General features: G+C 61.9%; 1 protein-coding gene across 10 annotated transcripts; it reads right to left on the reverse strand.

Annotated features, from left to right (window-relative positions):
• Positions 1-997: 997 nt before the first annotated feature.
• ADGRB2 (adhesion G protein-coupled receptor B2) lies at positions 998-34263 on the reverse strand. Of its 10 annotated transcripts, none has more exons than XM_062193221.1 (29): positions 34174-34263; positions 26434-27265; positions 17056-17139; positions 15308-15472; positions 14523-14687; positions 14272-14439; positions 14099-14200; positions 13888-13994; positions 12952-13146; positions 12752-12820; positions 12570-12678; positions 11975-12302; positions 11585-11690; positions 11398-11441; positions 11032-11158; positions 10612-10715; positions 10417-10519; positions 9678-9828; positions 9460-9529; positions 9026-9092; positions 8817-8902; positions 8423-8521; positions 6275-6446; positions 5906-6001; positions 5518-5557; positions 4513-5135; positions 2333-2368; positions 1973-2068; positions 998-1488 (listed from the first exon to the last, which is right to left on the reverse strand). In XM_062193221.1, the coding sequence occupies exons 2-29, from the start codon at positions 27248-27250 to the stop codon at positions 1303-1305; spliced, it is 4515 nt and encodes a 1504-aa protein (XP_062049205.1). In that variant the 5' UTR covers positions 27251-27265; positions 34174-34263; the 3' UTR covers positions 998-1302. The 10 variants fall into 10 exon arrangements, with proteins under 10 accessions (XP_062049205.1, XP_062049203.1, XP_062049204.1 ...); XM_062193219.1 differs by having other exon boundaries at positions 1973-2071; XM_062193220.1 differs by lacking the exon at positions 15308-15472 and adding an exon at positions 16651-16815 and having other exon boundaries at positions 1973-2071.
• Positions 34264-59797: the final 25534 nt, after the last annotated feature.

Below are 59797 nucleotides of genomic sequence, written 5' to 3' on the forward strand. Positions count from 1 at the left end.
CCCCTTGCCAGGCTCCAGAAGACCGGACTCGGACAGACCAAGGCCTGCCGCCCCCCCGCAACCCCTCCATCAGCTGCAACTCCTCCTTCTCAGCAGCCGGTACCCTCTTTTTTTCCTCCCAGGCTCCCACGGCACCTCACCCACCCCGAGCTCTCCAAGGGCCCGGGCCTGGGTCTCTGAGCCCATGGAGGGGACCCCCTAGAGCTTCCCATGTGCCCGTGCAGAAGAGCCATATGGGCCCTGCCAGAGGTTTTCACATGCTGCCCCATGTCCTTCCTCCTGTGTGTCCAGGAGCCAAGCAAGGGCCCACTTACGCAGGCCTGTACAGAAAACAACCCAGCGTGGAGTCTGACCTCCCCCCATGCCAGCCTGGCTCCTCTGTGGCCTTGAGCAAGTCACTTCCCATCTCCAGCCTTGTTTCTCTATGCATAAAATGGACAACTAAAGACCAGGGGTCTCGTCAGAGAAGCTCCTAGCAGGAAGACAGCAGGAGACCAGGCACCAAGGACAACCATGGTTCTGCAGAGCTTATGGGGGCCAGGCGCTCGCTGCACAATTGACACAGATGGGTCTTTTCCGTCCTCCTAAGAACCCTACGAGGCAGGCACTATTCCCAGACCCATTTTACAGATGGAGAACTGAGGTCTCGAAGCTCTGCCCCAGCTCCTGCCCAGGCAGTCTGGCCTCTGAGGCCCAGTGAACCACAGCCATGACCATGCCAGCCACTGGGCAAGGCCAGGCCGCTAGGGGCTGCCACCTCACATTTCTAATCTGCTCTTCCCAGCCCAGGCTGGAGAGCCGGCGGTCAAAATGAGGTCCGAGCCCAGGCTGCACCTCTCCATCCAGTCGGGGTTGACCTGACACCCTGTCCCCCTTTTCATCCCCCCTGCTCCCCACAACACACAATGTGTTGGGACCAAGAGAGGTGAACCAAGTCAGGGATCCAGGACCGGGCTATCACAGTGGAAGCAAACAGCTCAGCGGCCAAGTCCACAGAGTGAAGTTTATTCCCCACAAAGTTCCCCTCCCCCCTCCCCAGCCCGGGACAGGGACAGACAGGCCAGGGAGAAGACAGGCTCCAGTGGCAGAGGGGGCTTTGAGAAACAAGGAGGGGTCCTGGCCTCCCTCCCCTCTGCCCGGCCCTGCCACATCTGGCCCCTCCAGCCCGGCTGAGTCCTCTGCACCTCCCTGCCCAGCCCCCGGGAGTGGGGAGGGGGTGCTGGCTCCTGGGCAGTTCCAAAGTGGAGTGTGAAAATAGAGAGATATATATATTTCTACGCAGTGGGCAGTCCAGCGCGGCACTCACACCTCTGTCTGGAAGTCGCCGTCTGGTGGTTCTGTGGGCTCCCAGGCTGCTGCCCGGTGCAGAGCCAGCCGCTCTCGGGGCTTGGGGGGCAGCGAGCCCAGTGTCATGGATTTGAAAGTGCTCCAGCTCTGATGTCGCCGCTGTTGGGCCAGACCGGGGCGCTCCCCGGGGCTGGGCTTCTCCTGTGGAGGGAATGGCGTGGGCCGTGGAAATGGGCCAGCTCCCTCTACCCACTGCACACAAGGGCAAACTGAGCCCGAACGCCCCAAGCTACACAGCAGCCAAACACAGAGTTCAAGTACAGGTCTACAGGGTTCCATAGCTGGAGCCCCAGGCTCTTGCTCAGTGGCCCCTGGTCCGTGTCCCTGTGCCCATCCTCCCTCCTGGCCCTGGTGGGCCCAGCCATGCCCACCACCTGCAGTACCTTCCCCAGCCCCTGTGTAGCCCACAATGGTTGCACAAGCTGTGTGACAGGCCCGTGGTGAATGTGGCTCAGGGTGGCTGGCGGGCAGGGAGGGACTATGGCCCTCAAAGCCCTTCTCCCCGGCCCTAAGAAACAAAGCCGGCATTCTCTGTGTGGCCTGTCTGCCCTGGGGTCCCCAGGGGCCATGGCAGCAGTTTGGACCCTGGGCTCCAGGACAGAGCAGTCCCAGGAAGAGCCCTCACCTTGGCCGCGGACTGGCTGCGGTAGCGATCAAAAGTGTGGAACTTCTGGTTGAGCTCGTGGTAGAGTTCTGAGTGCCGTTTCCGGGTGTGCATCACCTTCTAGGAGCCACAGGGTGTCAGAAGGGCATGCCCCCGGAGCAGCCATCTGCCATCTGCCCCCCGACCCGGGCACTCAGCAAGGCTGCCTGCTGCCGGCCCTCCTGGGGCTATGGGCTTGGGCAGAGGGAACTGCATGGAAGCCACAGGCTCGGGGGCCTGGGGAGAGGCTCGGCAATGGGGCCTGGGCGCCTTTGGGAGAGGACCCTCCAGGGACGGACCTGGCCAGCACACCCCCCGCCCCCACGCCCCCAGCACGCTCACCTCAAAGTCCAGGTCTGAATACCGTAGCTTCTTTCGCTGGGGAGGAGCACCGAGCAGGCAGCGAAAGAGAACAAAGCTTCTTAACCAAAGGCAGGGGTCTTCCAGACAGGAAACCATTCCCCAGGGTCCCGCCTGCTGCACCAGCCCCAAACCCAGGCCCAGGACTTGGGAATCCTTAGTGGGCAGCCCTTGGGGTCGGGAGAACAAGGGCCCAAAACACACACACACATAGTGGAACCTGCAGGCAGATGCCCAGGGGAGCACACACGCTGACATACGCGTGACACAGCTCACACGCAGGATGGACGTCCGGCATGGCTGGGACAGATTCTTGCACAGGCCACAGAATCACCACTCGGGCCCTGTGTCCCTTCCCTCTGTCCCACCTGGCCCCGTTCCCGGTCTCTGGGACCCTCCACTTGTCCTGCAAGCTCAGGGACTCACGCCTGCCGAACCACGGCCCTGCCGAACCACGGCCCTGCCGAACCACGGCCCTGCCGAACCACGGCCCTGCCTCCCGCCCCTCCCCGCCTTCAGCGCCTGAGACCACATGTGAGGCCCCACAGCAAGGCCGTGCCCTGTGCCGCTCCTCAGGGTTTTAGAATGTTGGCAGCTGGAGGGAGGACTCGTGAGACCAAGGCCAATTCTCCCAAGTCACAGATGAGCACACCGAGGCCCAGGGAAAGGGGACCTGTCTCAGGGCCCTCGGGGGAGACTCTAGAACCTGGGTCTGGAGCTCCTACACCCCAGGCTTGGCGAGCATGCTCACCACCCTAGACCACACCCCCACCGTCCTGGTTCTCCTCCCACCTCTCCCCTACTCTCCGTCTACCGCCCGGCCAATCAGGATTCTCTACCAGGAGGCTCCTCCTGCCCTTCACCTGCATGTCCCCTCTCCCCCACCACTCCTGGAGGCCACAGGAGGCCTTTCTCTGGGCCCTGGCATCCTGTGGCCACCGCCCACGCCGCCTGTGCCCAACTGCCAGAAACTGCACTTCCGCGCCTCGGCCTCCGCTGCCCCGCTGCGGCTGCCCACCCGGTTCTGGACGTCATCTCTGACCCCTCGGGACACCGCCATATGTATCACCACCTCCCACACGAGGAGCCCACCATCGGCCCCTGCTCGGCGGCCCAGGCACGGGCAGGTGTCCACAGAACAAGACCTGCCGTGCCACTGAGCGCACCCCGCTCCGGCGCTAGTGTCGGGATTTTCTGTCTTTGATACGCCTTCCTGTTCCGCCATCTGCGGCAGGAGCAGGCACCAAATGTTCACAAAACATTTTGGGAGAAAAACCTAAACTTGCAAACCCCTCGCTGCTAACTTAATTTTCTTCGTGCGGAGGAGGGGCAGCAGGTTTCTGAGGCCGACCGTGAGCCACCAATCACATCTGAGCTGAGACTCCGGCCCCTTTTTCCTTATGCACTGCGCTGCCAGCCCTCCAACTGGAATTCTAGAACATTCTGGGGTTCTACTGTGGGCCACTACCATTGGCTTATCCCCAGTGATCCTCTGCAGGAACAGGCCTGGGGACAGGGGAGGGGAGCTGGGGCACCCACAAAACCCACAGAGGCTGGGATATGAAAGGAGCTTCGAGCTCAGGAAGGGGTGAGGGCGGAGGGGACAGCTGCTTCCAGGGCTGACAACGGCAGCAACTCCTAATTACCCAGCACTTTCCACCCCTCCCACACAGAAATGAATGCTTTCCATCACTCGGCTAGTCCTTGAGACAACTCCACGAAGACACGGTGACGCCTGCTTTCCATAGGAGAAACTGAGGCTGAGAGAGAGGGACTCAGGGCCTCACTGCCCATCAACAGTCCAGACCAGAGATCAGACTTGCATGACGTGCAGGCCCAGGCTCGGGCCCCATGCTGACAAGACAGCAGCGGAACCCCTGCCCCAGCCCGGGCTCCGTGCTGGCCTCACCCTAACCGTCACATCCTGAAGGAGGCGCCAAAGCCAGCGCAAGGGACTTGACTGGTGACGCACCCACTCCGTGCTTAAAGCCCAAGGCCACCTGAGGAATTCGGAATGGCAGGGATTCCATGGAGCTGCCGTGAGTGCCAAAGGAGGGGATGCACAGCGTCTACACCTCCAGGGGCCCTGGACAAGGTCGCTGTCCCCAGTGCCAGGCTCACAGAGGGGCCCTGGGCTCTCCCTGGGGCCCTCCCCCCCTCACCTCCAGGGAGCCCAGCTTCATGGTGGAGCCGGGCACGGTGCGGGGCATGGTCCGGCTGCGCTCCCCTGGCTCGGGCACTTGGCGGGCGCTGGGCGTCGGTGGTGGCTGGAAGCTCATCCCATAGGGGTTCTGGAGAGACCCATAGGCAGGGCCCAGCCCCAGGCCTGAGTGGTCCACAGACAGGAAGCTGGGGTAGCCTTCAGTGTGGGCCATCGCCTTGGCAGCCCGCCGGGGGGTCCCCTCAGGCCGGGCTCTGGGGGCTTCCTCGCCGCCTCCGCCGCCGCCGCCACCCCCCGGCTGCAGGCTCAGAGTCCGCCGCGGCAGCACCATGTAGTCCCCCTCGGCTCCCGGCTCGGCGGGCCGCAGCCATGTGAGGTCCAGCTGCCTCAGGCCGCCCTCCCCGCACATGTACACAGGGTTGGTCTCCTGCGGCGGGGGTGGCTCCCCCAGCCCCGGCGAGGCCGCCATGGGCACCAGGATGTTCCCTGGCAGCGGTGAGAAGCTGAGGCCACCCTCGGGCCCCACGAGGCAGGACTTGGGCTCCTCATCCTCGTCCAGGGACAAGCGGGACAGCGTGCCGGTGATGGTGGACGGGTTGCAAGTGTTGACCTCCTTGAACAAAACTGGGTGGGGGTGGGGGGGTGGGGGTGAGGCTTGTGGAGGAGGAGCCCCGACCAAGCCCGGACCAAGCCCAAGTAGGGACAGGGGTGGGAACTGAGTGCCGGGGGGCTGGCACTTGCTCACACACCAGAAGCATTAAGATGACAACTGGCCCCGAAGCCCTCCCTGCCATGAGAGGGTTACTGAGGCTCAGAGACGGAAGCAGCGTCTCCATGTCACACAGCAGGTGGCACTCAGAGCTTTGCCTCTGCTGACCCCCCCATCTGACCCCAAAGCTGGGTGCCAGCAGCCAGACCCCAACAGGGCTTCCCAGGACAGCGCTTCCCTCCCCACCCACTGTCCATCCCTGGGGCCGTATCTCAGCTCTCTGGCCGGCACACTCACCTGTTTGACAAGCCAGATCCACGTCCTTTTCAAAGTCTGACTATAGGCAGAGAGAGAGAAAGGGCAGGAGGGCAGAGGAGGGATCCATGTTCGGGAGCAGCAGGGGCCCGGGACCCTCCCGCCCAGCTGTGCTCATAAGTGGTGCTGCCCGCGGCATCTGCCTGTCTGAGCCCAGACACAGTCTACCCCAGCCCCACCTGGAAGAGAGGGCTATTAAATGGGGGAAGACTTGCCCAGGGCCACCCAGAGGCCAGCAGCTGAGCCTGAATCCAGCTGGGTCTCTGTCCCCTCTCCCCGACATGATGGAGAAGGCAAGTGACCTCAGGCGGGAGCACAGCGATGCGGGGCCCAGAACCCACGCAGGCCCTGCCCACGCCTCCACACTCACCAGGATCTGCAGCTGTCCATTCTTACAGGAGTCAGGGGAATCTTCACTCTCGTCGGCCCGGCACACGCCCATCTGGCACTTCACCACATCCTGGACCTGGGGGCAGAGGTCTCTGTGGGCCTGAGGCTGCCGATCACCCACCCCAGACCCAGGCACGTGCGCAAGGAAACACACGCAGACTCAGGGAAGGTGAAGACACGTGGGCTGGAGCAGGAGGGAGAAGGAGCCCCAGAAACCAAGAGGCCGAGGACCAGGCTGGGCTGCAGCTGCCGCTGCTCCAGGCTCGCAGTGTCCCTGCCACGGGCCTCAAGCGCCCGGGGCTGGGCCTGGATGTCCCCCAGCCCCCATGGTGCGACAGGCCCAGCCCACCTCTCGGCGCAGGAAGCAGTGCACGGCGGTGATGACAAAGCCCTGCGCGGAGTTGAAGACAGCGAAGAGGGCCTGGAAGAGGACGGAGCGGCGGTCTGTCATGGCCAGGACGGCGGACATCCAGGTGAGCGCCAGCAGGGGCAGCACCACGCAGGAGCTCCAGAGTGAGGCCCTGGGGGGACACAGACAGAAGACTCATCAGGGTGATGCTCCAGGGGACAGAGGGGCCTGAGCCTCAGCCTCCACTCAGCTGGGGGCCCTGGAGCTGCCTGACAACGCTGCCCATGTCCCCAGGCAGAGAGGGGCCGAGGAGCCGGAGGCGGAGAAACGGAACAGACAGAGCAGAGCACTGCTGGGCCAGAGCCGGGCCCAGGGAGGGGGAGGAAGGATGCAGGGGCTGAGCCAGAGCCGGAGGCAACATCGGGGCCAGAGGAGGTGGGAGAGGAGGCAGGCACAGGCAGAGGCTGCAGCTTCAGCCCCAGACTCGCACGCATTCACCTTGGGGAGCTCTTAAGAAATGCACAGGTCCGGGCCACGTCCCCAGGGTCGGATGGGGTAGGCCAAGGGGAAGAGGAACAAAGAGGCAACAGCCATGGAGAGAAAGAGCCTGAGACAGACAGGAAGATCACACAGGCAGAGCAATGCAGGGCATGCCACAGGCCCTAGGGGAGAAGACAGGGCCAGGGCCCACAAAGCAGGTGCTTCCCCAAGTCCCTGAGGGAGGCGCCACGCTCCCAGTGGCTGCTCAGAGCCCTGAGCAGAAGGACCGCAGCTGGGGCTGGGGTAAAAGCTGAGGCCAGGGGCAAACCTTCACACCCCCGGCCCCTTCGCCATGGGAGGGCAGAGGAAAAAGGGAGACGGGGTCCTGGCTCCCAGACTGGCCTCACCCTGCCCCACTTGTGATAGTCCAGGTGGGACAAGGCTGCCTTGCCCCTACTGGGCAGGATGCCACACCCAGCCCACTGTGCCTCACAAACAGGCCCGGTGGGAGAGCCAGGCAGGGCTCCAGACAGGGCAGAGTGGCAGCATTCTGCAGAGACAACAGGGGGAGCTGAGGCAGGGGGCCAAGACCTGTCCTACAAGAGCGGTTCAGGGCCATTCAGCCTGGCAGGGGCTGAGCTCCGTGGTCTGTGCAGCCCCTGGAGGTGGAGCTGAAACCAAGCGAGAGGGTCTAATCACAGTAATAAGAGCCGCCATTGATTAACTACCAATTCTCTGCCAAGCCCTCCACTGAACACTTTACATACATTATTTCAGATTGTGATCAAAACAACTCCAATACACAGGCACAGGGATTATTATCCCAATTTACAGATGAGCAGACTGGAGTGTGCCCAGCTGGGCAGAGAGTGGAGAGTTGGGACACAGACCCAGGCTGGCTGACTGCGATGCCCGAGCTGTTAACTGCTGGTTCAATAGACAGGGTCGGGACAGCCGCGGCCCAGCCTGGAGGGAGCTCGCCGCCACACACAGCTTCATGGCGATGGTGCCAGCCACCTCCAGAGGCAGTGAGCTCCCCGCTGCTCGATGTGTGCAAGATAAGGCTGGGCCCTCGCTGGTCAGGGGGTCTCGGTGGCTTTCCGGGCCTCAGTGGGAGACCTGGCCTGAGGCCCAGTTGGCGGGGGTCTTGTTCGACTCTCACATAGCAAGGATTTTCGGATGCTCAGCTGCTGGGGGAAGGAGCGATCAGCGAACCAATTCTCTGTGATTCTCAGTCCCCCATTGACTGTGAGAGTCAACACCCCTGAAATTCCAAGTCTTCGATTCCATGACAGATGATAAGGCTATGATTCACTCATTCCAACAGCCCGATTGGCTGGCACTAAATCCCATCACTCTCATTCTAAGGTTCCAGCTCAGAAGTTCTAGGGGCCTAGGAGTGTCTGAGCCTCAGTGGGTCTGGGCGGCTGTGCCTGGACAACATTAGCAGGCAGTGGGGTCGAGGCAGAGGTGGGCGCAGGAACCCAGCACGTTCGGGAGTCACAGACATTCACCCCCCATCACCCTTCGCCACCTCCTCGCCAAGCCCTCGGGACCGTGTGGCAGCTGGTGGGGCCACTGGGCTGCTCTCCCTCCCTCCCCAACCATGGACACTGCCTCCCCCTTTACCCCCAGCACCCGCCCCGCCCCCCGGGGGGCACGACTAACATGGCGTTCCTGGCCGAGGCTGAGCTGAGCAGGGGGCTGGGGACCGCTCCGCACGCTGAGCAGGGGAGGAGCAGGCTGGCCCAGGGGCACCGCTCCGACCTCGGGGGCGGCACAGACACGGGAGAAGGGGGAAACACATGGGAAGCCAGGGGACAGGGGCCGAACGAGCCCCAAGTGGGGGGGAGGGGGGAGGGCAGGTGAGAGAGAGAGAGCTGGGTTAGGGTGGGCGAGGGGCAGCCGCTGCACACTCGGGTGCCCGCCTTGCTGCAGCCTTGAGGCACCAAGGTCGGGAAGCCCCGGGCGGCCTCGTCGAGCCCTGAGCCTCCGAGCGCCCGAGGCCGCCCTCCCTGTGCCGTCTCCCCGGAAGGCCGCATCACACAGACCCTCCCCTTACCCGGCCCTCTGCTTCTTGGATTTGTCCGAGATGCCGTCACGCGCCATGAGCTTGTTGAAAACGATGATTCCGATGAGCATGTTCACCTGGGGGCCCAGGGGTGGGGGTGGAAGAGAGGATCACCACGTGCCCTCCCAGCAGTGGAAACCCCCTGGAGTGCAGGGAGCAGGTAGGGAGACAGGACGGCAAGATGCTGAGCGGACACATACCAGGACAATGACGGCGGCAGGGCCCACAAAGGCGTAGAGCAGGCCGCCCTCCAGGGAGAGCCAGCAGCTGGGGCAGGGGAGAAGAGGGGCCATCAGACACCCCGACACACACACCCTTAAACACCATCCCTGAGTCCCCCCAGGCTGCCACACCCACATACAGGGTGGGGGTGAGCTGCTGGCCCCCGCCCAGCCAGTGTCCCCTCCAGCACAGGTCAAAACATCAGGAGGAGACAAGGCTGACCTCCCAGCTACATGGATCTTAGAGATTATCCAATCCCAGCGCCTCCGTTCACAGGGACATTGAGCCTCGCAGGCAAGGAGGAGATTTGCCCAAAGACCCACAAGTGGCACGGATCAGGATGTCAGCCCAAGGGGCCTGAGGCCCCATCAAGAGCTGCTAACGCCACCCCCGCCACAGGAGGCCCACGTACTAGCTGGATGTACCGTATCCTTTGGTGCGGGTAAAGCCGACGGACACAGCCACCACCAGGGCAGGCAGACCTGGGGGAGCCGGGAAGCCAGAGTGAGACGGCTGCTGAGCCTCAGGGCCCCCCAGCCCAGCTGACCCTTAAGCCCAGAGAGCTGGGCCTCTTCTGTTGCCCCTGCCCCCCGCCAGGCCCAGAGCAGAGGCCAGCACTGGCCCTCTCACCCCAGCCCAGGCAGAGGAAGCGCTTGCGAACCAGGCGGGTGCGCATGCGCCCGATGACAGCCAGGTAGGACTGCCAGGCCTCAGTGAGCACCCAGCAAAACGAGGAGAGAAAGAAGAAGTGCAGGAAGGCAGCCGTCATAGTGCAGACGCCCTGCAGGGAAAGGAACAGGAGGGAGTGGCCCTGAGCAGCCGCCAGGGCGGGAGGCGCCAGGCGTCCCACGCACGCTGTCGGGCACTGCTCCGCCCCCAACAGAGCCCTGCCAGGCACCCCCGCCTTCCTGCACCCACACACAGCACGACACGGGCCTGGTGACATGCACACAGCACTCGGCAAGAGGCCGCCCACACACAGACGAGGCTGCCGGGGAGGGACAGACAGGAGCACCTGCCACGTCACAGCCGGGTGGGCCCCATGCCTGGCACATGTGGTGCTGGCACTGCAGAGAAGGCCAGGGGGCACAGGGATCAGTCGGCACAGGTCATCCTCAGGCAGGTGGCAAAGGAGGCCTCTTGGTCACGTAGAGACCCCATGTCACCAGCCCCCAACACACGCCCCTCCTCCCCCCGGTACTCAGCTAAATACACATTCACTGATGTACACAAATACTCATCGTTGAGTACACACACACACATCTTTTTCACCACCCTCACTTACACACGTGCGCACACACACGTACCCCATCATTGCAGACACCGTCCCCCTCCCCTGCCGCCAGCACCCCCAGGTGCCTGCACCTGCCTTGCTCAGCACCCTGGACTGGCCCACGAGGATCAGGATGTTGGATGCCAGGATGGACAGGCAGAAGTTCAGCAAGATGATGGAGCGTTCAGATTTTATGAACCTGACAAGACACAGTAGGTACGGACACTGGCGGCCTGCCCAACCTGGTATGGCTGCACCCCACTGCCCCAGCCTGCCCAGTGTCCGACCTACCTCCAGAAGGCAGCATAGATGGCCAGCAGAGTGAGCAGGGCCATACAGGACACGGCACAGCCAATCACCAGGGGCACGGAGGGGGAGCCTGCCAGCTCCAGGGTCTGGGAAAGATGGTGGGGTACTGGGAGAGGGCAGTGGCCGGGTGCCCGACTCCCTGTGCAGTGCAGACTGGCACACCCACATGCACTCACCACTGTACTCAGGTGTGCACAGAGCAGGCCCGGTCACACGCAGGCACCTGCACACTTTCACCCATGCAATCACCCACTGCCACACGTCCCCGGGCAGGCATCATGGCCACGAGCACTGTCCCAGGGACATGGGCTCGCATGCGTACAGACACACATTCAGAATCTCCCAGGACTACCTGCATTGTCACAGGGGGCCCCTGACAGCCCAGGTACCTCTCGCACTCACCAGGTCCTTGGGCGGCTGGGCCAGCACGGCAAAGGTGGACAGGTGCTGGCACTGGCAGCGGGTGTGGGCTGCCTGGGTTTCCAGAGTCTGGCAGCTCTCGGTGTCCCAGTCCCCGGAGCTGGCATCTCTTGGGTGGGGAAGAGGCGGAGTGAGCCCTGGGCCCAGCTCCGCAGCTGCGTCCCCAGTGCTGGTCACTGCCCAGATGGCTGAAACCCAGGGCACGGCTTCATCCACAAGGTGACAGGAGGGAGCCACGGGATGTGTTCGCAACCCCTCAGACCAAGGATGGCACCAAGGGACCCTCTGGGCCCTCCAGGCAGGAGCCCTTTCTGACAGGAGGGCCTGGGGCTGCACCCTTCAACTCACGCTCTGGAGTAGTCCCAGCTGGCGCAGTGAGGATCTGTGGTGCCCTGGGGAGCAGAAGACAGGAGCGCGGTCTGGCGGGAAGCGCGCCACCCCCGCACAGGTCAGAGGCTCGGCCCACCCGATGGGGCCCGCCGCCTCCCCACCACACAGGCTCCTGGCTGCCCACAATGAGCTGGCCCTAACTCACGTTGATGATGTAGGAGAGCTCCACTGTGATGAGGGGCTCCGCTGGAGGCTGGGTGGGGGGCCGCACAGTCACTGTCATCACTCGGGACGTGACAGCCAGTGGGGGCCTGGGGGACAGGGCCCGAGGTCAGCTCCAGCTAGCAGGCACCCAGACCCAGTCAAAACCCTTGAAGCCACTTCGGATGGAAAGGCAGCAGCTATCGGGGGCAGCGTACAGCTCAGGAGGGCCCAAGACTCCGGGTGGAGTCTAGAACTCTGTCCACCGGCCCCGAGAGACCAGCCCGGCCTCTGGGAGCTGCACGGATGCCTCTGAGAAGCACCTGTGCCCAGAGCCAGGCGAGGGGTCCTTGGACACGCAGACAGGTGGATCTCTGCACTCAGGGGCACTCACCTGGGAGGCGGCAGGATGAGGCCGATGGTGCGGTACAGCACAGCACCGATCACAAAGTAGGAGGACTCATCGGGGTCAGCCGGGAGGAGGCGCTGGTGGGAGTGGCCTGGCCCGGGGGGCACCGTGCCTGGGCCCCTCCCCCTGCCAGGGCTGCCTGCTGCCCCTGAGGCGGCGGGCTTCCCCGGGGAGGAGAGGCTGAGCACCTCCTTGGGCAGGAAGAGGCGGTCCTCAGAGTGCCGCACCCAGTCCTTCATGCCCCGGCGGCCCCGCATGGGAAAGGTGATGTCACTGGACACGGCAGAGATGGGCTCGCGCTGAATGCTGATGACTGCGGTGGGTGGCAGGAGGGTGAGCAGAGCCGGGAAGACACACACCAGGGGAGGTGGCCGCAGGCCCCAAGGCCGGGGAACACACACACACACAGGGCAATGAACACAGGAAGGGATAGGGGAAGAAACAGAGAGAAAACTGGAATTACAGGATGAAATGATAGAGAGGGGCTCAGGAAAAAAAATAACAGTGCCGAGGAATGGTCCCCTCACAAATCACCCCCTCCCCCGAGGTCTGGGCCCCTCCCCTGCCGGCCTCCTTGTACCCAGATTGTCCGTGACAATCAGAGAGCTCTGGAAGGCCTTGAGAGCATCGCCCACCAGATGGATGAAGTCTTCCACGACGCGGAGCAGGTGCACGGAGCCCGGGGACACCTGGGGACAGAGAGTGCGTGAGGGTCCCGGGTGAGCCTAGGTCGTGGGAGAAGCCTGGCAGCCAGCGCCTCACCTGCTGGGCGTCGTCCCACTTGTCCTTGTTTTCTGCATCCACCATGAAGCTCACCACCTGGAAGAAGCGCTGGGAACAGAGCAGTGACTGTCGGGGGGTCCCCGTACAGCCACACCGGCTGCCCCCCAGTGATGGCCACGGGGGGCCCAGCCTCCCCTTCAGTTTGCAGCCCTCCTTCCCCCAGCAGCACAGGGCAGTACCTGCACGTCGTCAGCTGAGGGCACATAGGTGGCCCTCTTGAAGGTGTCAGTGACGTTCCTCAGGATATCCACAGAGAAGAGCAGGTCCCCGCTGTAGTAGGTGCGCCGGGCCAGCAGCTCCTGCAGACTGCGCACCACCTGCGACATGCCCTCGCCCGCCAGCATGCGCTGCCCCTTGGCCAGGTGCTCCCGGAGCTGCAGGTGACGTGGGGGCCAGTGTCACAGGAGTGTCGGGAGCCAGGACCGGACCTTGACCCATCCAGCTCCTGTCCACCCACTGCTGGCATCCAGGGTCAGAGAAAGCTGCTCACAGGGGAGACAGAGCCCAGGAAAGAGACTCAGAGAGTGAGACAATCCCAAAGATGCTTTTTAAAAAAAAATAGAAATAGCAACACCTAGAGAAAGAAGGCACTCGGATGTGCACATAGAAGACGACGAGCACGGTATGGGGACAGGTGCCTTCCTGTCCCAGGGGTCGTGCACATCTGGAGGGTAACGTGCACGCTCTCTCACGCACACTCACTCCCTAACATGAGCTCCAGATGCAAACCCACAACAAACATCCGATTACGCTGAGACAAACAGGTCAGCCATATTCGCTGACATCACTCTTACCCCAGGGCAGGCCCTGGGGACACAAAAATGATTTCATCTGTGTCCCAGTACTCTGAGCACCGGCTGACCTCCCTGAAGCACGAGCAGTGGCAGGGGTGGGGCGGGGGGGTGGTTAAGATAAGACACTCGAGAGTCAGGCCTCGAGGTCCGGCTAGGAACTTGCCAGAAAAGGAGCGGCACAGCCAGGTGGACGTATGCACAGCACACGCCAAGGCCCATGGGAATGAACGAGACTCAAGGTCCCTCCACCCGACCCTCCCTCCCCCATCCCCAGAGTCTGGGAAAGATTCTGCGCGGCCCAGCCCAGCAGGGCACACTCACGGATAGATACAGGTAGCGATACTCGTGGGAGATGCAGCGGGCAAAGCTGGGCAGTCCCCAGTAGGCCACCCCCTGGGCACTGAGCAGACAGCGGCGGCTGGCAGACCCTGCAGGGGGACAGGACACAGGGACAGGCATGGGGGCTGGGCTCTCCTCGGAGAAGCTGGGGGCCCGGGTGGGGGCACACAGGGGGAGCCGCCCTGCCCTTTACCAGAGGCATTGGGCGGGCACTTGTTGTAGATGATCTCGCCAGCGGCCGCCTTCTTCCACGTCATCAGCATCACGTACTCGTCCCTGCACATCTCGTGGAAGGCTGTGGGCGCAGGGCAGGGCTCAGCAGGGCCCACACAGAGGCCCCCGGCCCCGGGGTCCCACGGGCACTACCTGGACACCTCTTCTCACTGCAGGGCTTCACTTCTTCGCCAGTGCCCTCGCAGGGGTAACCCTGCGCGCCCGTGGCCTGGCACATGCGGAAGCGGCGCTGCCACCCTGTGTCACATGTCTTGGAGCACAGGCTCCACGCGTTCCACGGCCCCCACTTGCCGTCAGCGGCTGCGGGAGAGGTGGGGCGTGAGCAGCCCCAGGTGTCCCCAGGGGCAGGGCTGCCACTTGCCACCCTTGCGCCGAGAACTCACCCGGGCACTCAAGGTTGCTGCACTCCCGGGTGTCAGTGAGGGCACCCGTGCAGGTGGCCCAGGCTGGGCCCGCTACGCTGCACTTCCGGCTGCGCTGCTGGGTCCCGTTGGCACAGGATGTGGAACACGGGCCCCAGGGACCCCACTCTAGCCACTGGCCTTCCACTGCATGGGGAGACACAAGCAGGGGTGGCTGTTGAGCAGCGCGACGTGAGGACTGGTGGGGGCAGAGCACCACTGGGAGGCCACAGGGCCTGCTTGGCACTGGGACCTGAGCCAAGCCAGACCCACTGGAATGGGGTGCGGGAAGGGAGGCTTCAGGGAGCAGGTGCTGCCCAGCCTTGTCCTGTCTGCCCGTCACCAGCGCCAGAGCCCAGGTCCCCTCTGCACTCCGCGCCGAGGCACGAGCTTCCTCTGGCTATGGATGTGGGCTGCAGGGGCCTCCTGAGCACCGCCTGCACGGAGGCCCAGCTCTGTGTCCTCTCCCAGTCCCACCGGCCATGGGCACCAAAGTGCCATTAACAGCAAAGCCAGACCAGGGCTTGGAAGAAGGGGCACTGGCAAGCAGCCCTCTTCTGATTGGGGTCACCACATGCCAACCCCCAGGGAGGGGTGGGGGAAGGGTCAAATCCCACACTGCAGGTTCATCTCTCCAGACTCCCCAAGCTTGGTCCAAGTCCGTGGGTCCCCCAAGTCAGGGCACTGGACCTGACTACCTCCCCTGGGCCTCCCAACCCCCACCCGGCTGGGCAGTGCCCGCCTGGAAGCCCACGGGCACTACTGACCCGGGCAGGCGGCCATACTGCAGAGCTTAGTCTGCAGCTCGGGACCCTCGCAGGCCTTGCCGCCGTGCTGGGGGGGCACGCACGTCCGCATCCGGCTCCGGGACCCCCGCCCGCAGCTGCGGGAGCACAGGCTCCAGGACCCCCACTCCTCCCACACGCCGTGCACTGCAAGGAAGCACGTGGCCGGTGGCTGGGCCGCACCTTGGCCCCGCCCACTGCCAGCACCTGCCCGTCCGCCCACCAATCGGGAGCTCCGCAGCTCTGTGGCGGCTCCTTATTGGCTCTGCTCTGGGAGCTGTTGCCTGGGAGGTCTCTCCTGGGGGGCCCCCAGGCACCGCCCTTTGAGGAGCTGTGGAAGGCACAGGCTTTCAGTCCCAATTCACACAGGGGCAGCCCCTGTGGACACCAGGACAGGGAGACCAGGAGCCACCCAGGAGGGGAAGCAGAGGTCCTCCCCTCCTGGGGGTGAAGGAAAACCCAAGGAAGGACCCAAGAGCCATCCCAGGCCACCCCTCCCCACACTCCCCCTCCCCCAATCCCTGAATCCAACATGGCAGGCCTGGGGCAAGCAGTGCCCCTCCCAGCCCCAAGCGCATGGACACACAAAGAGACACCTCTACATGGACACTGACACAACCAAGGAGCTCACACCCTGGAGCCCAGCATAGCCCCCAGCCGCCCCCTGCCAGCTCCTGCCACACCCCCAGGTACCAAGAGCCCTCCCCAGGTAGGCCCTGCTCTAACCCCGCAGACGGGAGCTGCCTTGTCCTCAGGGGAGGAGGAAGAGCACCCGCTGCAGCTGCCTGCCCCTCCCCCAGTCACCACCTGTCCCATGCAGACACATGCATTCCCTCAACAACTACAGGCATAACAGAGAGGCTGGAGGGTCTGGGGGAGGCCCCCAGGGGAGGGAGGGGAGCCCAGGCCAGGGAGGGGATGGTCAGGGAAGATTTCGCTTGAAAAATATAAAGGAATCAGCACTGGTCTTGGATCGCGGAGAACAAGCTGAATTTTAATAGCCAAGGCTGGGGAGGGAGAGGACAAGAATAAGCAACCGCGGGCAGGTGGAGCAGTGCGAGAGGGCTGGGGCGGCCAGAGCGCTGGGCATGTGGACAGCGATGAGGGTAAAAGGATGATGAGGGCATCAGCGGAGTGAGGTGCCCAGCGGTGCGGGCCCTGTGTCTTGTTCATCTGTGTCCCCTGTACCCTGCGCAGGGCTGGCATGGTGGCAGGGGTAGGGGCAGTCAAGCTTATTGACTGAAAGCACTCTGGGAGCTTCATGTGCCCGAGTCCCAGGCGGGACCTAACCCTGCAGGCAGGCGGGGTGGGGAGAACGGGCGTACCTGGGCAGGTGGCGGAATTGTTGCAGGGCCGGGTCTCCCGCAGGGGCCCGCTGCACAGGGTCCCATAGGGGGAGGACACGCAGGAGCGGGTCCGCACCTGCAGACCCTGCCCACACGTCAGGGAACACACGCTCCACGGGGACCACTCCTCAGCTGCCGGGTCGCCTAGGAGAGAGGGACAGCGTCGGCGGCAGGGGGCACCTCCCAGGTACTCAGTCTCACGGGGGTGGGGTGGCACCAGGGGGCCCCTCCTACCCTGACCCCAGGTGGCAAGGCCTCACGTGACACAGAGACACGGCTGAGCTCCAGGACACAGACAGAGACGGGCACACGCTAAGCACACATGCCAGCAGACGCCACACAGTCGGGCCCCGCCACGCAGGAAGGGAGGCGGGCCCGAGTTACCTGTCTGCGCCATGTATAGCCCAGGCTCATCTGCAGACCTTGGCCACTGGGTTTTCACCTTCGGTTCCTCTTCCGGCTCCTCACCTGGAACACGGAGGTGGTGGCAGGGGCTCAGCAGAGGCCAGTTCGGTCCTGCCGCAGTGGTACAGAGTGGGCAGCCTTGCTTGCCCTCAGCTCGAGGGCCTGGAACCGACTGTGGGCGATGCTGAGAGCGCATCACGTCCTGCCCCTGCCCTACCACCCCCATTTCACAGATTAGGAAACTGAGGCTCAGAAGGCCGCACGGCACCCACCCACAGCCTTGCAACCATCTCGTCTGCCTCTTGCCTCAGCTAAAGAGGGGGCAGATCGAAGGGGCGTGGCCGCTCGCAGAAACAAGCCCTGGGAAGGCCTGCCCATTCCTAAATCCCCTCGCTGAGAGACGGGGGCCGAGAGCAGAAAGGAAGTGGCTTGTCCATGGGCACATGCCAGCGAGCCTGAAGCCCGGCTTCTTCCTCTCCCAGGGCCATCTCAAGGGACAGATGAAACAGCCAAGCTGGGCCACTGTGACCCCACACCCCATCCCAAGGCTACCCTGGGACTCGACTCCCGCTGGGCCATTCGTGCTCCCCAAGCACAGCCCCAAAGGGCCTGGGGCAGGTGCCTACTTCCGGGACAGCAGCAGGGGCCCCGGGGGCTCTCAGCCGCCCAGATCGCTGTGTCTGGCCTGAGCCTTGGCGAGATCGTCTGTCCCCCTGCAGGCCCCTTCCCATGGGCACAGACCTCAGTGCAGAGCGGGGAGCCCCAGCCCCCAGAGAGGCTCCTGAGCAGCAATCAGGACCAGAACAGCCTCTGGGGGTGGAGCTCAGCCCATGCTGTCCCCAGATGAGAAGCGGCGCCTCTCCCCGACACTGGCCCTCTCTGAGCGCCAGGTCATCAGGGAACAGGCACCGGGTGTTTGAAAGGACCTCAGAAGGCAGACCCACTCCCTCCCTCCCGTCCCTGGCCACCCAATCCAGTCCAGGCTCTGCAGCCGAGAAAGTCCTGGCCAGGCTTGGAGAGTGGCCATCCGGAGCAAGCCGGCGCTCTGGAGCTCAGAACTGCCACCCAGCCTAACTCAACCCCAGCGTCAACTTGGGGGCCTTCCCCCTCCGCCTCAGCTACCGTACCTAGCTGTGTGAGGCAAGCAGGCAGCACCCCCTCCCGTCCCGGGCCACCTTCGGCCCCGCGCCTCCTCCTTTGAACAGCATCTGCAGTCCCTTCCCTCCCAGCTTCACCCTGGACCTGAGGTGACAGTGCCACGCCTGGCAACCCCCTAAACCTCTCATCTGCTCAGTGTCCCTAGCCGGGGGCCTGGTGACAAGTGCCCTTCTCCACCCCCAGGCAGCTGAAGAACCCACAGCTGGGCCAGCTGGCACCGGGACAGACCCAAACCCCACCTCAGCTGGGCACGCAGGGTGTGTCCGTGGCCTTCCGGGCTCCGTCCACGCAGAAGCTATGCTGCGGGGGCCCAGTGCTTGCCTCCCTCTGCCACTCCCACCCTCTCCACAGCCCCAGTTGCCCATGAAGCCAGTCCCTGGCCTGGTCCCGCACCCCTCCTCCACCCTCAGCCCTGATCAGCCCCAGGCCCCTCCATCCGGGGGGAGTCACCCCGGCCCTCTGCTCCCGCCACCTTCCAGGAGCAGCCCACGGCGGGTGCTCTGAGTTCTCACCTGCCACTCACTTCTGGGCTCCCCAGCTCCTCCCCCTTAAGCGCCGCAGTCTGGCTGCTGCCCACATCTCTGCTGAAAGTGGTCCTGACAGTCATCAGCGCCCTCCTTGGCGCTACATCCCGTGGCCGCTTGGCAGGTGCATCCCGCCTGACCCCACGGCTGCATCTGGCCCTGCTGATGCTTCCTGCCTTGAAACATCCCGGCTGCGCTGCCCGCCTCCGGCTCTCTGGCCTCTCTGCCTCGCTCTCCCTAACTGGCGGGTGTTCCTGTGGCTTCCCACAGCAGGCACCCACACCTTGCCCTGTTCTCACTTCACATGCACCCCCCAGGCTTAAGGGACGCCCCGAGTCAGGATGCCCAGCCCCTGCCTCTCCTGTGCTGTAAGCCCATAGACCTTGCTGCCCCCTGAAATCCCTCTCTCAATCCTCAAATTCAATACCCAATAGGATCATCATCTCCAAACATCTGCCTGCTTCTCTGCTACCTTCTTAGCCTGGAAAACTCCTATTCAACCTTCAAGACCCACCTCGATGACCTCTTATCTGGGAGGTCCCCTGTAGGTCCATGGCACACTCCCCAGGAAGAATGGGAGGCCCCCTCTTCTGCACATCTTTCATCACAGACGGTCCTGTCTTCTATCTGAAGCCCCCCTCTCCCCACCCTGAGCCCTCTGCAGGAAGGCTATCCATGTCGCATCGTCCCAACCCTGGCAAACGCACAGAATCCGGCCCAGACAAACATCAGCAAAGGTTCTCCCAAGAACACACTGCTCCAGGAATCCCCCAGCATGGGGGCGGGGGGCGGGGGTCTCTGGGCAGGGTCGTCAGCTAGGTCTGGCAGCGGCAGCCTCACAGATGTAACGTGGCAGCCCTGGCCCGAAGGCACGGCTAAGGCAGGCGGAGAGGCGGGGCTCCCGGGTGCCCACCTAGCTGGCCTCAAGCCTGACATCCGGTCACTAACGAAGGCTTTGCAGCCTACTGCAACTCCAGCGGCGTCTTCTCTTCCGGCGCCTGTGTCCACCACCGTGTCTGGGGAGCCCTCCACACACAGCCTGGCATCCAGGAGGCCCGCCAGGCAGGGCCGTGTGAGACGCCAGCCCTGCAGGCTTCCTGGGGTCCTGTGTCCTCTCCTACCACTCACCGACCACTTGCTACCGCATAACCAGCCGGGGTTGGCAGTTTCAGAATCTAGCCTGTTTGAACAATCAGAACCTGGCCTAGGCCTGGCTTTTGGGTCCGCATCCCAGCCTCCGGGGCCAAGCCAGAGAGGTCAAGGCACAAGCCCAAGGCCGCACAGCAGGGCCCTGCGCTGACTGCTCCCCCTGCACCACCCCTACACAGACAGGCCGGCCATTTGTTCCCCCGGGGGGACATGCATGCAGCACACAGGGGCAGCCCCAGCCAGGCAGGGCCCAGGACGGGTGTGAGCATCGGCCCATCGCTGGCCCAGGGCTCGGAGGCTTGGTCTCGTGACCGTCAGCTTCCCCATCAGGCAGCCCGCTGGACCACAGCTGCCCTGTGCACACGCCCCCGCGGCACCAGCTGGCGACCTGAGGAGTGTTCTGGCTTGAACACGCTAGCACCTTCACTGTGCACATCATCACCCCATCATGGGGACCCGGTGCTTCCCTAACGGAGGCAGGTGCAGTGGGATTCGAACCCAGGCCTGCCTGCCGTCGGAGGCCATGTTCTTTCCTCTGAACTTTGGAGGTGCCTTCCCTGACCCCCTCGGGCCCCGAGTCTCCCCCACTCCACCAAGGGCCCCCGTCCTCGCCTGTGGGTCCTCAGCACAGCTGCTCCCTGCTCCGCAGGCTCCAGGGCGGCACTCTGGACCTCCAGCTGCCTAGCCTTCGGTGGGTCCCCACTGCTGAGCCCCTGCTCGCGTGGCCGGCCCTGCGTTCCTCTCCCCGCCAGGCGGCCTGGCATGCTGGGCCGAAGGAAAAGGCCAGATTCTGGAGCCTGGCTGAGGCAGACCTGGTACCTGGTTCTGCCTCCATGTTGCTGTGTGCCCCTGAGCAAGTCACCTCACCTCTCTGAGCTCCAGATTCTTTACCTGGAAGCAGCGATGACACTTCCTACCACACAGGCTCTCTGTGAGAATGAAACGAAACAGGAGGCGCTGTGGCTCAGTGGGGCGGGCCTCCGCCTGCAGTGCCAACACCTCACACGCACGCTGCTCCACTTCCAATCCAGCTCCCTGCCTGTGCGCCTGGGGAAGCAGAAGGTGGCCCAAGTGCTTGGGTCCTTGCCACCCATGTGGGAGACCCGGATGGAGCTCCTGGCTGGTGGCTTCGGATCAGCCCAGCCCTGGCTGTTGCAGCCATCTGGGGAGTGAGCCAGCGGATGGAAGACCTCTGTGTGTGTGTGTTTGTGTGTGTGTGTGTTTGTGTTTCTCCCTCTTTCTTTATAACTCTGCCTTTCAAATAGAATAATTTTTTTTTTCAAATGAAGCAAGAGTTGTGGGCAACACAGAGCACAAAAAGCTCTCAGTGAAAAGATGCCAACCATTCTGGTTTCCCCTTGAATATGCAAATCCTTTCCTCCCTCTGTGCATCTGCTGATTCTGTTCCCTCCCCTTGGAATATCCTTCCCTCCATCTCAATCTGCCAAAATCTTCTTTCTGACAATTTGCCACCTCCTCCAGGAAGCCTTCCTAGGCTGACCACCCAGGGGTTTGGCTATGCCAGCCCCCTTGTCTGTGACCCAGTCCTCAGGCTGCCATCACCTGTGAGTATCCTAGGTTCATCCCTCCTTGGGGCCCTGAGGAAGGGTCTCATCTCCCACACCCCTTGGGCACACAGGGCCCTGACTGTGGGCATTCAGCAAGCATGGACCAGACATTCCTGGGGGTTCCCTCGCCCCAACCGCACAGGGGCTGCTTTGTCTCCGCCCTGGTGCTGGCAGACGGGTGGGCACAGGTTCTCTGCCTCCTTAGGACTGCAGACACCCCTGTGCTGTGCTCCAGAGCTGCCCCCCAAGCTCCTCGTCCTAAATGCAGCATCCACAGCCAGCACAGCCAGCACCCACGCGGGGAGACGGCGCTGTGGGGCCCAGAGCAGTCCTCCCTTCCCAGGGCCCTCTGCCTCCTGCCCCCAGCCAGGGCACACTCCCACTGACCCCCCTTGAAGCACAGCTCTGTCACATCCCCCCCACAGATCCCTACCCCCAGCACCACTTCCTGCACCCCACCGTGCACCCCACAGCGGGAAAGGGCTGTGGTTTCTGAAAATCCCAGGCTCTGTCCATCCTGGCAGCCCAGGGCCACTGGGGAGGCCAGCACCCAGCTGCCGACACACCTGCCCGGCCTCCCTCGAGAGCTAGCTGGGTGCCTGCCCCCTCCCCCCATGTGGCCAGATCTGACTCAGCCTGCCTCCCCCACGACGCTCAGTTTCTTAGGACCCTAGAGGCCCGGGCCAGCAGGAGACGGCCCCAGTGGCCTGCAGGCAAGCCCCAGTCCTGTGTCCCTCGGCCGGGGCTACCGGCCAGCTCCTCCCGTCTCGGTCCAGCTCCTACCTGGCAGGTTCCACGCCTCCAATGCCCTTGCACCGCTGTCTCCTCTAGCTCATGGGCGCTTCCTCAGGCAGGAGTGGCCTCAGGGTGGCTCACAGAGGTTCCCTCCCCGGTCTACCCGAAGCACGGTGACCACGTGCTAATTTGTCTGGGCTGGCCCACCCTAATGAATAACACCTACCTCCTCCCCTTCATAACCTGAGAAGCGTCCCAGATTGGATAAGTTACATGGTCACCTTATTTCCAGTCTTTCTAACCGCGAGAGGGACGAGGTCCCCGCACGTGCTAATTCCCCTAACACACACGGAGGCGCTAAGAGCGCTAAGAGCGGCCCACTGCACTTAAATAACGCCGTGTTGTTTTCCCTGCGTGCGTTGTTTCTTTACGTATCCACTACTTCAGATAAGTGATAGCCTTTCCATCCACGGCACAAAATCTCTTTTCAATATATACAACATTAGAAGTGATTCAATTTAAAGAGAAATTTCACAGGCCAGTGAATTCCTATTCACTCCTCAAAACCCGACTCGGAATCAGTTCCTGCAGAGGGCCTCCCCCGCCCGCTGCGGGATTGTGCCCTGCTCTCCCCCTCCTTGCCACGGGACACATGCGCAGAGGTTCCTGGTGCACGAATCCCGGTGCCCGGCGACTCTTTCCTACCGACCGCCCGTGGGCCGGGTGCTGTGCTGGGCGCCTACCCTGGCCTTCTGCTTAACCCGCCACTGCTCTGCTCTTACAGGCGGTGGGAGTGGGGTGAGGCAAGTTGTCGATGGTCACACAGCGGTGGGGTCCGGGTGACTCCAGGCAATGGCCTTGACCACTGGGCACTGGTGACCACTCTGTCCCGCTGAAGGGCACAGAGAGCGTACGCCTCCCACCTCATGCACTCAGCACCTTCCCAAAAATGGTGAACTAGGCCTTCCTCCACAGGCGGCCTCTCGCTGTGAGCCCCACCTGGCAGGCAGGGGACAGGAAGGCTACACAAAGGCAAAGGGCCATGGAGGCGTGGAACAGCCCAGGGACGGTGAGGAGCTAGCCGAGAGCGAAAGCAGAGAACACCCAGGTGCAAGGACCAGGGTGGAGGCGCTTGAACGCCAGGCTGAGTTCGGGCAGCGCTGGGGAGTCCCAAGGCCCCAGGCGGGGCAGCGCCTTGTCCAAGTCCCGCAGCAGCAGTGGCAGAGAGGGGAACGACCCAGCTGTCTCCCAGGAACCGACCCCAGGCTCACCTGATGGCTACACCACAAGAACGGAGCCTGGATGACGGGGAAGGTGAGCGGGCAGCATCCGGCCACGTGTGGGACGGTGCACCTGTGGGGAGGTAGGGAGTGCAGCAGGGGACGGGAGCACTGACGAGGGGCCCCTTTCTCCCGAGTATCTCTTGGCATAGCCACGGCCAGTGCCTCGGCCCTCAGGACTGCGGGGTCACTGAGCGGGATCCACGGCGGGCTGGCAGGCAGCCTCGGGAGCTGGCATTGCCTCCGCCGGCCTCCGTGCCCGCCCTCCGCCGAGCGCCTTCCTGCCTGCCTCCCCTTCCTTCTTCCTCTGCCCCCACTTAACAGATTGCGGCAGCAAGATGGCACAAATTTATGGCTCAACTCACCAAAAATAACAAGAGATCTATCAAAGGCAGTTTGCGTGAAATTAACAGGCGCCTGTACCCTCTTGTCAGGAGCACTCGGCTCTGAGGCAGGCCCAGGTGCCCCGCTCAGCCACTGTCCACCAGCCCCCTGGCTTCTTCGCTCTTCTGGTACCGCCCCAAGGCCGCCCTGCTGGGCCTCGCTGTTGGTCCTCCTTGGAGGTGCCCTGGAGCGGGTGACGGCCGCTGCCCTGCCCCAGCGTCTGGCTGAGGGGCCACACGGGGGTCTCACACTGCCCACTCACCACCATCCTCACGCTCTCACTCGACCTGGAAGTTCAGAGGGCAGCCCACTCCGCTGCAGCCCCGTGGGGGAGGAGAAAGGGGAGGCATGGAGGGCATGCCCAGGGTTTGGGGAAGGTGTCAGCGCACAGAGTACTCCAGGCCCCGAAAACACCACGGACCCTCAGACCCGCCTGCACGTGGTCTTGCGCATGCCGCCTCTCGCACCAGCAGAGCTGGGCGGGAGGGGGGAGGTGGCAGAGCGGAAGAGCCTCTGTCGCCTGCCAGGGTAGAGGAAGGGGCTGTGCCAGCACAGCTCTGGGCACCAGTGAGCACCACGTGAGCCCATGTACGACGGCGGATGCCATATCGCCCCGTGCCAGCCCCCCGGGGGCCCTCCCTGCAGAACCAATGCACAGCCACGTGCCAAGGAGCACAAGGAGAAGAGCAGAGGTCAGACTGGGGCCAGCTGGGAGCTCCGGCTCAGAGGTGACACCAGGCCTAGTGCCTGGGAAAGACCTGGCACCCAATCCCCCACCTCGGGTCCCAGAGGCCCTGTAGAGGTTCTGATGATGGTGCCCTTCCTGTCGCCAGCCCCCTGTGACCCTCAAAGACACCCCAGCAGCTATCAACCAAATCTTGCTTCCGGCTTCCCCCAAGCCCAGCTGGCCGCTGCTGGCTCCATGCTCCACGTGGCAGCCTGCCCAGATGGTGCCCGCCCGGGAGGGCAAAGCCTTGCTCCATCCACTGCAGACCACTGGGCCGACAGACCTCAGGGAAAGCCAGACAAAAGAATCTGCCCTCAGCTGAGCAGGATGGGGGAGGCCCCCGCCGAGTGACAGGCAGCGGCGGCCAGGCAGGAAGAACCATAAACCTCCTGATATACGCCCGGCACTCTCCGCCGATGTTCGACAAAGAAGCGAAATTCAATTTCTTCCTGCAGGCACTAAATCCCAGGCCAGCCTCCAGGGCCCGTAACCTGCCCACGGCCTGGCTGTCACTCCGACAGCTTCATCGACCTGGTGGAGGCCAAGCTGGCCTGGGAGAGAGGCCACAGCAAGGCCACTGGGCACTTGCTCTGCATGGGTACCATGCCAGGTGTCTCACAGGGGAGACCAAGGAGGTCCCCCTCCAGAGCCCTGGGAGAGGCTACTGTCCATGGTACCTGTCACCTCCAGTTAGCTCAGAGACAGCTCCCCATGTTACCGAGAAACTGACCCTTCCCAATAGATACATAGATAAATAGATAGATAAATAAATAGATGGATGGATCCACTTGAGTAGCAAAGACAGCGCCAAAGCCCAGGGCTGTGGCCTCCAGAGCAGGGCTGGGGACAGACCACACCCTCGGACACTCCTGGCCACCCTGCTACCTGCCCCTGCCAGCTTGGAACGCACCCAGTGAGATCCTGCTGAAGGTAGGCTAGTTCCCGGTGTCCCACAAGGGAAAATGGAGGCCCAGAGAGAGGGGAAGGGCCTCCTCGCTGTCCAGACCCGAGCCGGGCACCGGGCACCAGACCCCTGACGTCTGCGGCCCTGCTGCCTGCCGGTGGCCCAGTGCGTTCAGCAGGCACGCGGGACCCAGCCCAGGGCTTGGGGCCTTCAAGCCGCAGGAAGCAGGGTCGGCGGACAGCAGCCGTGGCCGAGGGGGCTGGGGTGGGAGTGAGAGCGGGCAGGACTCGAGGGCTCGTGGAGCTTTTGCCCAGTCAGCAGGAAGCTCCAGCAGCTGGCGGACTCGGCCCCAGAAGACACAGGCCCAGAGCGGGGAGATGGGAGACGCTGGGAGCTGAGCCAGCCCAGGCCTCCAAGGCAGCCTGGGAGCTCAGGCACACTCTTCCTCGCCTCCCTCTGACCCTGGCGCCGCTGCCAGAATCCCTGACCCGTGTGGGCAGGAACGCATCCCTGCTCACTGCCTCCTCCAGCCTCCAGGCAAACTTGTCAGCTCGCAGTGCCAGGCCCTGCCACGGTCACTCCCCGCTTCGGGCCCTCCCCGCCCGCTCCTTTGGCTCTCTCACTTCCGCCTGTCCAACAAACCTTTGCTCCCACGGCTGCCTAGTTAGGGGGTCCCCTCCCTGGGTTCGCACATCATTCTGCATGGCCTCACCTGTGTCCCCTACCCACCCTCCAAGACTGCAAAGCCTCCGAGAGTGAGGTCTCACCCCAGTGTAGCTCAGTGACCCCAACATCTGGGTAAGGCTGAGCGGAGAGGTGACATCGCCAAAGGACTGCAGGGACGGCCTGGATCTGCCAGGATGGCTGCTAGCAAACACACCTCCCCACTCCCAGCCCCGGGGCCCACCCGAGCCCCTCTCAGACTCACCGTATCTCATCTCGGTGGTGAACAGGTCATTGCTGCTCCCCGAGTGCAAATCGGCTTCAGCAGGCGGGGCTGGGCCCCCAGGCACCAGGGCATTGGACAGGGTGTGGGCAGCAGGAGGACCCGGAGACGTGGTGGCGGTGGCGGTGGTGGTGGTGGTGGTGGAGCCGGCCCCTGCCTCCCCAGGGCAGCTGCAGCCTGGCTGGGCAAAGCCGCAGGCCCTGCCGGCCGCGCGGCCACACTCCTCGCTCCAGCGGCAAAGCACGCCGCAGGTGAACTGGCTGGAGTTGTTGTTGTTGATGAGCAACACCTCCACGAAGCGGAAGGCCAGGGCGGCAGGTGCCAGCAGGCGCGGGGCCTCGGAGGGCTCGGCCGACAGGCACAGCTGCACGAAGTTCTTGTCGAAGTGCAGGAAGGTAAAGGGGCCCGAGCCGCCACACAGTTCCAACCCTGCGGCCGCCACCTCCTCGGCCGCCGCCACTGCCTCCGGCCCCTCCTGGGCCCCCACCTGCTCGGAGCTGGGCCGCAGGCAGGTGAAGTTGACCAAGTAGTGGTCCAGCGGCAGCAGGCGGGGGGCGAAGTGGGTGCACACCTGCTCCTGGCGGTTGAAGCGCAGGTAGAGGGAGTACTTGGTGGGGTCAGGGTTCTCCAGGGTCCAGGAGCAGCCCGAGGCGATGGTGGGAAAGAGGTCCTGCAGCGAGAAGGCCCCGTAGAGCACACCCGAGGCCAGGGCGGAGCAGGCACTGGGGGCAGGGTCGAAGGCGGCGGCCAGGCGCAGGGACAGAATCACAGACAGTAAGAGGGGACAGGCTGGGGTCATCCTATGTCCCTTGCCCTGTGGAGAGAGACAGGGGTCACAGCCAGCCTGGGCAGTGGGAACCTCCTGCTGCCAGCTGCAGGGAGCGGGCCTCAGGGCTAAGAGCACGCTCTTTTCTGTCCACCTGTGCGATCGCAGACAAGGGACTCGACCGCTCCGGGCCTCAGTCTGTTGCTCCATAAAAATGGAGCGCGACAGTACCTCACTGGCAGGTGGCCTAGGAGGGTGGCGTGAGTTTAGGCGAGGGAGCGGGCTCAGGAGGGTACCCGGCACCTGCGAGGCCCACAGGAACCTTCAGTGTCACCACAGCCCCACACTCAGATCCAGCCTCATTTGCCACAAGCGCTGCTCCCGCCCCAGGGTGTCGTGATCAGCCGCGGGGCGGGGCACGCGGAATCCACCGGTGACTGTCAAAGCCGTGATGTTCGATGACAGCGATCGGCGTTTTTATACATCAGAGCGATTCAAGGTTATTCCCAGAACAATGTCGTGCTCGCTCCCTTCACTGGGTGGGCGAGAAAGGGGTGGAGTCACAGCCCGTGTGCCAGAGACAGAGCACACCCTGAGCCTGCCCACAGCAGAGCACTGCCAGTGTCAATGTCATATTTATCATGGCTGCTCCCGGCTGGAACAAGAGGGAGAGAGGCGCTGGACTTGAGCCCCAGTGCAACGAGCTGCCAACTTCCCCCCCTGCAAAACAGGCACAATAATTCCCCTCTTCCCCTCCATGGCATTACACTCAGAGGCCTGGCTCAGGGCCTGCCACTCCAGGGGAAGCCACCAGCCTGCTGTGACCTCAACCCTTTCCCCAGGGCTCTCCTCACCAGGGCGTCTTCTGGCTCCTAAGGGTGACTTCTGCCTTCCCTCCAGGTGTAGGAGGGCACCCAGGGCCAAGTGCAGTGGGCTGGGAGGGCACCCAGGGCCAAGTGCAGTGGGCTGGGAGGGCACCCAGGGCCAAGTGCAGTGGGCAGGGAGGGCACCCAGAGCCGAGCACAGGGGGCGGGGAGGGCACCCAGAGCCGAGCACAGGGGGCGGGGAGGGCACCCAGAGCTGAGCACAGGGGGCGGGGAGGGCACCCAGAGCCGAGCACAGGGGGCGGAGAGGGCAAAGCTGCAGGTGCTCTCCCACCATCAGGTCAGGGCGGAGCCACTGCCCACAGCACCCCACCTCCACTCCACCCATCCAGAAAACAGAGCCTGGCCCATGGCCCCGAGCTTGAAGGGACCCACACAGCCTCGTTGTCCCTCGGCGGCATAGCTCGCAGCACTCCTAGCTGCTCAGGATGGGAGAAAAGACTGGCTCAAGATCACAGGAGAGGGGCCCAGCCCGAGTGCCTCCTCGCCCACCAGGTCAGGGCTTCTCTCTCCTCCATCCAGAGCCTCCTGCTCCCTCCCTGTGCTAATCACTCAGATGCAGGCCCAGATGGGCAAGCTACTAGTTCTGGGAGCTGAATCACAAACACAGGAGAATTCACAGGTGTGGCTAGATTCTCCCAAGACACAGCTGCTCCCGGGGGACAGATTTCCCCTTGGCTGTTCAGGAGTCTAAACAGTGAGAGGAGGGAGAGGAATGGGAACCCCAGCATCCCAACTCCTGTGCGGCACCCACAGAGCTCCCCAGCCCCCAAGCCCACATTCCCACACGCTGCACCGGGGAGCCAGGCCCAAGCCCCAGGTGCAGGTGAGCCCCTGGGCCTCCCCAGCCACCCATGCGGTGGGCAGATGATGAGACAGGTAAAGCTCCAGGCAGGCCCAGTCACCATTCAGTCGCCCCATCCTCCTCCAAAGACCTGCAATTACTCAGCAGGGGCCAGAGCAGGCTGTGTTGTGCGCCCCCTGAGCCCCGTCCTCAGAGGTGAAAAAGGGACAGGATCCCTGGCCCTCCTCACCCCATATCATGCCTGGCCCAAACTGTTCAGCCTGCCCAGCCTGCCGCAGCACCAGCGAAGCCAGCGGCTGATGATGACTGACATCCAATCCCCCCGCTGCCCCCAATTATTTTTAAGCAGGCTGAAAAATTCAGGCCATGGCTGCGGCGCTGCGGAGGGGAGAGGGGCTCATTATAACTGGCCTCCCCTCCCCCCCTTAGAGCAGGGAACTGACCCTATACACACACCCCAACCTACATAGGCCTGTGCCCCAAAGACACACACACAAAAGCAGGCATGTGCAGAAAGATATTCACACGTGTCCCACATATGCACATATACGTGCACAAAAATGGGTGCAAAGCCAGCGCCGTGGCTCAACAGGCTAATCTTCCACCTTGTGGCGCCAGCACATCGGGTTCTAGTCCCGGTCGGGGTGCCGGATTCTGTCCGGGTTGCCCCTCTTCCAGGCCAGCTCTCTGCTGTGGCCAGGGAGTGCAGTGGAGGAGCCCCAAGTGCTTGGGCCCTGCACCCCATGGGAGACCAGGAGAAGCACCTGGTTCCTGCCTTCGGATCAGCTCGGTGCGCCGGCAGCAGCGCACCGGCCGTGGTGGCCATTGGAGGGTGAACCAATGGCAAAGGAAGACCTTTCTCTCTGTCTCTCTCTCACTATCCACTCTGCCTGTCAAAAATAAAAAAATTGAAAAAAAAAATGGGTGCAAACCACTGGTGCGTGACCTCACATGCACTCAGGTGCGTGTAGTCACATGTGCCCAGGTGTAGTGTCAGACGGCTGCACACACACAGCCACACACACATTCCTGAGTGTGAACACACAGGTGTGTCGGGCCCTCTGAGGCTCAGCACATGACGCTACTACCTGGGTCTCTGCTGCTCCCTCCTCCACACAGCCCCCTCCCCAAGCCACCAATACCCATGGTTCAGAGCCTCAGACCGGCTCCTCCAGAACTGAGCCAAGCCCAGCGTCCTTCCAGGCACCCTGGGGTCTCCCCTGAGGAGGGATGACCCTCACTGTCCTGCCAGAACCCAGGACCTTTTAGGAGACCCTTTGACATCACTTCCCAACCCTCAAGATAAAGACCCGAACGGAGTCTGAAAGGGCCCTGGATTCATGAAAGAACGTCCTGGGAGTGTGTGGCCAGGGCCCGTCCTCCTGGGGAAACATCCGGAGCCCTGTTTCTGAGCCACGGCCCGAAGGGCACTGAGAAGGGTCCTGCCTCCTGGGTAGCGCAAGTGGTTATCAACCATGATGAGCCTTTCCGAGCCTCAGTCTCCCTCTCTGAGAAATGGGAGACCACGACCCCGCCCTCGGCACTGCTCTCACCTCATTCAGCCTGGGCACAAGCAGCCCTCTCTGCCACCTCACAAGCCTCCCCTCTGGCCTGCTGGGGTCCTCGGGAAAGTGGCTCTGGGTTGGACCTGGAACAGGACCTTTGCCACTTCCAGCCAAGTGAAGCCCACAGCCTCTCCGCGCACGAGAGCTAGGGAAGCGAGAGCTGGAAGTCAGCTTGGAGGAAGAATCCCGGGTCACAGGGGGCTGATGGAGAGGAGCCCCAGGCCTCCTCCCCCAGGGCCTGTCTGTGCTGCTATGGCTGAGGAGCTGGCCCGCTCAGGGCCCCTTTCAACACGTGCCCACGCCTCCCCACCCCGGCAACCCAAGGACCCCACTCGGCTCAAGCAGGCTCAGGACCCCTTTCTCTGACCCCACAGGAATGGTCAGCCTCCAGTATCCCATCTGTGCCAGATAAAAGAACCCAAGGCTTTCCCGGCCAGGATCCGGCCAGGATTGGGCGAGGGGCAGGAGGTGGGGAATGGCGCCTGGGGCACCTCAGGGCCACGGCCGGGTCTCCAGAATCCCCGGGGATTGGGTCCCGTCGGCCAGGCCAGCGGCGAGCAGGGACGCCGGCGGCGGCGGGGAGCCGGGAGCCCCGGCCGCGGGCGGGGGAGGGGCGGCGGGTGGGGGAGGGGGCGCGGCGACGCGCACATCCGTCGCGTTTATCCACCTGGCAGCTCCAATTCGCCGGCCCGTCACTCACCCTGCGCCTCCCGGGTGCTTGCTGCCGGCCCGAGCTCAGGCCGCCACGCAGACGGGGACCCCCACGTGCGGCCTCCGGATTCCCTGGCCGTGCACCGACCGAGGGGCAGGGTCCTCAGGGATCCCTCTTCCCGGAGCCCGGGCACCCAGGAGGGCGCACACCCTCCATCGTGCCTGGGGGGGGGGCGGTGCTAGTGGGCGAGGCCACGGGTAGAGGGCGACCCCCTCCCTGCAGCCAGACGGGGAGCTCTGGGGGCCTCTTGCACGCCACCAGGAGGAGAAGGCGGGCAGAAGCCAGAGGGGACCGAGGGGCGGCCCCCTGCCCCTGGGGGCGGAGCCGAGCGGGCCACAGGGGAGGGGGCGGTGACTCAGCCGCCCTCCGCCCGCCTCCCCGGAACTTTGCAGCAGCTGGAGCCGCCGTTGCTACAGGAACCGAAAGCTTTTGTTCGCCAATGTCAGGGCTGTCCAGGCAGGCGGGTGGCTGGGAGGCTGCCACTCCACGGGGGGACCCAGGTCCGGCCACACTGCCCAGAACTCTTCCAACCGAGCAGAACGTCGCGGGTTCGAGCCCCCTCCCTCCCCTTCGCCAGAGGCTCCCAGATCCAGGTTCCTTGGAACTCAGGTGGCTCTGGGGCACAGCTGCCCCTAACTGCCCTGGGGCAAGAACTGGCCTACGAATTGCCCGGGGCCCCTCTGTGTCTCAGTGAAGAATTTCCACCACCCCCAAGATCCCCTAAGGAGCAGCCTACCTTTGAGGGGACCTGTCTTGGGTTTCTTCTCTGGGCTGATCCCACCTCCCCAGCCTCTACACTTGAGCCAGGACCTGGGACCTTGGCCCACAGTTCACAGACAAACCGCCTGGCCACAGCTGGTCCCACAGAGGTCCAGTGGGATGCTGCAGGACCAGTGAGGGGGGGGTGCAAGTCACTGGCTCTCTGGCCCCATCCTGAGGGGCTGAAGGTATTTTTCTGCCTTTATGATCCTGGGGGCTGGAGTGAACACCTCAGAACCCAATTTGCATTTCTACTCTGGGATGAAGAGTGGAGAGGGGCCTGACCTTGGCCTTGAAGAGCAGCAGCCCAACACACAATGTCTGAACATCGCTAGGTGCTGGACATTCTATACGCATTCTCCCAAGAGCTCTGTGAGGCACAGGTCCCTGATCCAATTCACAGAGGGTCAGCTGAGGCTCCGAAGGGTTAAGGAGCTTGCCCGGCTGGCACAGCTGTTGGGTCCAGTTCATCTGCCCCAAAGCGGAGTTCCTTCCTACTCACTCCGCTGCACTACCTGGGAGGGTGGCAGGGAGGGAAGGGGACAGGGACCAGCTGGGATCTCCTTTTGTGATGCCGCTAGCAAACACACCAGACAAGACCCTGCCTTTCTGAGGAGCAATGGGGGAGGAGTGCACCAGGGGAGGGGAACAGGAAGAGGGGAAGATCTCTTCCAACAGCCTCAGTCCAGGAAAGACCTCTCCCAACCACCAGCACCAGCGCAGGCCCTGGGCAGGGTCCATGGTGAACCCCTCCCCTGTGGCAGTGCAGGGGTCACTGCCTGGGGCCTGCTCTGTCCCAGAGTTGGGTGGTTTTCCCCCACAGCCTCCTCCAGTGCCCAAGACAGAGCCCACACTTACCCCCACCCCCCTTATGGGAAATGCCATGGAGCAGACAGACAGGGGCTCCCTGGGGACACCTGCCCAAGCCTCAAAGGGCCCAACCAGACGGACCTGGGATCTGGGCCTGATGGCTCCAAGGGGTCCTGATTTGCTGCTTGGGATGAGCTCCCTTCCCCCCACCCTCGGAGCATATGGCCTGGCCATCAGGAGTGTCTGGGCACCGGTCCTCACCCACCCATCTCCTCTCCCTAGGGACTTCCCAGCGCCAGTCCTGCAGCCACCGCGAACGCTTGGGCTGCGGAAACCGGGGTTGCTGGCGGGAGAAGGGGCGGTGGGTCCGGGACTGCGGGCAGGGGGCGCCAGAGGACGCCCAGGGGCCCGGCCGGCAGCTGGCGAGGCGGGCAGGCGGGTGGCATCTCTCGGCCCGGCGCCCCTCCCCCCCCCCAGCGGGCAACAGACCGGTCGCCCGCTCTGCACTGGCCGCGTCTGTGCCCTCTGACCGAGCCGACTGCAGGAGTGGCCGCCAACTTCACAGCCTACAACGCCCCAAATCATGCTGGCCCCCAAGGCTGCGGGAGGGTGCGTCTGGTGCCTGGCTCTATACCCGGGGGGTGGGAGGAGAGGGATGGGGGATGGACACATAGACTCTGGCCAAAGATGGACCCGGGAGTCAGGGATGTGGGACCAGTCGAGATTCCGCCTAGAAGGGAGGGGGCTTGGAGCAGACGGGGGGGGGGGGGACACGGCCCCAGCTCTATGCTGGGGGAGGGGTCTTGCAGCAGAGATTGGTGAGGGAAGGCGGCACTCTGGGCAGATATGGGGGAGGGGGCACTCGGGACAGAAATAAAGGGGGAGCATGGTCGAGGTACAGGCGCGGGGGTGGACAGGAACTCGGCTGGAGGAGAAAGGGAAAAGGGAGGACTCCGGGCAGAGCCCAAGTGGAGGAGCGGGGCAGGGGCCGGCATCCAAACTGGGAGAGGTGGGGGTCGGGGGGGGGGCACAGGCGAGCTGCAGGTTGGAGAGGCTGTCCTCAAGGTGGGGGGCGCATCGCCCGGATCCAGGCCGAGGCACTGGAAGACTTGAGACGACGGGGAGGCACAGCCGGGTTCAGGATTCCGTGGGAGGAAGGCTTTCATAGCAGGGTGATGGGGTCGGTCCAGGCGCGGGGAGGGGGTGGGAAAGATTCACCAGAGTCCGAGGTGGCCTCGGCCCCAGGCTTGGGAGTTCCCAAAAGAATGGGGGTGGGTGGGTGAGCGCTACACGGACTCAGTTCGGGCCGGGGAAGAATTCAGCTGGGAGAGCGCCACGAGTCCCGGCCGGTGTGGAAACTCGGGACCGCGCCAGGAGGACTCGGTGCAGGGCTGGGTCGGGGTCTCGGGCCGAGCACTCACCTGGGCGCCGTCAGCAGCAGGAGCGGGGGCCGGCGCTGGCGGAGGCGGCCACGGGGCGCAAGTTTGCCATCCCTAAGGCGGGGGCCGGGCCGGGCGCAGGGCAGCTCGCTGCAGCCGCGCGGAGGGCCGGGGCTCCCGCTCCGCGGAGCGAAGGGTGCAGAAAAGACGCCGCGGAGCAGCGCGGGGCGGGCGGGCGGGCGCCGGGCCGGGCGCGGGCTCCCGCCGCCGCTGCCGCCGCTGCCGCCGCCGCCGCCGCCGCCGCCTCCTCGCCGCGCCGCCCCCCGCTCCCCCGCCCCGAGCACCGCCCGCGCCGCGCGCCGCCTCCTATTCGCGGGCGGTGGCCGCAGCCCCAGGCTCTGCGAGCCGGTGCCGCATCCTCCTTGGCATCCGAGCGCCGCCGCCGCCGCCGCCGCCGCCGTTGCCGAACCGGGTTCCTCCGGCCGCTCCGGCCACTGCCCGCAGCGCGCGCCGGGCCGAGTGACGGCCGAGGCGGGACGCGGCGCCTGCGCGGGCCGGGCCCGGGAGGGGGCGCGCGCCAGGCCGGGCGCGAGGAGCCGCGGGAGAAGGGGCGGGGGGCGGGGGCGACGCGCGCCGCCTCCTGTTAAAGGGGGAGCAGCGCCAGCGGAGCCGAGCGCGCCCTCCCCCTCCCCGCTCTGGGCCCCAGGCGCCGGCGCGGGAGAAGCCCCGGGTAAGCCCCCGCCCCGCCCGCCGCGGCCTCCTGGGCCGCAGGATGAGGCGATCCGCGACGCCCCTCCAGCGATACCCCAGGCCCGAGGCATCGCGCGCAGCCAGGGTCTCCCGCGCCCTGGGGACTGTAGCACTCGCCCCCTCGTGTGCCTTGCATATCGCATGTCGCTGTGGATGCAGGTGCCATTCGTTGTGCTGAACTTTGCATATGCATACAGGTGCCCTACGTGTGCACTGCAATGTTGCCTGGCTCCCGTGCGTGAGAGGGCTACACAGGGTACCAGACTATTAACATGTGCTCTGGCCCTGAATGCATGCATGGTTGCTTGTTCCTGTGCCTAGAGACGCTCTGTGTCCAAGCCTACAGGTGCCACACGTGTGCTAAGTGCTGTGGGTAACTTGTATGTGGGAGCCACGTATGTACACTGCAGTGTGGCATGTTTGCTGCATTCTCTGCTGTAAACTCTGCAATGTTGCATGTCCCTAGGCACGGGGATGCTACACGTGTGCCATATATTACATGTTTCCTGAGTCCCTCTGTATTCCCTCTAGTGCCTTTCCCTGTGCCAGGGGCGCCCCCGTGTTGCATCTGTTTGTGTAGAAGCAGCCGAGATGTAACAGACCCACCCCTTCCCCATCCTGGCACTGTGCCCAGGAACGGCAGGGTGGAGCCTGAGCCTCCACGGTGCAGGTGGTACCCAGGGAGATGCCCATGGCTCAGGGCCCTGGCCGGGCAGTTTGTGCCTGGGCACATTGCCACCAGCAAGGTGGGCAGGCTGGGGACACACTGTTGCAGCCCAGACAAGTAGGTTAATCCGATGCCTGTGGTCAGAGGAGGAGCCAGCAGGGGGCAGCTTTGCAACGAGGGCGGAATGGTTTTAGGTGCTCCAGCCGAGAGGGGGGCCACACCTTCCGGCAAGGAGATCCCCAGGCCACCCAATCCCAGTGAGGCCCCTGGCGTTTTGTGTTGCCCTAGAGGCCGGGGACCAGATGGAAAGGAGCCCACCTCTCTCCAGGAGCAGCACCAGGAAGAGGCAGAGAGCACCACCCCGTGTGCCCTCCCCCGTCCCTCCCCCTGGCCGTCGCGGTGACATTTGTTGTGAGTGATTGTGAGAGATTATCGACTTTAATGGAAGGAGGTAATAAGGGGCAATGAAAGAATCTCACCCGTCGCCTTAAGGGAATTTATGAGGCTGTAGGAGGCAGGGAGGAGGGATGGGCAACACCTTCTCTCTCCCTGCAGGAGCCCAAGGAGGCTAGCCCTCCCCCCCCCACCCCGAGCACCTTGCACCAGTGGGTGGGGCTCCTGTGCTCCTGCTGAGCACCCTCAAACACACCCTGGCATCTCAGGGTCTGAAGGTTCAGCTGCCACTGTGACACTGAGCCAAGCGGTTCCCTGCCATCTGTGTGTGATGAGCCCCCCAGGGCAGTGGGAGACCCCGAGGACTGAGACGAGCACTGAGGAGTGGGGAAAGTGGCTGGGGCAAGGGTCGTCCGCCAGGATGCAGGGACGGCCCCTTCCAAGCCTCCAGGACGGAGGTCCTCCAGCCCTTTCCTCTCCCCCAGGGAGCCTGGCTGCCTCTTTATGAATATTCATGATCATTAGCATCCTAGAGACCCAGAGCCCAGAGAAACCCAGGCAGGTCTCTTGCAGATGTGGTGCAGCTGGATCTCCGAGGCCCGGCTCCTCTTCCTTCCCCTCCCCACTTCAGGATCCAGCTGGGTGAAGGGGTGACAGGAGGGGCTGGCTCCAGAGAGACAGCAGCGTTTTTGTCTGTCTCTGTTCCTCGGTAGGCTCTGAGGTTCATTCAGCCACAAAAATGTACGCCCTAGGGAAGACAGGTGGTCAGACAGCTTGAGAGACTGACAGAGAGGGTACCCGACCCGCGGGGGGCTCCCTGGGGCACATCAGCAAGGCCCCGGGGCCGGTGCGAGCTGGGTGGGGAGAGCTGGACCTCTCAGAGTCTGTGATGGAGGAGGCTGGGGGGGGAGGGGGCCTGAGCTTGGGAAGGCTTTCCCGGAGGTTCCTCCCCGCATCAGGGCTCCGCACTGCCTTCCCCAGGAGTCCCTGCCCTTCCGGCCTCACTCCAGTGCTAATACCAGCTGCCCCAGGACTTGGAGTAATTACAAATCGTTTCCATATTCAAATCAAACCGGTTAAAGAGAAATCACTTTGAAAGACCCAGGTGGGGGCAGCAAGAACAAGTCTTAGCCCCAGGAGGGGCTCCAGGGAGCCTGAGACCGAGACCAGGCAGGGGAAAGGCCACTGAGGGCAGAGGGCTTAGGCCGAGTGAAGGGCCATCCCCCCATCACTCCCATCACGTAGGACAGAGGACGAGGACCCCAGCTCGTAAGCCCGATCTTGGGCAGCCAGAGGCCGGGCCCTCCACCCTGTTCTCCCATCGCCACAGTGGGTGACCTTGAGAAAGTCCCTTCAGCTTTCTGGGCCTCGATTTCCTTCTCTGTGAAATGGCATTGATTGCTTCAGCCTGGGCCCCAGTGGAACAGAAGATGTGGATTAGCAAGGGCCTGCCCCTGAAAGGGACCTTTTAAATATGATTTTATCACCAATTAATTAATACTGTTGTTAGCAATAACAACCGGCCACGTCCCGGTCGGGACACAGCACGGCCTGGGAAGGCACAGAGGGGCGGCTCAGGGACCGTGGTGGGCCGTGGAAGAGAGCTCCCCCGGCCTCACCCGGTGGCCGCAGCCTGGCCTCCCGCCGGGCCGGCCGCTGCTATGCTTCGTTGCTCTTTAAACAGATGAGAAAATGTTCTTCTTCCCTTCCCAATGGTTTATTTGGCCCAGAGCCTAGGCAGCTTTCTTTCCAGCCAGTGGGACCTAGGGGTGCCCCTCACTCAGCCCCTGACCCCCACTGCCACTCAGCCAGCACCCTGACGGCCACCCAAAGCTCAAGGTACCAGAGTTTCTTTGCAGACACCCATCAGGTGCTTGTCACGTGTGCCCAAGACACCCAAATCCACGTGACAATCTTCTCACCAGGATCTGCCCAGGACTCACATGACCAATACCTCGCTACTCTGAATGCCACGGATCCTGGAGGGCCAATCCAGACAAGGGGGTTGCTATGGGCAGTCCTGTAGCTCTAGCCTCCATCCCTCCTGCTACAGATGCCAAAAGGATTAGGAGCCTAGGGCGATCCTGGTGGGATGTTCTCATTCTCTTAGGGAGAGAAGGACTAGCTGCTTCCAAGCCAGATCTTCCCAGAAAGTCAATGTCAGGTTTGTATGCAGCTCATGTGGGCAGTGCCTACATTCTCCAGCCCAGATCCAAGGGCACAAGGTACAGAAGCTCTTCAGGGTCTTGGGTGGTCTTCATTGGCATGTCTCATCCTGGAGGGTGCGCACAAGTGTTTAGAGAACCCCGGCACCCGGAGGTTCATTCATTCATTCAAGTAGATGTTGAGCACTTACTATGCTGTGGGCACTGGGATCCAGCCATGTACAAGTTCATCAGTTGCTGCTACCTCCACAAATATTCAGTCTATCCACTCTTCACATCCCCATGGCCAGGCAGGAGGCCAAGCCACTGCCACCCGGTGCCTGGCCTCCTCCTTATCTAATTCTGGGGCTCCCACTCCGACCATCCCCACCTCAGTCCACTCTCCTGGGGTGCATGGAGCCATCGTTTTCAGAATGTTTCTTCTTCCCACTGCACTCTGCACAGCAGCCTTCCTGTCTACCATGGGCCAGCCCTTAACACCCTCTCCAGCCCTGTCCCATCCCCATCTTCACCACACCGCACGCTCAGCATTCACACAGGTCTCCTTGCTGCTCTTGAGAAACTCTAGTCCCTTTCCCCAGCAATTCCCACGCTGACTTCTTATCGGAGAAAGTCTCAGCTTTAACTTCACCTCCTCTAGGAAGGCCCCCCTGACTGCACCTTGAAAAATAGCCTCACCCAGCTCCTAGTTACTCCTTCCCACGCCCCTGTTGTATTTCCTTAGTAACACTCATTACTCTGAAAAGAGGTTGTTTGTTAACACACATCACCTGTTTCTCTCCACCCTGGATTGTGAATTCCGTGAAGGTAGGAATCTCGCCCATACATTGGTAGACACTACCTCCATGGAGGAGGGTTGCTGGGTCCCCTGGCACCTAGTCCCATGCCAGGTACAAGGTAAGTAGGTTTTTTTTTTTTTATTTTTAAAAAAGGCTTATTTTACTTATTTGAAAGGCAGAGTTAGAGAGAGAGAGATCTTCCATCCACTAGTTCACAATGGCCAGGGCTGGACTAGGCCAAAGTAGGGAACCAGGAGCTTCACCCACATCTCCTAAGTGGGTGGCTGGGGCCCAAGTACTTGGGTCATGTTCTGCTGCTTTCCCAAGAGGATCAGCAGGGAGCTGGGTTGGAAGTGGAGCATCAGGAACCCAAACCCATGCTCAGATGGGGTGCAGTGCTGTGCCACCGCGCTGGCCCCACAGGTAGGCTCCTGACGGTGTTCATTGGGCGAATGAACAGTGAGAGGGCAAGCAATCAGGACTCTTTTTAAAGAAAAAAAAAAAAGATTGATTGATTGATTGATTTGAAAGGCAGAATTACAGAGAGAGGGAGCGACAGAGAGAGAGGGCTTCCCTCTGCTGTTTCATTCCCCAAATGGCCACAATGGACAGAGCTGGGCCTATCAGAAGCCAGGAGCTTCTTCTGAGTCTCCCCACTGGGTACAGGGGCCCAAGCACTTGGGCCATCTTCCACTGCTTTCCCAGGACATCAGCAAGGGAGCTGGATTGGAAGTGGAGCAGCCAGGATTCAAACCGGTGTCCATAGAGGATGCTGGTGCTACAGGAGGAGGTTTAACCTACTACGCCACAACGCTTGCCCTCCCTGGGACTCTTGACAGATAACGGGTTTCGATTTCCCATGTGATGAACCAGAAAGAGCGCAGGCTCTGGGCTCACACGGTCTGGATTCCCGCCTCTTCTCCTCCTTACTGGTGCAATGCAGGGCAGGGCATTTTTGTTCTCCAAGCCTCAGTTTTCTCTTCTGTGAAGTGGAAATAATGGTCCCAGCTTAGCGGCACTGATGTGATGTGGGTCACATGAGTTGACCAAGGGGACGTGGCTCCCCTGGTGCCACGCCCCGAGAAGCGGCACCTGCACAGACCTGAGCTCCTCTCAGGCAGACTCAAGGCCAGAGGCTGTTCCAGGTTCTGGGGGCATGCAGGTGCCCCAGAACCAGGGCCCTGCCCTTGCTGCCCTCACGGAGCCCCTGCGGAGTGGGGGGAGTTCTTAGCGGCTGCAAGCCCTGCAGGGGAGGTGGCACCGAGCCAAACCTGTGCGCACGTGGGATCCCTGAGTCTGGAGCCACTTCCCCTGCTGCACCTCCTCTGCTTATTTGGAAACTCCTCTTCCCTGCTTCCACGTGTGCGTAAACACACACAATGCGCCCATCCACATGTACAGATAAACCCATCTCCACGCACCGACACCAGCTCCGGGCACTGACGTACACTTGATTGGGGTTCACAAGCATGGAAGTAACCACATGCAAGACACACACACATACACACATGCTCACGCGAACACACACATGCACATACACACACATTTTTCTGGTCCATGGGGGACCTCTCTGGCTTGTTATCCCCTCCTGCTCTAGGCTTCGGTCAGACACAATCCCTCACCCGAGGCAGCCCAGGCACTGTCCTTGGTAAGTACTTCCTGAAGTCTAATCCCATCCTTTCCTGCTACAGGCTCTAAGGACAAGGAGCCCTGGCAGGCTGTCCAGAGGGCCACACCCCGTAACTAAACCCTGCAGCTGGTGAACATACCCGGGGCAGAGGTGCTGACATGAGAGGGGGAAGGGACTCTGGCTTCAAGGAGCAGGGACACGCTCAGCAGGCTTGAGGCACTCTGGCAGCGGAGGCCCAGGGTGCTGTCACCGCCTGGGCTGCCCCAGGTCCTCTCCCCCGAGCTCTGTGCCACTTGGATCCTGCTGAGCAGGGCGTATGCCAGGTAGGGCACAGTGAGCGTAGCCGGGGTGGGATACCCTTGTCCTGAGCCCCTCTGAGGGCCTGACACTGGGCCTGCTGCTCTTCACTTACAAGGTTAGCCCACCAGGCAACCCTGGAATTGCTACAGACGCCCCACATCACAGAGGAGGAGGCTGGTTTAGAGAGAGGCAGACAGCACGGATGTGGTAGCCTCATTCAGTTTGTTCCAGACCCTGCCTTAGTCTTTGCTTCTTCATCCTCCTCTTCCTTGTCACCCCACAGAGGGCAGCCTGAGCACCCACTGTGCAAAAGAGCTTTCTAGGGTTCAGGTGGGGTTCCAGAGAAGGCCACGGAGGAAAAAATGCAGGGGTCTCCCAGGGTTTTGACCCCTACAAGAAGCTAATGCTGGGCACCCAGATTGGGGGGAAGGAGCTGGAGCGGCTGGGGGTGTTGGGACCAACAGGGCACAGGACCAGTGACCCCCACACGCCTCCGTGGCAGGCACGGGCACACACGTCCGTCCCCCTCATGTGAACACTCACAACCTTGTGCAGGCGGTAAAGCTATCACTACTGGATGATGGAAGAGGGCCTGCCATCTCATCAGTGGACCCCAGCAAAGCTGTGACCTTGGCAGGGGGCAGGGCGGGGGAGAGGCCTGTGGATGGGTGGGGTGGGGGCAAGGCTCCTGAGAGCTGTGGTTGTAGCAGAGGGGCCCTGGAGCGCTTCGCCGAGTGAGTGTTGCGCGTGTCGGAGTGGGAGTGAGTGGGGCTGAGCCCGGGTACACGCGTGGGCGGTTGCGTGCGTCAGCGTGTCGGGGGAGAGTCTGTGTGTATGGGATGAGCCTGTGCGCATCTCTGCTGTGTGCCTGCCTGGGCTTGGATGCCGGGAGCCCGGAGCTGGCTCTGGGCTCTCTGCTGAGTGTGTCTTTGTGCGTTTGCCTGCAGGGCGTGGGGCGTCTCCACACCTTTCTTTTCCGTTCGTGTCTGTGTGGCAGTGCAGAATGTATACACACGTGTCGCTTGGGGCTTGTGCACGCCCTCGGTGTCGGAGTGAACGTGGGGTGTGTGGACGGGGTAGTGTTTGTGTCACGGGAGTTTGTGTGCAGTCAGAATGTGGTATTGCCCTGTGTTTGCTGTAGCTTATGCCTCTGTGCGTGTGGGTGCGTGTGTGGATGGCGAGAAAGTGTTTCAGCCCATGTGTGTGCATGTGTGCTTGTGTGTGTGTGTGTGTCTACTAGAGTGAGTCCGAAGGTATAGCATTTGCAGGCCTGGGGGTGACCGTGTCCTTGTGTCAATGGGCAGTGTGCACCTGTGCCAGGCTGTGGTGTGTGTGTCTGTGGCTGCTGGCAGGACCCATCTTCCAATGGGGTCTTGTGTGACCCTATTTGCAAGCGTGAGACTGGGTGAGGATGAGACTTAGCGTGTGGAGTGTGGCTATAAATGTGTATGCGTGGCATTGTCATTGTCTTTAGGGGCTTTGGGGACTCATCTTTCTCAGTAAGGTCCCTCCAGCTCCCAGGCTGCAGCCTTGGCTGTGACTTCCATTTCCAACCAGACTGGCTGGTTCTGTGCCTGGCTTCCCGCTGGTCCCCTTCCTGAGAGAACCCGGACACCACCAGGGCCAGCAAGTCAAGGTGACACAGTACGGCAGGGCAGGGGCTCCTTCTGCTGTGGTCCCCAAGGCAAGCGCATTCTACACAGTGACACCCTGCAGGAATCTCCCCTGACATGAATTTTAATTTCCGTTCGGGGCAGGCAGGTGTCATGAGCCCCCAAGCTTGGCAGCAGCCGGCCGGCCATGCAACCCACAGGGCCACTGAGCCATGGAAGAGAGCTTGGGTTTCTGTTTCAAAGGCAACTGGGGCCCAAGGGCATCTGTGTGCGCCGCTGTGTGTGCTGTGCGTGAGCGCCCGCGAGTGTGTGCCGGTGCACGTGGCGTGTCTGTGAGAATGCGCTTTGTAGCAGTGCCTCTGTGTGTGAGTTCTTACACGGACTGAGTGTGGCAGCGAGCTTGAGGGTTCGTGGGTCCCTGTCACTGTGTGAGTGCCCCGGAGAGCATGTCGTGTGTCTGTGTGCCCCTGGGCAGGTGTCTGTGCCTGTACGCGTGGGTGCTTACAGACAAGACTGTGGGCCAGCATTGTGCAGCGGGTTAAGCCCCCACCTGGGACACCGGCTTCCCATATGAGTGCTGGCTCAAGTCCTGGCTTCTCGGCTTCTGATCCAGCTCCCTGCTAATGCACCTAGGAAAGCAGCCAAAGACGGTCCAAGTGCTTGGGCCCCTGCCACTCATGTGGGAGGCTCAGATGGAGCTTCGGGCTCCTGCCTTTGGCCACTGTGGTCATTTGAGGAGTGAATCAGTGGATGGAAGACAGCTCCTTCTCTCTCTCATTGTCTTTCAGATACATAAAGAATGATTTAAAACAAGGAATGAGGCTGTCTGAGCGTGTCTGGGTCTTTGTGTGTTGTGTTCCAGGCCCTGTGTGTGTCTGAGTGTGGGCCAGTGCTGTGCATCTGGGTGTGTGTGTGCAGAGCCTGCTGGGAAGGGGCCCACGCCCACTCCAGCTGCTGCACCTCTCTCTGGGCCCCGGGAGGGGGCTGTATGCACCGTCCTCCCCTCACAGGGACTCCAGGCCTGCAGCCAGCCCCGAACACACCCCGCCCAGGCCCCAGCGGCCTGGCTCACGGACCCGTGCTCACCGACCCACAGGCACCCAATGAGTTCCCGGGAGGCAATGGCCAGAGAGGATGGGCCATTAGCAGGTGGGGCGGCGTGGGTTTCTCGCTCTCACTTTGCTGAGGGTGTGGGGGCAGCTCATCCATCTTGGGCAATGGGCCTGCTGGGCTGTGAGATCGCCACGGTCTTGTGGCTGAGCTGGAGAATGAAGCCAGAGTGCAGGGGGGACCTTAGAGGGCGCCTGCACACAAGCATCCCAGCCCAGACAGCCCTCCTGCTCACACACACATGACACTACACACACGACACGCACAGGGGTGTGGGCGGGCCCTGCCCCTGCCCCACACCCAGCGCTGCACACATGACAGGCACAGGGGTGTGGGTGGGCAGGGGTGGGCCCTGTCCCAGGCCCGGCAGTGCGCGCACACACACTGCACTCACACAGACACTCAGGCAGTTTCATGTTCAGACCTCACACTCACTTCAACCAACCTCCTTGCCTGAAGCTGGCCAAGACGTAGAAGTCCCACAGGTTGGGGTGGCCTGAGTCACTTGATGTCCCCTCTCTTCTGTCTGAGCCCACATGGGCCTTGGGGGTGTGAGAGTGGTTCACCCCTCCTCACCCACCTCCCAGGACCTCTCATCAAGGGCTGGGGGAAAAGGGAGGGTCCCAAATCTGATCATTCCCAAAAGGGGCCGACCCACGGCCAGGGGCAGGCAAGTGCCAGGGGCTGCCTCTCCCCGCCTCCTGCCCCCACCACTGCCGGGACCTGGCTGGGCCCAGGAGGCGAGAGCAGGATGCCCCAGGGACAAGGACAACCAAGGAGGACCCAGAGACAGGTCTTGCAGGTGTAAGCAGAGGTGGATCGTATTCCGAAAGCAGAAGAGACGTGTAAAGGGTTTTGGAGAGCAAAGGACCACAGCCAAGTGTGGGTAAGGTACAAATGTGAATGGACTGGAGGAGTCGAGAGTGGAGGAAAGGAGGGGACTGGCCGGGACTCACTCATCCCCTCAACACCTGTGCATGCGTGCTCGCCGAAGAGTCCGGCACAGGGCGGGTCAGACCCCGCCTCAGACCCCGGAACCTGGAGGACCTGCCCAGGACAGCCCCACTGGCACGCGGAGCACGGGCATCTATGCAGACTGCACAGAGAAAGACGAGAGGGGCCGAGGGGAGACCCTGGGGGCTCTTCTAGGCAAGATGGTCGGGGCAGGTGTCTGAGAAGGTGACCCGGGAGCGGACACCTGCGGGAGGGGAGGGCTGTTGGAGGAAGAGCCGCCCAAATAGGGGGAATGGCCAGTGCGAGGGCCCCGGGGGCGGCGTGCCATTTACTCAGAGGGAGCGACTTGGGAAGTCGACGATTTCTATTTTGGATGTGCTGCACTGAGGTGCCTTCAGGACAAGCCGGGGACGGTGACCAAGAAACAGGATTCGGGTACAGATAGGGATTAAAGAAGATGGCATCCTGGGAGCTAACGCAGGGGATGACTGCGGGGGGCAGCCTGTGGGCGGAGAGGCAGCGTGGGGGAGCCTGGCTGCCAGGGATGGGGGTCAGGGAGGCGGCAGGGCTGCAAGGGCGCTCCCGGGGTGGGCCGAGTACCAGCGCACTCTGCTGCTGAGACGGGCCAGGCTGCTGACGGGAGCCCCTGAGAGATGGCCTCCTTCGGTCCCCTGGGCCCCCACTGCCCCCGACTTGGCCCTCAGAGCCAATCTGTCCACCATTAGCGCTTCCTTCCTGGAGCTTGGGACTGGCTCCGAAGCCGCTGTCACTGTAACCCTCCCTTGAGAGCAGGGAACCTGTGTGAGGCTGGCAGTCTGGGCCACAGGCCTCCCAGGTGGCCTCTGAGCCCTGGTGCTGGGATCCGGGGGAACAAGACCTAGGCAGAAGCTTCCAGCCCTCATGGGATCAGACTCCCAGGAGCTATTTCTTCACATGTCAGAGGGGTTTTGAGCTGGGGCGGGCAGAGGTATCGCTCTGCTGTGTGGCATTTGCCAATTCCCATGGTATCAGTCCTCCCCTGGGACACTAAGTCAGCTGGACCACACAGTCCCTGAAAGGTCAACAATTGGGGCCGGCGCTGTGGCATAGTAGGTGAGGCCGCCACCTGTGGTGTGAGCATCCCATATGGGTGCTGGTTCGAGTCCCGGCTGCTCCACTTCCTATCCAGCTCTCTGCTATGGCCTGGGAAAGCAATGGAAGATGGCCCAAGTCCTTGGGCCCCTGCACCAATGTGGGAGACTCAGAAGAGGCTTTTGGCTCCTGGCTTTGGATCGGCACAGCTCTGGCCATTGTGACCAACTGGGAAGTGAACCAATGGGTGGATGACTTCTCTCTCTCTCTCCCTACCTCTCCTTCTCTGTGTAACTCTGACTTCCAACTAGACAAACAAATCTTTAAAAAAACAAAAAATAAAAGTTCAATGGTCAGTTCCCATGAGCTGGTGTGAGGGCCTCCAGCACCTGCTCCAGAGCCTCGCCAGGGAGTGGGCGGTGGCAGAGAGCCTAGGGCCTGAAAGGGGGTCTGCATGTTGGTGGGGGAGGAAGAGGAGCCTGGCTTCCCGCTTCCCTGCCTTCGCTCTCAGCAGCCAAGGTCACTGCCAGAGAGAAACGCTTTGAGCCGCCATCGCTCCTGCAGCTGTAACCACCCACATCCTGCCTAGGCCCCCTTCCTCTGCGTTTCCTAAAACAGTGGACTGATGCCATCCGCCCTCCCGCACCTTCTGTCTTTAGAAACCGATGCCACCCTGAGCCACAGCCAGACCACAACTTCACCTCTGCAGACAGGAGACTTGGACATCTGGCCCAGCTCTGCCACCAGCTCCCAGAAGCTTCTTGCCCCATCTGTCCTCAGTTTCTCCATCTGTGAAATGGGCAGCAACAGCCCATCTCCCAGAGCTCTTTGAACTGCGAGATTCTGTGATTTCTGTCATTCCCTGTCTCAGCCCTGATGCAGCTCCGGGCCTCCTCTCCCAAACACATTTCCCCAGCCTCCTAGACCTCCCCCCATCCCCGCTGCAGCAACCCCCCACTGCCTCTGGCTCCCCAGGCTCCCGGATAAGGGGCCCAACTAATTACATTAGGATTTCATGCCAATTAGCAAACAATTACATGGGCAAATTGGTGCCTAATTTGGAGCAATAAGACAGCTCCATTGGCCGAGGAAGGAGAGCTGCTCACCCCCCCTCTGTGTGGCCCTGGCGGGTCCCCTGCAGGAGGGAAACCAGCTTCTGACCCTGTGCTGGGCCCCGGCGGGCGGGCGGCAGCAGCTCTCCTCTGAGGCTCCTTCAGCAACGTGGTGCTGATTACACAGTCTGCCTGGGGCCTGCATGGAGGAAAGGAAGCCATGTCGGAGGCAGGGGCAGAGGGCCTGGCTTGGCGAGGAGAGGGGAGAACTCACAGCAGTGGGCAGGGATGCGGAGGAACAGCCGCCACCACGATCAAAGGTTTGGAGGCCGGAAGGAGGCACGTGATGTCGAGGCTAACAGAGAAACCCCCTGGGCCTGAGCACAGGGTGGTCAGGGCCGGGGGAGCCGAGGCTGCAGAGGTGGGGCCGGGATGGGCACGACATTCCCGGGGACTCAGACTTGCTCCTGGGGGCCCTGGGAGCTCCTGGAGGCTCAGGTGGGAGGAGGAGACTGTGTGGAGACTCATCTTGGGCTCCTCCTGTCAGATCACCAGCGACCACCCATTCTACCCACAGCCTGCCGGGGACCACCCCCCACCCGCCTCCCCTCTGAGCGTTTCCGGGACTCACAGCCTTTGTTCAGGACCACAGTGGCTGCCAATCCTGCTCCCCACGTTCCTGGCCAGTATTTTCCCCAAGCACACCCCCAACCATAGTCCGCCTTTGCTTAAACCATCGATGGCTCCCCAGGGTGCTCAGAATAAAGTTCAAACTCCCAGCCTCGCCTTCACCCAGATTTCCTGTGCCCATGGCCCCATCTGCAGACTTCCAGGTGCCGTCAAACCTGCCGGCCTCTGCCCACATGCCCCCCAGCCGCCTTCCTTGTCACCTAACGCACCCTCCCAGGCCCTTCACACTCCCCCGGGAGCCCCGCCCTGTCTCTCCCTGAGCTCTCCCTGAGCACAGCTCCTCCAGTGACTGCTCACTCTGCAGAGGGCCTGCTGTGGCCGGGGCTGCCTGGCCCAGCGCAGCTGGAGCGGATTTACTCCACGTCCGCTGTATGCAGCGTCAAAAGTGAAGAACCGGCCGGCGCCGTGGCTCACTAGGCTAATCCTCCACCTGCGGCGCCAGCACACCGGGTTCTAGTCCCGGTCGGGGTGCCGGATTCTGTCCCGGTTGCTCCTCTTCCAGGCCAGCTCTCTGCTGTGGCCCAGGAGTGCAGTGCAGGATGGCCCAAGTGCTTGGGCCCTGCACCCGCATGGGAGACCAGGAGAAGCACCTGGCTCCTGGCTTCGGATCGGCATAGGGCGCTGGCGCTGGCTATAGCGGCCATTTGGGGGTTGAACCAACAGAAAGAAGACCTAAAAAAAAAAAAAAAGAAAAAAAGAAAAAGGTTTGTGGGTGGGGTGGGGGGAGAAGAAGAAAAGAAAGAAAAAGAAAGTGAAGGAATAAAGAAGAAAAAGGCTGGAGCTGGTGCTGTGGCAAACCAGGTAAAGCTACCTCCTGCAGTCTGGGTATCTCATACAGGCATGGGTTCAAGTCCCGGCCACTCCACTTCTGATCCAGCTCCCCGCTAATGCGCTTGGGAAAGAAGGTGGTCCAAATGTTTGTGCTTCTGCATCCAAGTGGGAGACCGGATGAAGCTCCTGATTTTGGCCTGGCTCAGCCCTGGCCATTGTGAGCTTCTGGGGAATGAACCAGCAGATGGAAGATCTCTCTCTCTCTAACTCTTTCAAATAAATAAATAATTTTTTAAGAGAAGAAGAAGAAGACAAAGGGATGGACTAAAGAAACCATTTTCCACCTGAGGACAGAAGGGAAACTGAGGCAGAGACATCTACATGAATCTCGTGAAAGCTTCTCTTAGAAAGGAGTGTATGGGGCCAGCGCTGTGGTGTAGCAGGTAAAGCCACACCTGCAGTGCTGGCATCCCAAATGGGCCCTGGTTCAAGTCCCGGCTGCTCCACTTCCTATCCGGCTCTCTGCTGTGGCCTGGGAAAGCAGTAGAAGATGGCCCAAGTCCTTGGGCCCCTACACCCGCCCGGGAGACCTGGAAGAAGCTCCTGGCTCCTGATTTCAGATCAGCGCAGCCCCAGCCATTGCGGCCATCTGGGGAGTGAACCAGCAGATGGAAGACCTCTCTCTCTCTCTCTCTCTCTCTCTCTCTGCCTCTCCTTCTCTATGTAACTCTGACTTTCAAGTAAAATAAATAAGAGAAAGGAAGAAAGGAAGGAAGGAAGAAAGAAAGAAAGAAATAATGCTGGGGGTCGGCACTGTGGCGTAGTGGGCTAAGCCTCTGCCTGCAGTGCCAGCATCCCACATGGGCATCAGTTAGAGTCCCCGCTGCTCAACTTCTGATCCAGCTCTCTGCTATGGCCTGGGAAAGCAGCAGAAGATGGCCCAAGAGCTTGGGCCCCTGCACTCACGTGAAAGACCTGGAGGAAGCTCCTGGCTCCTGGCTTCAGATTGACCAAGTTCCGGCCTTTGCAGCCATCTGGGGAGTGAACCAGCAGATGGGAGATCTCTGTCTCTGTCTCTCCCTCTCTGTCTATAATTCTAGAACAGAGCCCCACCCTCACCCAGGCATTTTCCCCTCTGCTTTCCCTAAGTGAAATAAAGTCCCTACAGCCAAGGATTCCCCCAAAGCAAGTGCAGCGCTCACGAGGGCCACAGCAGAGCAGGCAGAACTGCAGCATGAAGGACTGTGGGCAGCTCAAGAAGGAACTTCCCTGGCATCAGGGCTCAGCTCCTGAATCGATCCCTAAAGGAATGACCGATGGGGAAGAGGGGGGCTCAACCTCCCAAGTGGCCAAGGATGGAACACAGATCTGTCCAGAGGCAGGGGATGACCTGGCTGACTTTCCTGAAATCTTGGTTCTCGCCCGCCCTGGGACGGGGGCTGTTCCTCCGACTCAAGGCCCATCACTCATGTTAATTACCGAGAAAACACCGATTTCTCCTCATTTCCAGACTCCAAATGACAGTATCATTAGGCTGGTAATGTGCGGGGAAATTGTGCGTGTCTGTCTTGGAACACGACCCGAGCCACAGTGGGTGAGGGCATCCCCGGCAGGGTTCTGTCTCCAGGATGCTCCCCTGGCAGGAGGCCACGCCCCGGAAGACACGCTGTGCCGCAGGCCAGGGGCGCTCTCCCTCTCTGTTCAGTGGGCACCAGCGATACCGGTTAGATCAACAGAGCAGGGAACCCACAGCATGCAAGCCCTGCCAAAGGTCAACAGCGTGGCCCTTGGCTCTAACATGGGACACAACCCCCTTAGTCTCAGCTCAACTTGAATTCAGGCCTGCCTGCTGCCATGGCCCTTTTGGGTCTCACCCGGACCCTTTGGGCTTCTGCCCACCTCTGGTCCCAGCAGCCTCTGCATACCAACCTGTGGCGGGGACGAAGCAGCTGGTCACTCCTGGGCCTCCTGCCTCCCCTCCCCTGGGCTGCAAGGCCACGCCCTGGATTGCTTAACTCCGCCCCCCATGCAGAGGGCTTCACTCACCTTGGAACCCGCTTAGCACAGGAGCAGAGGAGGCCCAGTGAGGCGAGGCAATCTGCCCGTATCCAGCTCTCAGAGGGACTCAGCTTGACCCAAGGCTGCATGCCCAAGCTCAGGCTGAAGACGGAACCCTCAGTTCCATGCAGCATGGTCCCGGAGGAAAGGGTCCCCAGCCCTGCTCCTGCCCCCAGGAGGGCAGCTTGGCCAGGGAGAGGCAGCCACGAAGCTTAATCGCAGCTCTGCACAATCCATGCCTGATACAAAAGAGAAGACACAGAAGGTTCAGCCGGACCAGTAATCAAAGAAATGCAAATGAAAGTAACAAGGATACAATACGTTTTTTTATCCTTGGAAATTAATCCAAGGTTTTTTTTTTTTTTTTTAAAGACAGCACCATGTTGATGAGAACTGAAATCTAGGGCGTTCTCAGAGTCCATTGATGGAAGGTAAACTGGAGGCACTTTGGCAGGCCATTTGGACAGTGGTGTCAAGAGCTTTAAGTGGGCAGCGCTGTGGGTTAAGCTGCGGCCTGCCATGCTCGCCTCCCATATGAGCGCTAGTTCAATTCCCCGCTGCTCCACTTCCAATCAAGCTCTCCGCTATGGCCTGGGAAAGCAGTGGAAGATGGCTCAGGTCCTTGGGCCTCTGCACCCACATGGGAGACCCAGAAGAAGCTCCTGGCTCCTGGCTTCGGATCAGTGCAGCTCCAGCTGTGGCTGCCACTTGTGGAGTGAACCAGCAGATGGAAGATCTCTCTCTCTCTCACTCTCTCTCTGTAATTCTGCCTTTCAAATAAATAAATAAATAAAATTTTTAAAAAAAAGAGCTTTAAGTACTGACAGGCCCCTTTGTTCCATGAATCTACTTTCAGGAACTCAACCCAAGAAATAGCCCAAGACATAAAAAAAAAAAAAAAGAACTCTGAACAAGGCTGCTTATTGCTGTTATTTATAACTGTGAAATCACAACCAGCATAAACGTCTAGCAATGGAGAGCTGGATGAATAAGTTATGATTCACCCATATATAAGAATATTATGTGAACGTTAAAAGTCGTGTTCTTGAGGAATTTTTAATAACCTGGAAAAATGTTCTCCATATAATGATACGTGAAACAAAGCAGTGCACAGAACGGTACATATAGGATGGACTCAATTTGATTAAAAAAATTGATCAATTAATTTAAACAAAGTCTGGAAGGAAATAAACAGAATTCATGGAAAGGATTACGTGTGATTTTCTTTTTCATTTCAACGTATACTTTAAGGTTTCTTCCAAACGGTCTACAAATTTTCAGGGGAATAAAAAGTCATTAAAAATACATGTAATGTGGGGTTGGCGCTGTAGCGAGTGAAGCCGCTGCCTGCTGTGCTGGCATCCCATATGGGTGCCGGTGCGAGTTCTGGCTGCTCTACTTCTGATCCAGCTCTCTGCTGTGGCTGGGGAAAGCGGTGGAAGATGGCCCAAGTCCTTAGGCTTCTGTATCCCTGTGGGAGACACGGAAGAAACTCCTGGCTCCTGACTTGCATCGGCGGAGCTCCGGCCATTGCGGCCGTCTGGGGAGTGAACCAATGGAAGGAAGACCTCTCTCTGTCTCTCTCTCTCTCTCTCTCTCGCTGTCTCTCTGCTTCTCCTTCTCTCTCTCTCTGTAACTCTGCCTTTCAAATAAATATATATATATATTTTTTTTTAGAAAATACATGTAATTGAGAGAGGGTGGGAGGGGCAGACCAGGAGGTCTTCCAACCCCACCCAGGGGCAGTCAGGGAAGGCTTCCTGGTGGTGCTGATGTAGGTGGAAGCTTCATGGCCTTGGCTGGGAAACAGCTACGTGCCAAGACACGGAGGCAAGAGAGAGCCCGACCTCTTGTGGAAACTCTTAGTAGCTTATGTGGCTGGGTGAAGGGGCCTCCGGTGGATCACAGGCAAGGAATAAAGATGGGACAGTGACAGCCGGAAGACCTGGCTAGAGAGCTGGCTCTTCACCCTGAGAACAAAGGCCAGCCTCGAGGGGTCCTCAGCACCAGTGACAGGGTCCGAGCTGTGCAAAGAGACTTTCCTGGCCTCAGAACAAGAGGGCACTGGAGACAAGGAGAGGCCAGACACGGACCCAGCACCAGCGGGGAGGCGGGGCTGTGGGGCCCAGGGGAAGAGGAGGGGCGGCTGGAGTGTGAGGAGGAGCAGGACTGCAAGACCGGGCGATGGACTGCAGAGGGGAGGCAGCCTGGGTGAGGGGCGCAGCCGCTCGGAAGGGCATCCGCACTCAGATTTGCATCGCACAGAATGACTTCCTAAGCGTGGCTTCCTCCTCGTGCCGCTTTGGGCCTTATCTGCTGTTGGGCTGCAGCCCCTGGGAGACGTCGCCCTTGGCCAAGGCACTGCACCTGCGCTGACCTCCTGCTCCCCCCCCCCACCGCGCCCTCTGCGCCTCTGCATTGGCAGCCTGTGGCCCTGGCAGGGTGCAGGGAGTGCCCACAGGGAGTGGGGGAGCCCCAGGGCCACAGGAAAGCCACGGTTGGGTCTCCCCTCAGGACGCAGTCACACACACGGACATGGATCCACCGAGACAGCAGAGTCACAGGCGATGCCATACACCCAGGGACACAGCCTGCCCGCCAGGCTGCCACACACACAGTCACACGGCCCCGACAAACGGAGCCCCAGCCTGGGCCTCACACACACAGGCCATTGTGCTCCGGCCGAACCCCCCAGGTCCTCCCACCTACGCCACACCAGCCCCACACCTGCGGGCCTCTCCCCTGCAGGACAGGACAGAGGGCTGGCTGACCGAGGGCCGGCACTGGGGACTGGCACAGGGACCGGCAGCCAGACGGGGCAGCCCAGCCGGGAGGGAGGCCTCTGAGAAGGGGTTGCCAAGGCAACAGGCTCTTGCAGAACCAACCGGAGCTTTCCATCCTCGGCTCTTATTTTTAGAAGTTGGGCCTGGACTGGTTGGGCGGGCTGGGGGCCAGGCTCCCCAGGCTTCCTGGAGGGCACAGACACCAGCCTGAAGCCCCTGAGGGTTCTGGTGGGCACTGCCTGTGCTGAGGCTTCCTCCAACCTCCCAGGACTGTGCCGCTCTTCTCAGGGCTGGGAGTCGGGAGTTGGAGTTCCTGCTCCCCTGTCTCCTGCCACCCGCCAGCCCCCAGGAGGGGGCCCCAGCCCGCCCTCCCGCCCTGCACACTGTAGCCTGTTGAAGGCTGGGCTCTAATCTATAGCATGTTGGGGGCAGAGACACCTGCCAGATTCGTGTGGTGTTGTGTGTGAAGCTTGTGTGTATCAGGGGTGAGGGAGTGTGTGGGTGTGCACCATAGGGTGGCTCACACCCCCAGCTCTGCCTGTGTGTGTGTGTGTGTGTGTGAATGAGAGAGACAGACAGACAGACAGACCCTCTTCCACAGTGCAAAACGGGGCTCCCTCCCTCTCAGCCCCACTGGATCTCTTCAAAGTGGGGCAAAGGGCAGAGATGCTGAGTTGGGCGGGGAGCCGGTCCTGGTGGCCGCCTGGTGCAGGCCTCTCCCGTGTCTGAGGAGACAGCGTGCGAGGTGGGCAGCGGGGGCGGGGGGAGAGAGGGGCCGGGCAGGGCCGGGCAGGGCAGGGCCAAGCCCGGCAGAGGCTGAGCGGCGGCGGGAGCCTGGGGAAGCTGCAGCGAGCTGACTCTGCGGTGACTCCTCCAGCTGCTGGGGATTTCTCCGTTAATCTGGGACTGCTCTGTTTGCATCTCATTTGCCTATATTTGCATAACAAGGGCCTGGCTGGCACCAGAGATCGAAATTCCTGGCCTGGGTAATTGTGTGGAAAAGCCTCCGGGGGCTGAGCAGGAATCCTGGGGGCCAGGAAACTGAGACGAGGACCCACCCCCCCTCCCTGATCCCTTGCTGAGGAGAGGAGGGCATGGCTGGGGAACGGAGTGGGAACGGGACAGGTTAAGAGTCAAGTTCTCCCCCACAGCGTCCGGCTCCCAGCCTGGAGCTGGGCACAGAAGAACATCCGCACCCCCCCCCCCTTCAGTCCCCACCAGGCTAGTAAAAGTGACTGGTCCCGGTCAGCTGCGGTCATCCCCCCCCTCCACCCCAGCCCCTGGCTTTGGCCGCACCTGGACCCTCTTCTGCCCAGGGCAGAGGGGACTCAAAGGTCCACAGGGTCATGTCCACCTGGTCATGTCCAGCCCCCTCCTAGACCATGGGCCACACAGGACCCCACACTTCTCTGCCCAAGCAGCCCTAGGCCAGCTCCCAGGGCTGGTGGGGGTCGGCAGGGGGCTCCTTTCCCAAGGGAATCCTTCCCTCCCAAGCCCAGAGGATGGCTACTTGCCAAGAGTGTGGCCCCAGTAGGGACTGGGGTGTTGGGGTGTCCACAGGTGCGCAGCCAAGCCCTTTCATGCTCTAGGCTGGAGCCCAGGGTAGGACAAGAAGGGGGATGGCTGGTGGGCCAGGGGCCTCCTTTTGTATTCTTGCCCCTTTAGTGCACAGTTGACCTTGAGCCAGCGACCTGACCTCCCCATGTGCCCCAAGCCTGGTTAGTACTGGTCCCTGTCTCTCAGAGGCCACGTGGAGATGCACCGAGTTAATTCACAGAAAGCACTTAGGACAGCGCCTGGCACGGAGCACGGGCGGGCAAGTGTTGGCTGTTATTATCTATTATCCTGGGATTCGGCTTTTTCCCCCCAGCTGGAGGAAGCTTCTCTCTCATTTCAAGAAACTGAGCAAGACCATGGGTGAGACCACCCCTCCACCCCAGCCACCTGCTTCTTCAGGGCCCACACCCCTCTTTCTCCACCCCAGTCCCTGCACCCCAGGCCAGGATACCAGGGGGCAGCGATTTGCTTAAAGCCCCAAGTTTTCAATGCTGGACTATTTCAGTGACATGACACTTGCTTCAAAGTTACCGTAAGTAGTATATTGCTTGATTCAAGTCTTTATAGGGGCCTATATATAGGGTGGTGGGATATAATGGACGACTTCTGAATGAAGGGGTGAACAAATGAGTGAATGAAAAAGAGATGGGGCGAAGAAAAGCCAACAGCAGCTGGCTCGACGCACCCAGGGAAGACTGACAGGCGCAGGCTTTGGCTTCGGGACCCCCGGGCCTGCCTTCCTGCCGGGCAGGGTTCTCTGTGGTTTCCTTGCATGGGAAGCGGGAGGCTGAGAAGGGATGGCAGGCCTGCCTGGGCCCCCCTGCAAGGCTGCCCTGGCTTTGATGAGTGGCTCAGCCCGGGGCCTGTGGCAGTGGAGGGCGAGTACCCACCTGGGAAGGGGGTCTCGGCGGGTCCCGGCTCAGAACTTCCACCCTGCCCCATGCTGGTCAGAGCAGGGTCTGGGGCAGATGTTGGGGAGGCTCCTTACCTCCTGAATTGCTCATCCCCGCCCCTGCAGAGCCAGGCCTCAGTGCGCCCGCCTGTCAGCCAGTGGGTTAGCGGTGACCGAGAGCTCCCCTGGGACCTGTCAGCCTCCACAGGCCGGGGTTGGGGGAGGAGGGATTGTCGCAGGGCATCCCCCCTCCCTCCAGGGTTTCAGGCCTGGCGCTGAGGCTCATCACCAAGGCAATGGTGGTTGGGCAGCTGGGAGGGCAGGTGGGCAGGTGTGTGTGCTCCGGTGGCTGGCGAGCCTGTGTGTGGTGGCCTGAGTGTGACTGTGAGCAGCATTTTCTGTCTGTATTCATGGCTGTTGGGTTCAGGCGTCTGCAGGGCTGTAGCTGGGGCTCCTGCACTGTGGGGCCCAGGCTGTGGGCTGAGTGTCCAGTGCCAGCCCCGGGGTTTTCCCTGGGAAGCTCCAGGTGCAGGCGGGGGTGGGAAGGGTCTCCCCTGGGGACAAAAGCTGTGGCTTTGAGGGGCATGCTCGGTGAATCCCTGGCCTGGTTTCAATCAGGTCGACTTGACCCGCAGGTCCATTCGCTGGGGAGGACCCGAGGCAGCCAGGAGTGCACAGCAGCCCCGATTCTCCCCTAGCCCCATCCCAGGCTCCCCAGCGAAGCATCCTGCAGAGACCCCTCCCCCATCCCCACCAACCCAGCACAGAGAGCAGGGATGCCGGCATGGACATTGGCACAGCACCATACGTGAACCAGACTCCCACAGGTGCTGTCACAGACCTGCCAGACACAAGCACACATACAGCCCTGCACGCAACACGGCAGCCACACAGGTGGGCAGCACATGCCTATTTACACGCGGGTACACGTTCCTGCAAGGGCGCACAGGCCGAGAGCCACATGTCTGCAGCCAGGCGTGCACACGATGTATGCACAGTCCAGTACAAAGCATTCCTTCCCACCCTCGCCCCGGTTCTCTGTGCCCACCCGTGGCTGTAGCCCTCACTCTCAACAGCCCATCCCTGGATCGAAGGAGGGCGAATGTCCCTTGCCTACGTGACCCCATGAGCCTACACATCTACGTTGTACATGTGAGTGTCTTGGACCCTGTCTCTGGAAGCCTGCGTGGCTCTAGCTCTGTGTAAAACAGGGAGTATCTCCACGTGACACTGTGGGTGTTCTCCCATGGATGTCTGCTGCATTTCGGGAGGGGTTTTCGGGTATCTGCGTGCACTCCTCTGTTTGAATGTGTGAGTGACAGTGGGGGAGGGGCTGTATCTGCGTGACAGCAGCTTGCCGGCCATCTCTCTACGTATGCCTGTATGGGGTGTCTCTGTGTGCGTTTGCTTATTTGTGCGTGTCCCATGGACTCCGCAGGCTGGCTGAACTGGTATCCACCGCCCGCAGAGGCTGTGGCCGAGGGTGGGGCCAGGTGGCACTGGACTGAATCCCCCAGCCATTGACAGTCGTATTTACAGAGCTCTGAGTAGGACGTAATTGCTTCTATTAATCTTTCTCCGGTTGTTAATTGCTCACTTATCGGGTTGTGTATTATGCCGACTGTTGCTCTTAATTCGCCTCCATAGCTGCAGGTGTTTGCTGCCTTATTAACTGTTAATTGGCGCGGCTAGGGATAGAGACTTAATTGGCCCCAGAGTGGGACACTGGCGGGCCAGCCGGGCACTGCCACCTTCTCGGCCTGTCCGGGGAACTCTCACCTGTGCAGCACAGGTGGCTGCCAGGGCAGGACTGGCCCACTGCCATCCACCGGCAGACAGCAGCCCTGCGCTCCACAGTCAGGGTGACAACCTCAGAGTAAGGCCCTCCTGCAGTGCAACCTCCTCCAGGAAGCCAACCGGCCACTCAGAACCCAGCTCCTGAACCCTCCTCCAGCACCAGCATCTTCCTCACCCTGACGGCAGCCAGCGCCATTTATCCCAGGTACCTGAACCTGAGGACCAAGAGACGACAGGGGAACTGGTGACGCCCCTTCCACAGCTCCTCAGCCCTCACTCGGACCCTAGCAGTCAAGGTGGTTAAGGTTATGGAGACTGGGAGAAAGGAGGGCAGGAAGGAGCTTCCTCCAGGGGAGAGAGAGGCTTCGAGTGCGACCCAGGAAGGACTCCCCAGCGTTCCAGGAGGCCGTCTGCTGCAGCCAAGGTGGGCACGAGGACTTCCAGGAGATCACTGCTGCATTCCAGCTCCGCCTCTGCTCGAACAGCCCCCAGAAGAGGGCGTTCCCTCCCCCCATGGCATTGCTACACAGCTATGGCACTGAGAGGGTTCCCTGTGATGAGCCGACTCCAGCCCTGCTGGTCCACAAAGGGGAAACTGAGGCCTGGAAAGGACAAGGGAGTGGTCCCCCGCGGTAAGAGCCCAGACATGCGGCTCCAAAGCCCAGCGGCTGCCCCGCCCTCCAGGCAGCCCTGCTCCACAGGCCATCTCAGTCCTGGGGTTCTCTCTCAGGCCCCACTTCCCGGCCCCACTCTTCCAGCCTCCTGCCTTCAGCGATCTCAGACTTCTGGGAAATGTAAATGGGGTGGGGCGGGGGTGCACCCTGGGCCCACCCAGCCCCCAGCCTCCAAGAAGGAAAGACAGGCACAGCAGGGGCCATCACCACGTCTGAAGTCCAGTGTCTAGTTGCCGTGTCTTGAGCTGCGAAGGCAGCCGACTTGCTTTGGCTGGATTCTGATAGGTCAGCTGGGCTCTCCACAGGGCGGAGCCACCCTTGAGAGCCTACTGTGTGCCAGAGCAGCAACGAGCGTTTCTACAGCACCGCCTTTAACCCTCCCGCGACTTGGTGAGGCACAGAGGAGGAAGCTGGCGGTGGAGAGGGGAACTGAACGTCCCGAGGTGGCACAGCCAGCAGAGGGTGGAGCTGGGGTTCCTTCCCTCAGGGATACCTGGCCAGATTTATGCCAACAGTTCAATAAGGGGACACTGGGACTGGGTACCGGGGGTCACCATCAAGGTCACCCACTCACCTTCAATCTGGAACATGGATAACCCACTCACACAGGCGCAGCCCACGTGCCCATCAGATGGGAAACTGTCCAGGGATAGTTGCCCAAACAAGTTCCTGCTCCACCTCTATGCGAATAATATGCAGATATATGTAAATTTGCACAAGCGACCGCCCAAACCTTTGGGAGCAATGGGGTGACAGAGAAGTGGTTGCTATGGCAACCCCAAAGCGACACTCCCCTCCACCCCTCTCACAAGCAGGCACAAAGACACGTGCACAAAGACCCAGGGATCCTCGATCCCTCGCCCAGAGGATCACTGAGCGGCAGAGGGTGTGACCCGGGAGGGCCCTCAGGGTCAGCTTTCAGCCAGGGAGGCTGAGACCAAAGCAAGTCTCCGGGAAAGCAGCGCGATCCCCAAAACCCAGGGTGCTGCTCGGCCTTTCCAGTCCCGGCGACTCCTACTCCGGCCTAGCAACGCGAACCCCCGCCCAGCGTTGCATAGCAACGTCCCTCGAGCCTAGCAACCACCAGCCACGCCCCCTAGCAACGTCGGGCCTGATCCTCCCTCCTGGGGACCAGGGCCAAAAGGCGGATGGGGGCGTCGCTCCCCAGCCTCAGACTCGAGGCTGGCTGCAGAGTTCTGGGGTTTGCTTCTGCGGGCGGGGAGTGACAGAAACGCACTAGGAGCCCCGAAGGAAGTCGCTGCCCAGAGGCCAGAACCTGTTCTTCCCTGCGGGCCTCCGCGACTCCCTGGGAAGAAGCCCTGGGCCCGCCTCGCCAGCCCCGGCGGCGTTGGGAAAGCCACCCAAGTTGCGGGCTCGGCCGGATCTGCAGGCTTGCATAGTAATTTGCGTCATTTGCATACAGCGCGGAGGCAGTGGCGCTCCCTTACCCCTCGGAGCCAGAAAAGTTCCCGAAGGAGCTCCGTCCCCTCCCCGGTTCCCCTGTCCTGTTCCTCCGCGCCACTGGTACCCGTTAGCGGCACCGCTCCCCCGCCCTCCCTTGCAGCCCCTTCCTTAAGCTCCTGCACCCCGCCCCCCGCTCCGCCTGGCGCCTGCCAGCCCCGACCTCCATCCCAAAGCCGAGGGCCCCCTCTGCTGTCGGCCGCGGGTAGGGCAGCCGCAGAGCTCCTGGGGCAGGGAGGAGGGGCTCCTGCCATCGCCCATCGCCCCACCCTCCGAATTCCGGAAGGATCCAGGGGGTAAGGGTAGAGTCCAGAAGGAACGGGCAGGAGCAGCCATCCCCTCAGGCCCTGCTTGCCCACACTGGGCTGGGGGCTCAGGGGCAGCTGGTTCCCAGGTCGGTTCTCTTGAGGTGCACCCCACACTGAGTAGCTTTATGGCTGCAGCTGCTAGGAGAGCCCACTGCAGGCGCAGGGCAAACCAGCACCCGCCGAGTGTCACA

Source organism: Lepus europaeus, chromosome 5 (assembly GCF_033115175.1).
Source record: "Lepus europaeus isolate LE1 chromosome 5, mLepTim1.pri, whole genome shotgun sequence".
NCBI classification, from domain to species: Eukaryota; Metazoa; Chordata; class Mammalia; order Lagomorpha; family Leporidae; genus Lepus; species Lepus europaeus.

Bases quoted from the DNA above. Each gene is read 5' to 3' on its own strand.
- ADGRB2 (XM_062193216.1), bottom strand. From the start codon at position 27,250: ATGACCCCAGCCTGTCCCCTCTTACTGTCTGTGATTCTGTCCCTGCGC. The intron at 11,442-11,584 runs GTGAGTTAGGGC...TCTGCTCCCCAG, and splicing joins AGCTCTCCTACATCATCAAC to GGCACCACAGATCCTCACTG. The intron at 11,159-11,397 runs GTGAGTTGAAGG...TCCCCACCCAAG, and splicing joins AGCTGGGACTACTCCAGAGC to AGATGCCAGCTCCGGGGACT.